Raw genomic sequence first — 72089 nt, forward strand, 5'->3', positions numbered from 1 at the left:
ATAGGGAAATAAAATCAATACTTAAAACATGTAAAAACGTGTAATGAGTAATAATAGGGAGCTTGTAGCCTGCCAAAGCAAGTAACACATAAATGTGTAGATTAAAAGTAACATCACATCTATAGATTGAAAACTTCCAGCGTGACAAAACATTTGACATAACTGTAAGATAATCAACAGGACAATGACAGTTAATTAAAATCTCGATAGTCGTTGACAAATTCGGAGTGGAATCTCTGTGGCGCCGCCTTGTGGCTTCTCTGTAGGCAGTTTTTGTTTTCCTGTGGCGGAGCTGATGGCCGGCGCACACGACCGCACGACGAACTGCTGGGACGTGTGATGCTGCCCAAAACTGATGGATTTCTGAATATCTCAAAATAAGCATTCAGTTTAAACTCATTCTGTTCATTCAGCAGTAATTCCGGCTGCCTTTTTCCATGTACGTAAACCTCCATGTCCTCCAGTAGGTTCAACAATTGTACTTTCGGCGCCTTACGAAACAACACATTATCGACTACATTTTCCAACAACATGTTTTTTTTTTATCCAAATGTCTAGCGAATGCTCTCTTACTTTAGCTATATGTGTGTTCTCTAAGACAAGTTTTGAAGTTCCTTCCCGTCTGACCAACATAACTTATTACATTCTTAGCGACTGGTCTTGTAGACACCAGATTTTAATATTTATTGCTATTGTCATCAATTTTGTGGCGTAGCCTATAACCGACTGTACCTTTCGTTTCAAACCCAATTCTTACTTCCGTTTTTCTGAAGGCTTGCTCAATTCTGTCAGAAATTGCACCATTCTCGACATAGCATCAATCACTTGCACTCTGTGGATTTATGGTCTCCTTCTTGCCACGTATTTTTGACTTTATAATAAGCTTAAGTTTTGTTACATCACGGCCCTTATATCCACTCTCCCCGATTACTTATTTAATTACATTTAATTGTTCCGCTACATCATTAAGGCTGAGTTATAGTTTTAGCATTCTGTTGATCATGGCTCTGAGGTATGCCTATTTGTGCTTTCTACAGCTAAAAGAGTTTGCATTTATAACCGTGTCGGTAGCCGTTGCCTTCCTAAATATGCTAATTTGTGCAAGACGCTGATTATGCTATATGAAGTAATTTTAATGACTAGGTGTGTTGCATTTCAACTGTTGAATTTACGATACTAACCACTCATGTACCTAGCATTAGTGTCCTCTACTGCCCCCATTTATTTCTATCAATACAGGACGCACCCGGGCCATTATCAGCACATACCGTAATATGAAGATTGATGCTGATACTTACGTCAGAATATTTTATGATATGTATGACTGGCATGCATGTTAATCATGTTGATATTTTTTACTCTTCTTATGGATAATTAGGCCTGTTGTAGAAACTGCTCTAGCTAATTCAGCTTGGGTGGTTACACCGCTGCTTTCCTGTTTGTAACAGATCTGAAGATGACAGTGCCCGAAACCGGTTATTGTGATTTATACAGTTAATTGTGCTCAAGACGGATCTTCACAGGCGGTGCCATAACATGATCGTGGACCTATTTGGAGACTTTGTCTTCAGTCGATAGAAATAAGACTAGTGATAAACTTAATATCAAAACCGAGGACCGAGAAGTAGAGGAACTGAAGAAATTCTGCTACCTTGCAGGCAAATTAACTCATGACAGACGAAGCAAGGGCGACGAAAAAACCAAACTAGCACAGACAAAAAGGACATTCTTGGTCAAATGTAGTCTACTGGTATCAAACATCAGTTTTAATTTCAGGAAGAATTTCTGAGAAAGTACGTTTAGAGCATAGCGTTGTTCAAATGGTTCAAATGGCTCTGAGCACTATGCGACTTAACTTCTGAGGTTATCAGTCGCCTAGAACTTAGAACTATAACTAACCTAAGGACATCACACACATCCATGCCCGAGGCAGGATTCGAACCTGCGACCGTAGCGGTCGCTCGGCCCCAGACTGTAGCGCCCAGAACCGCACGGCCACTCCGGCCGGCATAGCGTTGTATGGAAGTGAAGCACAGACTTCGTGAAACTGGAAAAGAAGAGGATTGAAGCATTTGAGATGTGGTGCTGCAGAAGAATGTTGAAAATCAGATCGACTGATTACATAAGAAATAAAGTTGTCCATGGACTCAGAGAGCAAAGGAACGTGTGGCAAACACTGGTGAGAAGAAGGGAAAGGATGCTAGGACTTGCGTTAAGACACGAGGCAATAACATCCATAGTAGCAGAGAGATCTGTAAAGAGGAGACAGAGATCGTAACATACCCAGAAAATAACTGAGGACGCTGAATGTAAGTGCAACTCTGGGATGTAGAATATCGCGTAATTTTAACTGATAATAAATGATTGATTGAATAATTCAAGCAACGATAACCATGCCGTTATTCTTATTAACGAAATATTTTTGAAAAATAGAAGTAATGAATCTTATCTCTTTTATCTATGTTAAAAGCCACGGCTGATTTTTCTCAGGGTGCTATCACCAACAGTAGCATATATATGCCAATGTGAAGACATCCGTCCTACTCACGATGGATTACAATCCTTTTTAACTGTTACGCGATAATATATTTAAACAACTCTTCATTACCTTTTTCTGAGGGGCTGGATATTCCAGGATGGCTGCCTATGTGCAATGACAGCGTAAGCATTTATTGATATTGTTATTAATAAAAACTGTACCTCGGCCTAATATGAATGGAAAAATATTACAGGACGCCGTTTTCAGATTATTTAAACTATTCGTTTTATACTTTTAGTATTATATGTCTGTTGGAAGAAGTTATATCATTTTTGTCATAAATGGCGTCGCCACAACAATGAGCCTACACAGGAATGGCCAGGGTAACATTTAATTATTGCGTACTGAATCATATATGGGACAGGTACTAGCTGGTCGGAAAAATACGCACTACAATTATTAATCTCATATGTATTCAAGAAAATTATATTCCTACTACAAATAATTGTATCAGTTACAGACCGTGAAAATTTAACGTCCGTCTGTGAGGACCGCAGAATCGACAAGACAATGAAACAAAAACCACTCATCCTCCTCCTAAAAAAAAAAACGCAGATAATAATATTTGTGATTCTGATACCACAGATAACTCTTCTCCATTCTTAAGTCTCTGCAATTTGTTTCTACTATTTTTTAACGGAGTCAATGCTGTAAGAAGTTGGCACAGCAGAGGAATTAGGGCCAATTAACTAGTCAGAAGACTGATAACACAATAATAACAAATCGAGGCACCAAAGTATTTCTGTTGTGGTCAGCAAAATAACTCAAGCCACTGTCAATATTTAAGGGGCGATTAAAAAGTTTCCGTACAGTCCCGAACCGGTATGCCAACCAGGCAAAATTGCCTCGAACATTGAAGCACCAGGTTGAACATACCCGTTTAGTAATACACCGAGTCCTGCTCTGCGAAGAAGTCCGTAACTGGTTGCTGCACATCCTCGCCCGACAAGAATCGTCGACCCTTGAAGGACTTTTTTTAAAAATGGCTCTGAGCACTATGGGACTTAACATCTGAGGTCATCAGTCCCCTAGAACCTAGAGCTACTTAAACCTAACTAACCTAAGGAGATCACACACATCCATGCCCGAGGCAGGATTCGAACCTGCGACCGCAGCGGTCGAGCGGTTCCAGACTGTAGCGCCTAGAACCGCTCGGCCACACCGGCCGGCGGGACTTCCTTAAGGGACCGAAGGCGTGATGATAGCATCGGACCTGCAGATCAGAGGCTCGAGTGTCTCCTGCTTGAGTTGGCGAAACGTCTGCGTCACGACATTTGCGAAATGGGAACGTGCGTTATCATGAACTTGGTATACCATTTCCGCAACGGTGGTTATCGGCAGCATACTACCCCATACACGCTCTTCATTCTTCGATGCATATCTACCAGTGTTAATCTTGACTTGCTTCTCATGACCATTAAAACATTCTGAGTGCTAAAAGCCTTGTCGCACAGAGTGCTGTTTAGGGCAAAACGGGCGCGTTTGTCTGGGATAACCTGTTCTTCGACGCCACACCCTACGCCATAAGACCAGGCGACCAGCAGAACAGTAACTAGTTGTACAAGCTGCCAGAGGGGAAGGGGGGGGGGGGGGGGAGGGTAGGCAGGCGATCCGTTGCGTTGCCTGTAGCTCCAAACTGCGCCGGCCAGCAGCCCACAAGTTGGCCAAGCCCGGTACGCCGCAGTTCGCGACACCGTCAAGAGTGTTCACCCGTGTCCTTGATCACTGGAACAAACGGAAGTAAGTCTTCGCCGTGACGACAGTTACTTTTTTTTATTCCTATGCTCGTTTTTTTAATACTTTACACTAGGGTTAACAGTGAATATCATTTACAGAGCAAAACTACGAGAGTTTCCGAAATATATTAAGTACAGTTATTAAGTCTTACCAAGATCTTTTTCTGGAACACCACCTTCAAAGCAGTTCCTCTGGGAACGAATACACCTATCCCAACTTTCCTGCCACTTTCGAAATACAGTACGTTACCACCTTGGGTAGTGAATTCAATAAATCGTACATAATGTACAGAAAAAGTTATATTAAAAATTAACAAACGTTTTTAAACGTACAAAAATGAACAAACTATGCTGTAGGGACGTTTTGTGTAAATGTCCAATATTAAATTATATGGTGGACAATGAAAGGGATGTAGATGCAAGCAAGCACACACATGTAAATAGTTTATAAATAACAACTCACAGTTAGCATCGCTTCGTTAATCTTTATTTTGATCTTGTTGCTCGTATATCGTATCAAACTAATTTCGTTTGATTTGTTATAAAAGTGATTGTTCTTATCTGGACTTACAGATCGGTGTTGTGGTAAATGATCGTGGTTATGTATCGAAATACACCGTAAAGCAATACCGGTCGTACATGTACTCATTTGTTAGATAATAACCTCCATTTGCCACTTATTTGAGATTTTCCAGAAATTTAGCACAACTGCCGCAGAGGCGAAAAGGATTATCGCTGACCGCCATTTGATCCACCATTAAGCGGACTTTTTAAATTTCAGTATACTTAAAACCAACAGCGCACTCTAAGGCGCAATCAATGCTTAAAATATGGAATAAATGATACTGACGAATAATTAAACACAAAAACTTCAATAGAATCCCAGAAATTGACGTATGTTGAAAAGGGTAAAACATGCGATCCTGGCTCGACTGTGTGAAACTGCGTAAGTAATTGACATTTAATTTCCAATTGTACTGATAGTGAGGAGTGAGACATTTTACGACATTTTTTGCAAATCATTTTGTTTCGTCAGGTGTAGGTGTGTTTTGTGGTGGATATACACTGAAGACCCAAAGACATGGGTACACCTGCTTAATACCGTGTAGGGCCTCCGCAAACACGCACAAGTGGCGCAACACGACGTGGCATGGACTCGACTAATGTCTGAAGTAGTGCTGGAGGGACTGACACCATGAGTCATTCAGCGCCGTCCATAAATCTGTAAGAGTACAAGAGGGTGGACATCTCTTCTGAACAGCACGTTGCAAGGCATCCCAGATACGCTCAATAATGTTCATGTCTGGGGAGTTTGGTGGCCAGCGGAAGTGTTTAAATACAGAAGAGTGTTCCTGAAACCATTCTGTAGCAATTCTGGACGTGTGGGGTGTCGCACTGTCCTGCTGGAATTGCCCAAGTCCGTCGGAATACACAATGGACATGAATGGATGCAGGTGATCAGGCAGTATGCTTACGTACGTGTCACACGTCAGAGTCGTATCTAGACGTATCAGGGGTCCCATACCACTCCAACTGCACACACCCCCATACCGTTACAGATCCTCCATCAGCTTGAGTATTCCCCTGCTGACAAGCAGGGTCCATGGATTCGTTAGGTTGTCTCCATACCCATACACGTCCATCCCCTCGATACAATTTGAAACGAGACTCGTCCGACCAGGCAACATGTTTCTAGTCGTCAACAGGCCAATGTCAGTGTTGACGGGCCCAGGCGAAGCGTAAAACTCTGTGTCAAGGGTACACTAATGGTCCTTCGAGTCCGAAAGCCCATATCGATGATGTTATGTTGAATGGGTCGCACACTAACACTTGTTAATGGCCCAGCACTGAAATCTGCAATAATTTGCGGAAGGGTTGCCCTTCTGTCACGATGAGCGATTCTCTTCAGCCGTCGTTGGGCCCGTTCTTGCAGAATCTTTTTCCAGCCACAGTTATGTTGGAGATTTGATGTTTTACCAGATTCCTGATATTCAATGAAAGTATTACATCTGTGCATACCTTATTACAATAGTGCACTGACAGCTTAATTGATTTGCACTGTTTAAAACGTGAGAAATCACAACGCAAAAAAATTTCTAGTCTTAGCAGAACGAAAAAATCGTGTAATGCCCTTTTGCTTAGCAGACGACAATTTGATTTTTGCCACTATGTCCCGCCATTTCCTAATCCACGAAGTGTCTATTGGAACTATGTTCGATGAATTGAAGAGCTACCGTACATCAAATGCATTTTTAGCATTTGCATGAGTAGTGGTACAAACTTCGTATGAGCGCAGTTTGTTAGTGTGGGTTGCCTACACCAGGGGCAAGTATGTACTCAGGGGTAAACCTATTGTTCTCCTTTGATTGACAGGTACTTAACCTATTGTTCTCCTTTGACTGACAGGTACATAACCTATTGCTCTGCTAAAAGGATCCTTCCTTTTGATTGACAGATACTGAACCAGTTGTTCCCTCACTCCTCCCCCTCCCCCTCGCTGCTACAAGTACCGTATCAGGTCTGAGTGATTAGAATGGCCCCTCTCACTCTTATAAATTTGATTGGATTGACTACTTAATTAAATTGATAAATTAATTAACCCATTCACCTCTGGTAAACACGCTCCTTTCCCTTTGTACCTCCCCCTCCCTCAGAAAATGGCAGGAAGATCAAATTTAGGTGGGGAAGAAATGGCACTTGGGCTACTTCCACTAACCTAAGAAAATGGTGGGAAGATATGTCACTTGGGCTACCTACACTAACCTAAGTTGTTCGATTGCCACATCTTCCTTGGAATTAGTGGGAAAAGCACTCAGCCTGTGCTGGATAGGATGGATGTAAGTCTTTATTTTGCAGGCAGTCTTTAACCAATTAGAGGCAATACATCCATCCAGTGTGTTCACCACGAGATCTGGAGTCCAACTGACCTAGTACGCAGTACCACCACCGAAGGGCACTGTCGTCCTTTCTGTGATGTAATCCAAGATGGCGGTCTGGGGGGAGGGGGAGGGAAATGGCGGGAAAATGACACAGCCTGTGATGGGCTGCTGGAGAGAGGAAGGAGTGTACTTTATTTATTTCGGAACAAGTTATTTAGGGATGGATTTCACATAGTTTATTTATTACACTGGTACAAAACACTCACTCTGATGTACTTGGGGAATGACTATTACATGACTAACTACAGTAAATACAAACGTAAGTACAAAGAATGAAATCCATGTAAAATATGTAGCTGTGGTGTAGTGGTCATCTATACAATTCGTGAATACATGTGAAGAAAAGGTCCTGAGTTCGATTTCTGGCAATTGCTATATTTTTACTGACTCAATTACGAATCTATATACTAAGTTTTGTGTATACTGTTTACACTGCATCGTTAAGTATATTTTTAAGGTCTTGCCAAAGAACTTGTCTTCACACCTATCCCAGTATATCACAGACATTTAATTCCTAATAAATTACAATGAACCATGAAATTTTACAGATATTTCACGTTGCGAACGTAATTCATCAGCAGTCAGTGTTAAGAACAAGAGTTTCAGTTACTCTAAATAGTCTGTAAAAGTAAAGCTTACAAAATTTTTGAAAAGAAAGCCGAACGTTTTGTGTAATGATTTGTCTAAAATATGAAATAAAAAATATTAGTGAAACGTTTGGTGCACCTCATTTTCCGTTCATGATTTCGAGCATCTTTCAATGGCACGTAGAACGTTTCTCTGATCTACTTATTTCTTTTACACAAATAATTTCATAAAATATTTGAGTGATTTCTTCCATTTTTTAATTTCAAGTTTCATTCAGAAAGCATTATCTTACTGACTCCTCGTTTGCCTTCGTGACGTACTTGATTCGAAGGAAGCCTTTTTGACATTTAAATACCGCACCAATGTATCTTTTTGTGTGCAAAATAGCTAGGTCTTGAACAGACGACATTTTTGACACTTCATTTAAAGCAGCTTTCCGTGAAATATTTCAATTTTTCCTCAGCTTATTAATTAACTTGCGTTCATTACCCTGATTACTTTCAAGCAGTTAAATATTTTCATGCCAAACTAGACCTCATGCTGGTCACTTTGATACCCCGTTTACCTGTTTCTCTCCCTTTGTTTGCCTTTGAAAATTTGGATAAAACCTCATGGTGTAAGTTACAGAGAGTCTTGTTTTCGCTCTGCTCACGCGTTTAAAAAAACGCATCGAGTGTTAATCATATGATAAAATAGTCCTTTCTGCGTGCTGTCATTTCCAAAAATCATCGTTTCGATATCTTGAACCTTTTATGAGATACGACGATTTTTACGACTACTTGAGTCCCGAAGCGCAGGAAAAGTTCGGACGCGACGCGAGCGACCCGTCTGCGGATATAACAACCAAAATCTCAAGAATGGAGAGAGATATCATTCCGGTCTCAGCTTTAAATACAATTTAGAAGTATTGGTTACATTTCATACGCAATAATGTATGGACTTAAATGAACTATACGGAAAGTCTACACAATGTGATTTTACCTCTGCAAATTCTTAAAAATTTCGTGCAGCCATGTACTCAATTTCGTGCAGCCACAGTAACTATGACGAATAACGAAAATTATCATTTAAGGATATCAAGCTATAGGTTACGGAAGAATCAAATTTTTTCACCGAATATTTTTCTTAAAATCGGATGTTAAGTAATTCATAGCTGCCGTCGAGTCCACTCCACTGATTTGCCGAGAAGACACGTGCGTGGCTGTCGCTCTGTGTCACGCGTGCCGCAGCGACAAGATTCAAACACGTTTCAATTCAAACGTCGCCAGTTGTAGCGGGAGACAGGCAGCAACACAGATGTCGCTCACATAGGACACCTCCGTAACTACACCTGTGGTTGTTTTGTCGGCTGAAGCTGCCGCTCGCTTCTGTCGCTCACGTAGGACACGGCCTAAAGTTAGTAGTGTCTGATGCTGTAATAACTTTAATGGTAAGAACTATGAAAGACTTCAGGTTCTGGAGAAGTTAGGGGGAAAAATTTGGACAGAACACAGCTAAAGGACATGAGCTTCGTATACGTGAAGCAGAGTTACCTGTTCAACAAATGACAAAAGAAGCAAGAAAGAAAAGGAGGAGGCAAGCACTGGGCTGTTATGACACTGAAGTGCATAAAAGATGCAGAAATGTAAGTCTGTATAAGAATTTTAATAAAAAAGTTTTAAACCTCAATATCTCTGAACTACATTTTTTGCAATAAATGACCTGTTTTCTTAAAAAAGTACTGATGGTAGAGACACGAAATTTTCACAGCATGCCAAGTGTTAGATTCAACACATATGGATCTAGAATAATTAAAATATCCTGAGTTGTTTTGTTTCTATGTTCATTTATTTACAAAATTCTGTCAAAAAACTGAGAGTTTGAAAAAAAAATAACATGCCTCACAATACAATTTGAGTAATATTTCTAGTTCAGTGTAACTAGAAAGGTGCATTCAATAATCATGGAAAATGGTAAGTTGGTGTCTTCAAAAGTTTCCAAGATAATGGGTCACAAAATTTGATAATTTAACATTAGCGGCATAGGACATACAATGTCTCCCTTGAGAAACAGTTGAATACTACTCCCAAAAATTCTCGAGAGAACAGACTATGAAGTTTCCCAAGTGTGTGTAATACTGAAATGAAAGACCCAGAACTCGACGAGCAGTGTAGCGCTGTTGGTACAACGCTAGACTTTGAAGTGAAGAGCAATGGTTCGATTCCCAGGTGGGTTGTATTTTTAAACACAGGTGCATAGTTGATATATATTTTTAAACATGGTTGCATGCTCTACAAGCGTTTCCGCGAGGAGTTAAATACATAAAGACTGAAAAAAAACATCTCAGGACTTAATTGCTGGTTTGAGTCTACTTTCAGTCATTACTTTTTTAGTTTTTTCCGTTCAGTTAGAATACCTATGTCATATAAATATAAACTAATTGACACATGTCTAATTGCCATTTTTATGAAAAATGCGTGTGTTCTTAGTTCTAATTACATATCACAAGTAAAAGTACAATTTTCATTGCAGATAAATCCCTAATCACCGATGCTTGCCGGCCGGGGTGGCCAAGCGGTTCTAGGCGCTACAGTCTGGAACCGCGCGACCGCTACGGTCGCAGGTTCGAATCCTGCCTCGGGTATGGATGTGTGTGCTGTCCTTCGGTTCGTTAGGTTTAAGTAGTTCTATGTTTTAGGGGACTGATGATCTCAGAAGTTAAGTCTCGTAGTGCTCAGAGCCATTTGAACCATTTTTTGAACCAATGCTTTATATATAAGGTTATTTAAAAGAAAGATAAACATTTCATATTAATTTTTTTTCCGTATTCCTGTATCCTACACTTAATGCCCATGGAACATGAACCGTTGTTTAAAAATTTACCACAACTGGGAATCGAAGTCCATCCATCTACTACAGAGCCATACCGCCCATTAAAACAGTCAACTTGCTTTATGGTGTCAAACAATATCGGGAACTTTACAATAGAATTGTGTAGGAAACTTTTGAGAGTTGCATCGAACTACTTTAGGTAACTGATATTTAACTCTGAACTTCACTTAATAAAAAATTACTGAACTCTGATTACCGTGTGGGTTCTTTGTCAGTTTCTGACTTAAGGTAAAAAAATATTTGTTTCGATTCAAGGCGCAAACTTGCCGCCATGGCGTCAACTGTACTCCATACGGCGAGAGAAGAGCTCTGACAGTTGACGCAGCCTTGGCGCAGGTGCTTTGCGGATCCAAGACGGCCAATCAGATCGTGAGCTTTTGTTTACTTTACCATGGCAACGCCTCATTGTTGCCATAGTGCTGGGCGACCGCTGCTTTCAGTCAGTTCCACCACGTGCTATGTTCTGGTTTGTGTGTATGCGTGTCCATTCCGCTACTTCTGTGAGTTTCATGCCGTGTGTGTAAGTGGACAAGTGTGAGTATGTGGAAAACGGCTGCCTGTAGTTCAGAGAAAATGGCTTTTAAGAAAGGAGCTCCGCTGAAATCCCAAGCACGTGAATTTATACACACATTGCGTGTTTACTTTGAAGGGGAAAGGGACAATGGTGGGCCTTTGATATCAGTGAGTAAAGTGGTTGACAGAGTGGCAGAAGCATTGAACATCTCGACAGCGACAGTGAAAGGAGTCACAAATGATTAAGAGGCTGCCAATTCAGCCGCAAGCCCTCTTATTGTGACGCCTGGAAAGTCAAGGAAGAGATCGTGTCGTGTGACTGAAACAGATAACTTCCATGAAAGTGCTATCAGGCGACATATACGTGTACTACTCAGGAAGGAGCATCCGACACTTTAAAAGTTGATGGCATCACTGTCGGACATTGGTTTGTTCACAGGCAGAACGACAAGTACACTATGTGATCAAAAGAATCCAGACACCTGGCTGAAAACAGGCCTAACTTAAAAGTTCGTGGTGCCCTCCATCGGTAATCCTGGAATTCAGTATGGTGTTGGCCCACCCTTAGCCTTGAACAACTTCCACTATTGCAGGCATACTTTCAGTCAGGTGCTGGAAGGTTTCTTGGGGAATGGCAGCCCATTCTTCACCGAGTGCTGCAGTGAGGAGAGGTATCGATGTAGGTTGGTGAGACCTGGCACGGAATCGACATTCCAAAACATCCCAAAGGTCATGCATTATGAACAGGTGCTCGATCATGTTGAAAGATGCAGTCACCATCTCTGAATTGCTCTTCAACAGTGGGAAGCAAGAAGGTGCTTAAAACATCAATGTAGTCCTGTGCTATGATAGTGCCACGCAAAATAACAAGGGGTGCAAAGCCCCCTCCACGAAAAACACGGCCACACCATAACACCATCACCTCCGAATTTTACTGTTGGCACCACACACTCTGGCAGATGACGTTCACCAGGCATTCGCCATACTCACGCCCTTCCATCGGATTGCCACACTGTGTACCGTGATTTGTCACTCCACACAACGTTTTTCCACTATTCAATCGTCCAATGTTTACGCTCTTTACACCAAGCGAGGCGTCGGTTGCATTTACCGGTGTGATGTGTAGCTTATGAGCAGCTGCTGGACCATGATATCCAAGTTTTCTCACCTCTCGCCTAAGTGTCATAGTACTTGCAGTGGATCCTCGTGCAGTTTGGTATTCCTGTGTGATGGTCTGGAAAGATGTCTGCCTATGACACGTTACGACCCTCTTCAACTGTCGGCGGTCTCTGTCAGTCAACAGGCAAGGTCGGCCTGTATGCTTTTGTGCTGTATGTGTCCCTTCAAGTTTCCAATTCACTATCACATCAGAAACAGTGGACCTAGGGATGTTTAAGAGTGTGGAACTCTCACAATGTCTAATGACTACCGACGTCGCTGATGTGGAGTACCTGTTTTGAAAAAAATTGGCTTCTGTTGGAAAAAGTTCACAGGATGAAAGGTATTAATGGAACTCGGATACATTGTAGAATGGAGATGTCGTTTGCTGCGAGAGTTGCTACCAGTGAATCTGGAAGATTTAACATGGATTGACGAAACATGGGTCAACGTGCGTCATGTACGTTCCGTTGCATGGACATACAACACATACCACGTAAATATTAGTGTGCCAATTGGTAAGGGAGGCAACGAATTATAGTTCATGCTGGCTCTATGAACAGTTTTGTGCCCAGTGCTATGATGATGTTTCAATTTAAAAAAAAAAAAAAACTGTCGACTGCCACAAGGAGATGAATGCAGATACATTCAAAGACTGATTCATTACTCGTTTGCTACCAAACGTCAGTTCTGGTAGTGTTTTTGTAATGCGTTGTACCATTCTGTACAATTAAATAAAGCACCAACGGCTGCTGCAAGGAGAGACGAAATAGTCAGCTGTTTGAAAGATAATAAAATAGGCTTTGAACAGAATACGCGGAAAGTGGAACTTATGGAATTAGTGAAACGATACAAGCCACAGGGACACATTATGTGGTTGATACATTAGCAGAGAACCATGGCCACAAAGTTATACATCTTCCACCGTACCACTGCAATTACAACGCAACTGAACTCAGCTGGGTTCAAATAAAAGTAGGCTACTTGTTGTGAAGCGAAACAAAACCTTTACATTGCGAGACACTGAGGGGCTGGTAAATGAGGCTGTCACACGAATAATGCCAGAAAATTGGAAGAACGTCGTGAACCAAGGGAAAGAGATTACAGGGTCAAACGTAGAAGAAGGTGTAAGAGAAGAATCTGTTCATAACATTGTAATTTCTTTATCCGGCGATGAGGACAGCAGCAGTGAAGATACCGAAGACTGTGTGTGGTTCGTGGCAACAGATGACAAGTCAGATGACGATGATTTTGGGATTTCTGTTCTCCAACAGGAGAAACAGAGGTAACGTCCTTATTCAATATTTTACACGTAACATTTCTGCAATTTGCTTTACCTTCTTAATGTTGAAAATCTGATTGTGTGTAATTCTTAGGCTGGCCCCGGCGGAGGTTCGTGTCCTCCTCGGGCATGGGTGTGTGTGTTTGTCCTTAGGATAATTTAGGTTAAGTAGTGTGTAAGCTTAGGGACTGATGACCTTAGTAGTTAAGTCTCATAAAATTTCACACACATTTGAGCATTTTCTGATTGTAATTTTTATTTTGGCTGGAACCATAGTTATGGTAATTTTTTCAATGATGTTACCGCCGTTTGACGGTGGTAATTTTTATTTTATTGTTATACGACCCAGAGTTCGGCCCTAGGCCATTTTCAACTACATTAACTTATTTATATATCAAAAGATATCAGACTGGTATGAAATACAGTGAAATCTGAACTGTATAACAATAAAATAAAAATTGTTGCAGTCCAATGGTTGCAACATCATTAAAGAAATTATTTATGTGTGTGTTTGTGTAAGGTGACAAACACTGGAAGTGCATGTGAAAAAATATTCCATCAAGGAACACATCGCTCAGCAGAATGTTGCCCCTACAGGAATGCTTCGATGAATGACGCGGCATTGTTACGTTCTGAAGGAGCCGAGTGTTGCCGCGGGCCGAAGGGCAGGCCAGGCAGGTCTGTGTAATGTAATAAAATAAAAAAGTATTATTTTGTGACTATTAGTGTAGGTAATGTAATAAAATAAAATATGAGCCGTGACTTATATAAAAAAAGAAACACACATTAATGCAATGGCTCAGCATAAAAGAGAAATAACTAATGTAGGAATATTATTAACAGTGTAATATGTTGTTTAATTTAGCCCGACGTGTATAAGCACTCAGTAACTAGCTCACTCCTCAGGGTAGTTACGTAATCGTCGATAATTAATTGTCCTTTTCTTATTTCCCAACACTACGGATGTGCTTATTGCAGCAGAGAATATTTGCTAAGTCGGTTCGATGAACACTACTGTAATATGTAACTCATCGTGGTTTCGTCTTGATTCCCCACTATAAGATAGCAAGAGTAGCATCTAAAAATGAAATCCTATCATGGAACTGGAATCCTGTGACCAGACCTTTTCAGCCTGGGATGTTATCTCGTGATATAAAGAAAATCTGTAAATAAAATTGTTAAATTATTAGTAGCTGCGTCCGGTCTCGTGGGATCTGAAATAAAGTTAATTGTCCTAAACAACGGCACGTCTCGTAGATGAGCTAAAAGAAAAATGTTAAAGATTTTTCTAGGATGGCGCCTAACAATGAAAATTCTTTGTTAAGGCCCATATCTACTTAAGGCATTCTGGGTATCAGACTCACAACAGTTTGACCACATTATATTTTTCGGGTTTTAAGTACAACTTACAACATCAATCGCCATTGCGAGGCAAAGCACAAAGAACAATTTCTACAAGACCAGGTAAACAACTTAAAAAGGAAACTTTCTGCTCAAAGAGTTACGTGCTAGCTCCGATACTGGCAAAAAGATTAAAGCCACATTCAGATGGAGAAGTGGTTAAGGGATGCTTCGTTGTCGAAATTGTGTGTCAAGAAAAGAAAAGGATTTCTGAAAAATTAGCCTGTCTTGTCAAACTATTACTAAACTTGTGGCCGAGCGGTTCTAGGCGCTTCAGTCTCCAACCGCACGACCGCTACGGTCGCAGGTTCGAATCCTGCCTCGGGCATGGATGTGTGTGATGTCCTTAGGTTAGTTAGGTTTAAGTAGTTCTAAGTTCTAGGGGACTGATGACCTCAGATGTTAAGTCCCATAGTGCTCTGAGCCATTTGAACCATTTTTAAACTTGTGGACAATATTGGAAGACAAACTGAAGATAATTTAAAAATACATGTATCCGAGTTAATATTTTATTAACTTGCTTTGGATGAATGCACAGATATGGCGGATAGCGCCCAAGTGGCGATTTATGTCAGAGATGTTGATGACCATTTTAATTAATCAGAAGAATTAGCGGCATTGTATCCACTTAACGATACCACCAAGTCACTAGGTTTGTTGGAAGCACCAATATCGACATGAAGTAGCTTTTAGTTAAAACTTAACAACCTGTCAGAGCTAACAACGGTTGGTGCTTCAGCAATGGCTGGGAAACACGAAGGTTTAGTTCAGTTGATTAAAAACGGGGTCTGCAAAGTTGGCAATAAGTTGTTGCTAAATTTTCACTGCATTATTCATCAAGAGAATTTATGTGCCAAGTCCCTCAGAATGGATCATGTCACGAAGATAGTTGTCAAAACAGTGAACTTCATTAAGTCGAAAATCAGATCCATGAATTTCCGAAATCTTTGGATTCAGAGCATGATAACATTTCGTATTATACAGAGGTAAGATGGCCAACTCGAGCAAAAATGTTTAAAAGAGTTTTGACGTCTCTGGCGCAGAGCGCCATATCTTTGGGAATCTTTTTCTTTGGACAGCAAGTCTGGCTTGAACATTCTGCTCGTGATATGTGTAACAGCCATAACTGTCGTACGTACAAGTGTTTGATAAATGTATATTTCATATCGAAGTGAGTTATCTCTTGACTTATCTCTCGTGATAACGACAGTGGTGACCCCGACACCGTCAACATCTCTTCCAGCGTTATTTGTGCTGGTTTTCACAATTCTCTCACATCACGTGCCAGACTGGTTTCTTTACGCCACAATGCATTTACCTGTGCAAGCGTAATGGGCCGCATTAACTCTGCCGATTACAACCATAAGTGGACAAGTGTAGCATGTCCTTCGAACTTGGTTAAAAGAGAACAGTTACTAACGCCCAGCCATGATGGCGGCCACCTAACCTTACCTGGTTCAATATGGCCGCCACCTAGCATGGTAACACAACAGCCACACCATGGACAGTGCCCACCAGCTAACCACGACATGGAGGACGTTCCAGTTAAAGACATTGTGGTATATCCTTCATGTGCATCATTACCTTCAGGATGGCTTGGCACACCAGCAAATTTCCAGGACTGTGAATTAAACATTACGATGCATGGGGTAGCACATTCTCATTCACATACTGTTGCAGCACCCCTCCCCCCCCCCCCCCCTCCCCTCCGGCATGCCATTTTTGCGACGCCAGTCGCCTTGACCATGCAAATTTCCATGACCATTGCAGCGTGGTTGCACCATGACTACCTTCCGCTTGCTTTCATAATGGCACCAGCCATTAGACCTGCACCAGTTCCCAGGTCCACTGCCCCATGGCTGCACCATGACCGCTCCCCGGCCACTGTTGCAATGGCAGTGGCCGTTACACCTGCGCCGCATTCTTCATTAGGTTTGCTGGCTGGACACACCTTGCCGGATTATACGTCCAACGCTGCCTCCATATTGTGTACTGCACACTTCCACCACCCCACCCAGACCTCAGGCGATGCAACGTTCACTGCTACAGCACTTTCAGCGGTGGAAACGTCCTGCTTTCCTGCTTCGCCCGCACCGATCTCCAGCTGCCGGTGCAACCTCAACATGTGTTACCAGGCAGGTTCCCTAAGCTCCCTGCATTGCAAAAATTCAACCCAAAAACTTGGTTCACCTTAGTGGGCCACCTCCTGGACATCCACAGTATTTCCAACAATGGCGCCTGTTTTGTATGCCTGGTGAGCCATCTCCATGCACATATGGACCTCATCAGCAACTTGCTCCTCTCACCACCCGCCTCACACAAATATTCGATGGCCAAATAACTGCTCATTGAGCACCTTTCCCAATCTGCAGCAGAGGCTATCCATCAAAATATACGTGAGGAGCATCTTGATGACAACTTTGGCGGTGTCTACATGCTTTAACCGACGACCACACATTGCCTGATGCTGCTCTTTGGACGATGTGGAAGGTCAAAATGCCTTCGGATCTCCAGCTTCATCTCCTGTCTCACATCATGACCCACTCAAGGTTCTATTATGAATGGTGGATCAGGCTTACGTCATCATTTGTCACTGACACCACCTGTCACAAACGACATCTCCACCATCCTACTCAGTTGGCACACCTGCACTTCCGGTTCCACGCCCAGCCGGCGCACTCGCCTCGGTACTTGAGTGCCACCTAACGGCCTACAGGATGTACTGCCAGTGGGCTCCCAACAGCCACTGACCTCACCCAAGCAGGAGCCCGATCAGCTACCGGCAGTCAGCCACTACCTCCGCCCACAGTGCGCTGGCCAGTCACCCGGCTACTTATGGGGACGTCACCCGCAACTGCTGTGCAACCTGCGCCTACCCAAATGAGACTGGTGGGCACGTTTAGGTGCCACATCCCACCCCTTACCTTCACGGTGCCTATCTTCCGACGCTGCACCACCCACTTCAGCAACACGACGCCTCTATACCATAGATATCTCGATCGGCATCAGCTCCCATTGTGGTCCACGGCTCCAGCACGATGTCGCTTCACCTCTCACCGGTTCACACCTTCACTTTGACCTCCCACGCTGCCATCGTGTATGAATCTGTGATCGGATTGGATTTTCTACACCATTGCAAACTTTTACCAGACCTGCAGGCCACCGCACTCTGCCAAGCATCTGGCTTTCCAGTTCCATGCAACCCGAGTTCAGCACCACTTCACTCTCCTTGGCTGCACTTTTCACGTGTGTTTCCCTCACTGGTTCACACTTTCACATGGACCTCCCACGCTGCTGACATGGATCAACCTGTGATTGGGTTGGATTTTCTACACCATTGCAAACTTTCACCAGACCTGCAGGCCGCCACACTCCGCCATGCGTCCGGCTCTCCAGTTCCATGCACACCCAGTTCAGCACTTCACTCTCCACCTCCTTGGCTATGCTTTTCCTGGTCTAGAACATAACCTCATGGTTCTCTGATCTGTCATACATGTGCTCCGAAATCGACAAACTCCGCACCCAGAACAATGACTTATGTGCCCACATCACCTCTGCTTCTGCCAAATTGCCACATGCACAGCATACCATACATTGCCTGTCTGCAGCACTGCAAGGAGGCGGCCCAGCACGTGCCCCTACAGAGTCTTCTTGCCAACCTGCTCCAGTGTTGAATATCCCACCGCCTGCTGTTTTTTTCGCATCGCCACGGACGAATCTCCAAGATGCACCTGCATACACCTCTCCAGGTTCTTCGCGCTGCTTCACTCCTGCATCGCGCCTTCCATCGCCGACTAAAGCCGATGCTTCGCCTACTTCGCCCCAGTCCATCAAAGTCCGTGAAGTGATGCCTGTTGATACCTTCTTGACCCCTCATGCTGGCTCTCCTATGTAATTATCGGCCATCAGTAATGGCACTTGCCATAAGATTTGCACCACCAAAGGCCCACCTGTTCATTGTAAGGCCAGGTGCTGTAACACTTCCAAACTTTTGCGCGCCAAGGTGATCATTCAGGATCTGTTGGCTTTGGGCGTCCTCCATCCCTCCAATAGCAACTGGTCTTCCACTATTTACTTGTTCCCAAAATGGACGGCACCTTCCACATGTGTGGGGCTACAGGTCCCTCAATGTGCGCACCATTATCGATAACTACTCCATACCACATGTCCAAGATTTCATGCAGTTGCTTTATGGTTCTACCTTTTTCTCCATATTAGATTGTTCTAAAGTATCTCACCAGGTTCCTATGCATCCACCAGATATTCTGTGCACACATGGCAGCAGTTCATTGATTTCATTTTGCTTCCTCTGCCTTTTGCTTATGCCTACTTAGACGATATCCTTATCTTTTCTTCCTCCGCTGAGAAGCATCAAGTTCACCTCATTTCAGTCTGTTCGGCCCTCACTGCCCATGGCGTGGTTATCAACTGTGATAAATCTCAACTATGTTCCACATCAGTTACCTTCCATGGCCATTCCGTCTCTACTGACAGCCTCCGGCCAACGAGTTCTTTTGTCAAAATAGTACATAAACTTCCTCTCCTGAGAACTGTGCACAGCTTCATCGTTTTCTGGGTATGGCAAACTTTTACCACTGCCACATTCCTCAGGCTACCTCTGTCCAAATGGCCCTCAGTGACGCACTCTCCAGCATGAACGCCACAGCAAAATGGAAGTTGGGGTGGACCCAACCAATGCTCGACACTTTTGGTAACCTTAAAACTGCTCTAGCCAAAGCCATCACAGTCGCCCACCCTAACCCTGAGCCCTGTGTCCTGATCACGACTGATGCCAGTAATTCAGCTGTGGGTGTCGTTTTACAGCAGCACACTGCAACTCCACCCAGCCCCTCCACTTCTTTTCCAAGAAACTGACTAAGAGTCAGTGCAAGTATCGGCATTTGACCATGAACTGTTTGCAGTGTACAAGGTGATTAAACATTTTCGTAGTGACCTTGACGGGCACCCCATCATGACCTAAACCAATCACAAGTCACTTGTGGATGCTATTCATAATCCGGCTAAAGACCTTCCACCCAGCTTTTCTGCCATATGGACTATATCTGTCAGCACTCTTCCAACACGTGCTATATCCATGGCGTGGAGAACATTGTGGCAGACTACCTTTCCCGCATCTGCGTGCTACCCGCATCGCTGAATCTGGAGGAGCTCGCCCAACTACAAGTCGACGACGACGATATACAGCAACTAAGTTCAGACGACGGTTCATCGCTCTCTGTCCAGCCCCATATACTATCCGGTTCGGCAATCCCTGTCCTTTGTGACACTTCTACAGGCACACTTCACCACCTGGTCCCCACTGCTCTTCTCCATAGGGTCTTTACCACCTTGCATGGCTTAGCTCACCCTGGGACATGAGCCACAATGTGGTTAGTTAAGGAGCACTTTGTCTGGCCTGGTGTCAAGTATGACTGTCACGCTTGGACCCATGCTTGTGTTCCATGCTAACACCGCAAGGTCAGCAGGCACGCCCAACCTCCTCTCGGCATGTTTGATATCCCTAAGGGGCGTTTCCGGCACGTCCATATCAATGTCGTTTGTCCCCTTCCTCCATCCGAGGGCTACAGATGTATCTTGTCGGTCATTCCCCTTACTGATATCGCAGCTGAGACTCACCTGTTCCTTCATCTTTGCGTGGTTTGCTCACTTTGCCTGTCCTCTGACCAGGGTCACCAATTTGAGTCTGCACTCTTTGCATGACTCTGCGAACTCTGTGGCGTCGCCAAGTTTCATACCACAGCTTACCACCCGCATGCGAATGGCCTCATTGAGTGGTGGCATCACACACTCAAGGCCGCCCTAACGTGCCACAGAGGCCTATGGTTGAAGGCTCTCCATGGGTTCTGCTGGGTATCCGCTCAGCTCATAAAGATCTTAAAGCCTCGCTTGCCAAGGTTCTGTATGGTGAGTTCGTCAAGGATCCACCTCCCGCCACATCTGAGGATCTCCCCACCCTGATCAAGTGTGTCCACAAGCACGTCATACATCTCCACACCCCCCTGCCCTGCCCCCTCACCCCCCCCCCCCTCCCCTCCGTGTCAGTCCACAAGGACCTAGCTAGGTGCAACTTTGTTATTATGCTGTGGGACGACACTGTTCAGGCAGCCCTTCAGCTACCCTATTCGGGCCCTCACTGTGTGCTACATTGCGGTATCAACACATCTGTCATTCACCTCCACGGACGGCCCCAGACAGTCTCAGTTAACAGACTTAACCAGGCGTGGTCCCTCAATGATGACCTTCTCCCGACGCTGCTTCCCTGCTTTTGGCTGACTCATCTCCACCCGCCATCACCTCTCATGTGCAGCCGTTGGAACCACCAAGCCGCAGCACTGCCGACACCACCGCCCCCACTTCCCATGAAGGCTACCACCTACACCTGGCACAGAGTGCCCTATCTTTGGGAACCTTTTTCTTTGGACTAGTGAGTCTGGCATGAACTTCCTGTTCATGATATGTGTAACAGCCATAATTGTTATATGTATAAGTGTTCAATAAATGTATATATTTCATATCAAAATGAGTTATCTCTCGACTAATCTCTGTGATGACCACAAAGTGATTTGAAGAAAGAAATACAATCATTTGTTGAAAGCAATTCAAAGAGACTCCCGGAGTTCAAAGATAAAGATTGGCTTTCTGACTTTGTGTTCCTGGTCGATATAACTAGCTACCTAAATTATGTTAATACTCCACTCCAAGGAAAGGATCAGCTGATTAATGTCATTCATCATGAAGCATTCCACTGCCCTATTCAATATAGCGCAGCATAGTGTAGTAAATAAAATTAGCAAAACAGGCAGCTTATATACATCAAACATAAACAATGGGATCATTGTGTTTAGCATAACATACAATCTAATGCAGCCTATCTACTGTGTTGTACCCTTTGGATACAGATGATGTTACTGTATCAACTATTATTTTCTACTAGCTTTATTTGTGTCATGGACAAAACAAAGTGGTCATTTATGTCTATACAAAGTTTGTGTATTATGTCTTCAAACAATCAAAAATCTAGGATTATATTGTCATGTTATGTCTTAATGTTTAAATAAAGATAACAATAACAGAAAGAAATACACAAGATACCACATTGTGAAGATGTAAATTGGATACAATTTGATGCTTCAACTGAAAAAATAAATAAATAAAAGTTTGGTGCTAATGGGCTTTAAATGTAGGCAAGTCTGCATGTCAGGTTTGCACTGCATTGCCTCATCTGGGACAGCTTTGGCACAACATGGAGTTCATGCTACCAGTTCTTGGCCAAACTGTAGATGGTTGCAGTATTGCCAGAGCCTCACTTTCTTAAAAATCAGATTTCCATTAAACCTGTTGGCAGGACTAGGTTTTGCTAGATATACTTTTGTTTTCATTTTGGGATGAGGAAGCACATGGTGATTACCAAGTGCAGCAATTTTTCTTCACCCTGTATGTAGAAACTACTGCTACAAAATAGGACAGTAGATAACTGAAAGAAATACACAATGAGATGAACAGAAACAACACTTTTATTCAAAGACAATAATTGCACTGAAATCACCATGGTTCATGATGGCCCCATGGACATTAAAAAAGATGGAACATAATTATGTGTTGTGTGAATTTGATCAGCACAGATGGCAATGCTTGCTCTGCAACATGCTCCCATCCTGCCCACAAGGTTGGTAAGGAGTTCTACGGTAGGGCGTTTCATTCCTCCACCACTGTAGCTGACAGCTGCTGGATGGCCATTGGTGCATGTGGATGTGCTGCAGTAGGTCTCCCCAAGGCATACCACACATGCTAGATGGGATTTAAATTGAAGTGAATCCATTCCCCAAATATCCTTTTGTCCCAAGAGCTCCTCCACCTGCATTGCTCAGTTTTGTTGTGCATTGTCAGCCATAAAAATGAAGTTGGGACCAAATGCACCACTGAAAAGACTTAAATGGGGAGTAAGTACAGTGTCACAATAACACTGACTGGTAAGTGCACAGTGTTCAAAGATGGGAGGTAAGTTAACCTATACAACATTGTGCCTCCCAACACCATTACAACTGGACCACCAAAATGATAATATTGGACAATGCTGGGTGTATCTTCATATGATGAGAGGTGGAGACACATAATGCATCCAGGAACATGATCATTTTGTTGGTTCAGGTGTTATGGTATAGGGAGGCATAATGTTGCATGGGCATACTGATCAGATCTTTGGACACTGCACATCCAACAGTCAACATTATTTGACACTATAGTTCTTACCCAAGTGCTTCTTTTCAGAGGTGCATTCAGTTCTGACTTCATTTTTATGGGTGAGAATGTGCAACTGTGTTGAACAGCACATGTAGAGGGGCTCTTGGAATGAGAGGTTATTTGGCGATTGGGGAAGCCTGTTCCCCAGCTTAAATACCATTGAGTATATGTGGGATGCATTTGGGAGACATATTGCAGTGCACCCACAATCACCAAGGTCATCAACAAGTTGTCAAGTGTCCTGGTGAAGGAATGAAGTGCCCTAGCATAAGAAATCCATACCAGCCTTGTGGCCAGCACATGTTGCAGAGCATGCACTGGTGTCCATAGTGATCATGCACCCTATTAAGAACTGTATCCTACCTTTTGTAACATCCAGGGAACCATCATGAGTCACAGTGACTTCAGTGTAGTTATTGTCTTTGAATAAAAGTGTCATTTATGTTCATCTCACTGTGCATTTCTTTCAATTACCTTCTGTACTATAATGTAGTAGTTCTTTGTATGTATGGTCCAAGTTTCATTGAGCTATGTTACTTGGCAGTGTGAAAGTTATTTTCATCCTTCAGCTTTGCACATCAACGTCTGCATATAGAGTCAGTAGTGTTATATCTCAAGGAAGAAGTCAAATTATTTAGCTCTGAGAATGAGCATATAGAGAAACTCTGGATAAAGTTTTGAAAAATAGATGACCAAGCTCTGGATCGATACACACAGTTCATGATTGAAGAGTTGGAAGAAAGTAAGGGGTGGGCGGGATCCTTCTGAACATCTAAAGAAACAGTAACTACTGCACAAAAGGTGTAAAACAAAGAATAGAGATGTAGGTTTGCCAGTCAGAAGGGTAACACTTGATATCTTAAATGAGTATTGTATCAGAAGCTTAACAAAAAGTCTGTCACAAAAACCAAGGAAAATCTGCCAAATATAAAGGCACCAAAGTTAATGTCCAGACTGTCAAGGATGATACAGAAATTTAAATAGAAAGTGGTGATGCAAAAGTGCTGAACTATGTTTTCAAAAGTTACCCCATTTAATTCTGACACCATTGCAAATATGAGTGATGTAGATATCAGTGTTGGCAGAGTTGAGAAGCAGCTGAATTTGCTAAAATTTGGCAAAGCCCCTGGGCTGATGGAATCTCTATAAGATTCATTACAGAATTTGTGACTAAGCTTGATCAGAAGCGTGTGGCAAGTAGTTGAAAGATAACATCAGTGTACAAAAAGTGTAGTACAATTGATCCTCATCATTATCATCCAGTATCATTGACATTCACTGATTGTAGAATCTTAGAAAATATTCTTAGTTGAAACATAGTGAGATACCTCAAACAGGAAAAAATCTTGCACTTGTCTAACATGACATACTGAAAGCTGTGGATCAAGACAATCAGTCAAATGCTTTCTGGAAGAAAAGAATCATTGTATCCAACTGACTGCCACACCAATACTTAGAAATAAAAGTACAAAAGGGGGGGGCAGGATGGGGGAGGGGAGGATGGTCAAATGAAATTTCTGATTGGTTAAGAATTTATAGGTAGGAACAATGCAGTACTGACAGAGAAAAGAATAACTTCAGGTGCATTGCAGGAAAGTTATTGTCAGAAGTAGAAATGACCTCAGCTCTTCACACAAGCGTGTTGGAACACTTGAAATATTAATCCTCTGGCAGAAAATATTAACAGTAACCTTAGCTTTTTGCAGTTGATGCGGTTATCTATAATGAAGTACTATTGCAAAAAAGCTACACAAATTAAGAAAATCTTGATTTGATGATGAAGTGGAGCAATGATTGGAATCTTATTGTACATATACATAAATTTAAAATTGTCTACATCAGTAAATCACAGTTAGAATCCATCAACTCATACAATTATTCGGATGTAACAATTTGTGGGAATATGAAATGGGATGATCAGATTAGCATAGTCATATTGTAAAGGAAGTGGAAAACTTCGATTCAGTGTCTGGATATTGGGTAACCACAGTCAGTCCCCAAAGCTGATGGCTTACAAATTACTTGTGTGTCCAATCTCAGAATAGTTCTCAAGTATACAAGTTCCCTTACCATATAAGTCTTTCACAGATGGACAACACAAATACCCATAAGCATACCATATTTTATGGACTATAAGACACTATGGACTAATTTAAACCAGTTTTTTAAAAAAATAACAATTTTACCATTTTTATTATTAGACTATAAAGCCAGACTAAAAAAAATTCTTAGTTTATAAAACCAAACTGACCTTAAAAATCCCTGAAAATCATCATCTGAACTTTCATCTTCTTCTTCTTCATCTTCAACATGATTATTGCCCTCTTCATGTGTTAGATAGTCTTCGCTGCTGAGAGCATTACTTCTGCTGCACTTCTTGAAAGATTTAACAGTAACATCTTCTCAGTTTGATTGTTTTATCCACTGACACACTTGTTTGATTGTAGGTAATTTTAAAACTCCCTTCAGTGTGAATTCATATTGTGTTTCATCCATCAACCATTTGTTCCATTCCTCTCTCATATACACTTTAAATGGTTTGTTTATCATCACATCAAGAATCAATTGCAGTTGTGAAGTAAGTCCTCCAAGAATAACAGCAACCTCTGTATTTCCCTATTTCAATTCCTCTTTCATAGAATTTTCAAATAACTATTGAACTGATCTAGCACAAGAAAAGAACTCTTTTTCAACAAAGCACCTTTCCTTCTCTCCCACACTCTCTTAATCCATAATTTCATAAGAGACTCATCCATCCAACCCTTGTCATGTATGAGAACATAATCACCTGGTGGTATTTCAGAAGGTTTTGGCATCATTTTGCACTTGAAAATGGTCATTGGATTAAGTTTAGTAGCGTCAGCACAACATGAAAGGACAACAGTATAGTGCATTTTTTCATGTCCACTTGTTTTATTTTTACAGTTTTAACATCTTTCATGGCAATAGTTCTGTTACTCAACTTATAAAATGTCCAAGGAGTTTATTCCATATTTACTATTTTCCTTAGTTCCACACTGGTTTTCTTTTGATACTGAATAATAAAGCGATGGAAAGATAATACTGTCTCTTCATACTCTTGTGGCATTTTCTGAGTTATTTTGGTTTTGGCATGATGCACCTGTATTTTGGAGGCAATTTTCAAAGAAAAAAGTGTGTCTTATAGTCTGTTGGACATGTCCGAAAGAACAGACGCCATTCTGATACAGCAGCCGCTATGAATTAAGACACAAAGGAATTACAGACATTGGCTGCCCGTGGGCACTGATTTAAATCAATGGGGAGGGTTGATAATTTGTGCTAAACTGGGATCTGAACCCAGGTCTCCTGCTTACTATGCAGTTGTGCCAACTGTGCCATCTGGACACAGTGGTCATTGCAACTGCATGGACTACCCTAGCACGCCTAATGTCAGATCAAAATTCTGAACCTATCCACACACTATGAATGTAGTGCATCTCACCCATTATCCTTATTACTCGAAGCATTTTGCCAGTTCCCATAAGATTTTGAGCCTGGCGTGCATTCGCACAGAAGAGATTGCCTGTCGTTTCGTACATGCCTGCAGTACTAGGTTACTCAGCTAGTAACAGTAACAATTATTAACTTTTGTTACTTCTACAGGACAAGTTACAGTGAGCTTTGTTTCTTGACTTAAGCAATATTTTTATTTTTGTTGTTGTTTCGTATACATTAACAGCTACAACTATCCATGAATTAAGTAAAATTAAGTAATGTAATGAAGTTAAACATTACTTCAACATCTAAAAAAAGGTAAATTACTATCATACTCACATCACTCAGGCTTATGCCATCACGGTAAAGCCCAATGGTTATTTCTACAACTGCCTGAGAAAATAATTGAAGCAGTATACAATTACTTAGTCTATTTTCCCATTGGATAGTAAAATAATTAAATGATGGTGCCAGAACATTAATTTTATTTTATATAAAATGTTCAATGAGGAGTAGTTTTTCCAATCAAACTTTGGTGATCTTCTCCAGGAGAGTATGATATGTGAGCTTCTTTATTGAATTCTTGTCGTGGATGCAGTGCCCTTAAGACGCATCTGCTGACCACTGTTAAAAAAGTATTAGATTTGTAATTAGTAAAAGAGCATAAAAAGATAACATGGACATAACTAAAGCATATATATTAACACATACAAGGTGCTGAGCTATGAAAATAAAGATGTAGAGTATTACCTGTAGACAAACTTTACATCAAAACAAAGAACACCACTCTAAGCCACAGACATAGAGACAAGTTCTATTACAGGCATACTCCAACTTTGCAAAATTGCGTGAGCATTAGTGAGCTATCAGTAGGCAATTCAAGTCACTGACAACACTATTCACTATTCACATGGCAAGCATTATACATTGTTAATTTTCAAATAGCTGTTTCTAACAATTCATCGAGAATAAGACACACATTTATATATTTCCCTTCAGAATGGATCCTATCACCTCTAAATATTTTCCTCTAAATGCTAAAGAAGTCTGTTTGAAGATATGAACACAAGGAAAATGTTACATAGAAGCTGTCTTTCCAAAACAGTGAGCTCTTCAGCCACCAAAAGAGAGGAATGTTTTAGAGGAAATGAAATAAATTAAAATTTACTATTCAAAGGCAGGCACAAAGGGCAAGATAAGAAGAATATCAACAGTGGCACATCAGTAATAGATGAGATTTGTGATCTTAAAAATATTGGAGTCCTGACCCTTATGGTGTGGGAATGAACAGTATTTCGTAAAAGCTGAGACATGGATGAAAACAATCATACAAAAGACGGAAACTTCATTGCAATAATTAGGAAAACATATTGACAATAGAGACTCGGGCTTACAGGAAACAAATGGCAAGGGAAAATAAAGAATTAACGTAGTGGCCAGGTAAAACAAACAGACTATGGTAAAGAAGAGCATGAGAAATGCATAAAAAAAGATCAGATATGGTATTGAGAAAGAATAAATTGAAATTTAGAGTTCAATCCAATAATCATAAAAATAGAAATATAGTAAAAACAGAAACTGCTCTTGGAAAAGCAAGCAATAACAAAAATAAAAGAAAAAAAAAACAGAGTTCTGGTTCAAATGGCTCTGAGCACTATGGGACTTAACATCTGAGGTCATCAGTCCCATAGAACTTAGAACTAGTTAAACCTAACTAACATAAGGACATCACACACATCCAAGTCTGAGGCAGGATTTGAACCTGCGACCGCAGCGGTCGCGCTGTTTCAGACTGAAACGCTTAGAACCGCTCGGCCACACCGGCCGGCCAGAATTCTGGTAGAGAACTTTTAAACTTCTAGGTGAAACATAACAAAGCTCTAGATAGAATATTGATGGTTAGAGGGAAGTCATTAACAAAATAATTAGCAGAATAATGAACCATGTATTAATAGAAAAAGGTTGAACAGTAAATCATGAAAATAGAGAAAACAAATTAACAAAAAAATTGCCAAAGAAGGAAAGTTGAATCAGATAAATGAAACAATGCCTATCAGTTAGCAGTCACATAAGGAGAAATAGGAACATCAGTGGATGAAACACTATAACTGGGAATCATCTGCAAATAAAGCAATGCTCAAACAGTCTACACTACAGGCATCACACTAAACTTATGAAAGGAGAACAAAACACACAGAATCTTGGAAACAGGCAGTGGCATCATGGGATGCTGTATCCTCTTGGCTTTGTCCATTAAGATATATTGCTGATGGTATGCATACAGATTCGTACAATCTGCCAGACAGAAGGGTTGCATAAGCAACATGGAAAATATGCCTATTGCATGACTCAGTTTGCTATGTTTGGAACAGTATACCAGGTGATCAAAAAGTCAGTATAAATTTGAAAACTTAATAAACCACGGAATAATGTAGATAGAGAGGTAAAAATTGACACACATACTTGGAATGACATGGGGTTTTATTAGAACAAAAAAAGACAAAGTTCACAAAATGTCCCACAGGTGGCGCTGGACAGCAAAACGTCAGTGACTGTGCATAACAATTGTGTGTAAAAGGAGTTGTAATGAGAAAGAGAATCAGATGCACCAGCAGTCGCAGCATGTTGACATTACCTGAAAAGGCGCTTTTAGTGAAGCTGTATTATCAGAATGGGGAATGTACTAGTTCAGCATTACGATTCTATCACCATAGGAAGGGGATTCAAATGGGTAAAGGTCTGTTGACAAATGCAGCTGTGGCGAGAATGATTTCGAAGTTCGAAGCCACAGGTTGTTTAGACGATAGACTCCATAGTGGCCGACCAAGCACAAGGCATAATGCTGCTGAGACAGTTCAGGAAGAAATGGAGACTGTAGTGGGTTCGTCTATGCATGGGGAAGTCAGCACTCGTACGAGTCGCACGTCACACCGGCATTCCATACAATACTGTTTGGTTGGCACTTAGGCGTACCCTCCGATGCTATCCATACAAAATCCTTTGGCATCATGAACTGTTACCTGGCGATTTAGTGAAGTGGAGGGCATTTGTGGTGTGGGCATTTCAAAAGATGGTGGAAGGAATATTGTTAAAAACTACCATATACACACATCAAAAAAAGTTTTGCATCACCCTGGTTCCCAGAACTCCTGAAGATAGACATTGACTGTGGATACTGTATCACAGACACAGTCCCTTCGACTTTTCAGAGATGTCACTAAACCCACCCAAAGAAGTAAACAACCATGCGTAATCAGTGCCTATTAGATGGAGGGGATCCAACAACCGATCAGTTCCAGTCATTCCACCAGGAAGGAGGTACATCGCTCATGTTGTCTGTAGTTCAATCATGCCTAGACGGTCAACACTGTGGTTTGATCATGTCCATATTCTTACTTTATGCCAGGAAGGTCTCTCAACAAAGGAAGTGTCCAGATGTCTCAGAGTGAACCAAAGCGATGTTGTTCGGACATAGAGGAGATACAGAGAGACAGGAACTGTCAATGACATGCCTCACTCAGGCTGCCCAAGGGCTACTACTGCAGTGGATGACTGGTACCTATGGATTATGGCTCGGAGAAACCGTGACAGCAACACCACCATGTTGAATAATGCTTTTCGTGCAGCCACAGGACATTGTGTTATGACTTAAACTGTGTGCAATAGGTTGCGTGATGCGCAACTTCACTCCCGACATCCATGGCAAGGTCCATCTTTGCAACCGTGACACCATTCAGCGTGGTACAGATGGGCCCAACAATATGCCAAATGGACTACTCAGGATTGGCATCACATTCTCTTCACCAGTGAGTGTCACATATGCCTTCAACCAGACAATTACCGGAGACGTGTTTGGAGGCAACCTGGTATGCTGATTGCCTTAGACACACTGTCCAGCGAGTGCAGCAAGGTGGAGGTTCCCTACTGTTTTGGGGTGGCATTATGTGGGGCCAGCACACACTGCTGGTGCTCATGGAAGGTGCCGTAATGGCTTTATGATACGTGAACGCCATCCTCCAGCCGATAGCACAACCATATCGGCAGCATGTTGGTGAGGCATTTGTCTTTATGAATGGCAATTCGCACCCTCATCATGCACATCTTGTGAATGGCTTCCTTCAGGACAATGCCATCGCTCAACTAGAGTGTCCAGCATGTTCTCCAGACATAAACCCTATCGAAGATGCCTGGGATGGATTGAAAAGTGCTGTTTATGGATGGCGTGACCCACCAACCACTCTAAGGGATCTACACTGAATCATCATTGAGGAATGGGACAATCTGGACCAACAGTGCCTTGATGAACTTGTGGATAGTATGCCATGATGAATACAGGTATGCATCAATGCAAGAGGAAGTGCTACTGGGTACTAAAGATACTGGTGTGTGCAGCAATCTGGATGATCACCTCTGAAGGTCTTGCTGTATGGTGGTACAACATGCAATGTGTGGTTTTTATGAGCAATAAGAAGGTCAGAAATGATGTTTATGTTGATCTCTATTTCAGTTTTCTGTACAGGTTCCGGAACCCTCAGAACTGAGGTGATGCAAAACGTTTTTGGTGTGTGTATATGGTGCACAAGCATAAGAGGAGGGGTGGTACAGCAGGCAGCATAGGAGAAAGAAATGGAATTCAGTTTAGGGATGCAAAAGAAAAGATATTCAATTTGGAATGGGACTGAAAAAGAAACACTTAGGTAAGAGGCACAGAAGACAAAGGAGCTGTTCTGATGGAAGATGGCATTATGCAAACTCCCAGTTTCGATCAGTACTGAATATAGTGCACAGCCTATCAGACACCACTATGTGTGTTATGAGAGATCAGTAATGATTCTGTTGATGCCAAGTGAATAGTGGATCTATGAGCTGACTACCTCAAGTTGTGGGTAAACATTAGGCATGCTTTGCCTGGAGGGAGCAGCTTTGTCTGCAGCAGAATCATGCCGTTTCACCCCTTTTAAATTCATCCGAGTACTATTGTCCATAAAGCAGCCCTTGAGAGGGATCTCATTTAAGATTTCATTTTTGTAACTGAGTTTCATTTGTCAGTGAGTGATGAGAATGAACTCCTGAAATTCCATGGATCAGATGAACTGAAGAAATCTTCAGCATACTATTGTTTCATATGTGTGTGGCCATTTTAGATTTTCAACTTACTAACTCCATATCACTATATCTGGTGTCCAGCAATCAGTTTGAAATCATTCCAATGAAATGTTTGCTGATGGTGCAAGTACGTTAAACAAGAGCCCAAAGTGCATCATGTAAGACACAGTCCAGCTTAAAGGTGAAAAGGCCTAAAACTTGTTAAAAGCAAACAGTTTGTATATGAACTTCACAGGCGCTCATATTATTCAGATTCAGACAGATAAAAATGATCAGTTAGAACCAAACATGTACATTAATTGACTCTCACTAAACCAAACTCCATGTAGATGTAGATGTAGATAAAATTCCTTGGGGACCATCTAGATAACAAGCTGAAGTGGAAGGAACATAAAGATAAACTAAACAGGAAATTAAGTTCAGCAAGTTTTGCACTTAAAAGTGCTGCTAATTGTGTTGACCTAAGGAGGAGGGTGTTGATTTATTTTATGAACTTTCCCTACTGTCCACAGCTGAGAAAAATGTGTGCAGCAGGAATGTTGTTGTAAGTCACAATGTAATGTATGCACTACGGTATGTGCTGCTCTAAAAATATTGTTAATGTAATGTTGAAAAACGGAACACTTGATAGTAAAGTTAACAATGAAGTCTATCAGTAGAGCAATAGGCAGCTGTGGGGCAGAAGGGAGTAGGGGGAAGGACTGTGTCCTAACTCCCTGCCTCTCTCAATGTAAAAATTCTTCTGAGCTGTGTAGTGCACTTTTTGTGTTGTTGTTATTACCTTTAAGGCCAATGAGACTGAACATTTTACTTGCTTTATTCAGAAAACGTAAGCAGTAAGAATTATGTGCAAAGTAGATAACCACAGAGGCCTCTTCAGAGATCTTGGAATTATTATACACCCAGCAATTACATATTCTTGTTAATGTTATTTGTAGTTAGTAATAGGAATCAGTTTCATTTTGAGCATGTAATGTAAAACTACAATACAAGACAGAACACTATGCCCATGTAAACTTTGCATGCTTGTCTATGGTTCAAAGCGTTTATTTGTATGCTGACACAGAGGTCTTCAGCATGGTTGCATCTGACAAAGCAAGAAATTAAGAACTCCCTTAAATCCAAAGGAAACTCAGACAAGCCGTATTACCCATTTCTTCTGTAAATTATCTGATCATCTAGGTTCCATAACTGACATTCCTCCTGTTAATTTAATGATAAGTAGCAGTACTCAGTGTTGAAAAATATAAAATTCTTTCAGCACATGGGTAACAGTTATTCCATAATGAATATAAACTTCATCACATAGGCATTAAGCTAGAAATGAGTACGAAACAGCAGCTATACAATATAACCAGAGGAGTAGTAATTTTTATGTTAATTTTAGTATGTCAAACTTAACTTTAGTAACCACAAATAGTTTACAGCAGTTCAATGATAATTAATTTTCAGTGTTCTCTCTAACAATAATGTTGTTAATGTGTACTGTGAGTTGATCCATGAGATTCCCATACAAAAAGTCACATACATTCACTTTTTGAGGTAGGGGCTTATTTATCTGTCACAGATTTAAATGCATTAATTTAAGTTACTAAGAAAATTTAAACTCATTGTTTAAATGATGCCTACCTCATGTGTACATGATGTGATCTATTATAAAATGATTTTGTCTCTGCTGCAACGCTTATTTATCAGTTAACTTGTGGCTCTAAATTTCATAAATACACTGCCTGATAAGAAAAGGTAAAGCAGCCGGAAGGGTAGGAGGAAATGAAAACTTCATAGGTTGAGAGGCTACCTGATGTTATTTCAGTGATTACAATATTGAATCAAATTCACAAATAACTTGGCAGTATGAGCCCACTTAACAATATGACATTAAACTCTCTCTCTCTGGCCTGGTTGCATCCACTGATGCAGTTTGTAATACAATATTGAATCAAATTTACAAAGAATTTGACGGTGTGAGCCCTTGTAATAATATGACATTAAACTCTCTCTGGCCTGGTTGCATCCACTGATGCAGTTTGTAAGGGTATCATAGTGCCGTTGTATCCTCTACTGAGGCAAGTTGACCCACACCTGTTAGCTGGTGATTGACGTCCAGGACATTGGAACTGGTGTTTGATTTGAAGTATGAGCTGATCCCATACACATTCCATTGGGGGCAGATCGGGGGATCATTGTGGCAATGAGAGTACCTGAACATACAGACCACCTCCACCCCCACCCCCAAAGGGGCTCGCCAGTCTTTGGCGGTTTGTGATTGGCTGCTATGGGGCCCCAGCCTTTGCAGCATCTTTTCCCTTCCTTACTGCATGTCTGTCCTCTGCTATTCTTTTTCCCCTCCCTTGGGGAACATGTCTGGGGTGTTATTGGGAATGTTCTGCATTATCTGTCTCTGATGTAAGAACAGTCTCACCACTGTTTTTTGCTCTCTTTTCCTTTCTTCATTTCCCTTCTCCTCTCATTCCTCTGATTTGACATTTGAGGTTCCTCTTTCCTTCTTCCTCCCTGTGCACTCCTGAAGGCCGACCCATGCGTCAGATGCATAACAGGTGACTGGGTAACGTGTAATTCCCTGGCCCGGGTCGACAGGTAGGGTTCGCACATACCCCCTGGTACAGGCCAGGCCCACGGAGGGGTGATTGCCTGAGCTGCAATCTTCCTAAACTGCTGATTGGTCCCTCTGTCAGGTGTTTTGGAGATGTGACCTGAGGTGTGAACCATCACCTAAGGCAGGTGCACCCCCTTGTGAAGGTGGCCCCAGTAGGATGGAGAACGCCATCGGAGACGCTGGCAACTGTGGGAGATTTTCTCGCAATGATCCAATCATCCTCACAATCAATGTTTATGAAACATAAACGTAATGAGGCTAATGATTCAAAGAACCTTCCAACATAATGAGGCTAACGATTCAAAGACCCTACCTGCTGCATCACAGTTCCTCTTGGTCTCACCTGCTGAAGACGGTCAGTCTTTTGCCATGGTTAATCCATTTATTATCCAGAAAGGTGTTGATGCACTTGCTGGCCCTGTGAAATCCTGCTCTGGTTTATCAAATAGCACTTTGCTTTTGCAGACTTCTTCTGATTCTCAAGCACAACAACTGCTTGCCATCTCGCTTCTCCACGGCTACCCTGTTCAAGGCCCATTTAATTTTGAATTCTTCCCTTGGTGTTATTTACACTAGGCTGCTCGACAGTCTAACTGAGGCCAAAATCCAATCTTACCTTTCTGATCAGGATATCATTGCCATCCATCGGCTGATGAAAAAGGTAGATTCCTCCTTAGTGCTCACCCACAATCTTTTTCTCACCTTTGACAGAGTGGTGCTTCCATCCATGATCAAAGCAGGCTATGAAACTATCACAGTCTGGCAATACTTTCTGAACCTGATGCGCTGCTACCAGTGTCATCATTAGAACCACAGTAGAACATCTTGTCGACACCCAGCCAAATGTGTAACCTGTGGTAGGGATGCGCACGAGGGTGACTGTCCTCCTTGTTCTTCCTGCTGTATCAACTGCAATGGCTGCCATGCCACCTCCTCTCAGGATTGTCCCATGTATCTTGATGAGTGGCCTGTCCAAGAGATCCAGGTAAAGGAGAAAGTGCCTTACCCAGTTGCACACAAGTTATTTGCTAGTTGTAAACCCTGTGTTCTCCCATCTGGCACTTACAGTTCTATTCTTGCTACCTCTAGCCCCGTGGAGAACATGGCCACGCAGACATTGCAACCTCAAATTCAGCTCTGAGGTTGTGAAATCACCCAGTGTCAAGGTAGCATAGCCATCCTCCCCATCCAGCTGTGCAGCAAACCGTCAAACTCTCACCTCAAGGGGCGAAGCCACCAGCTACACAACCGGTAGGCCAGAAAGGACAGGAGTACTCCCGTGAAGACTTTTGACATCCCTCCAGCCAAACAACAACCGAGTCTTCCTCTAACCAGAAAGGCTCGAAGAAGTCCACCAAAGGCAAACGGTCTTCTCCTTTGCTGGCTCAAAGATCTTCTTCGACGGAGTACACCATCAACCATTTTTAAGTGTTGGAGTCCACAGACCAACAGCACAAGCAATCTGATGCTTCTGTGGACCCCATGGTGCAGGATCCTCCTGCTCCTGTGCCCTATAGCAGCCACTCTTCACAGGCTCACTCAGTAGTCACCGAGGAGACACCCCTACATCTCTTCCTCATCATGACTCTCCTCCAATGAAACGTTCATGGCCTTCTGTCCCAAAAAGAGGATTTATGGCTGCTTTTGGCGTCACAGTGGCCCCTTGTACTGTGCCCTCAGGAAACAAAATTGTGCCCTCACAACCGTTTTGAGTTTTCACATTTCTTCCCGGTTCGTTTTGACCTTCCCCCTGAGGTCAGCATTCCATCTCATGGGTCACAAGGGATGACATTTACAGTCAACCTATCTCCCTGACTACTCATCTTCAGGGTGTTGCAGTTTGCCTTTTTCTTCCCCACCTGACTTTTTCCCTCTGTACCATTTATATCCCTCCATTATTCAATGTCACTAGGGCAGACTTCCTTCAGCTTATTGGGCATCTACCTCCCCCTTTTCTGCTATTCAGTGACTTAAATGCATGCAAACCCCTTTGGGGTTCTCCAAGAACCCATCAGAGAGGTGCCCTCTCAGCTGATCTTCTTAATCAACTCAACCTCTTCTGCCTTAACACTGGAGCACCCACTTTCCTTTCTGACTCCTCACACACCTATTCCCATCTGCACCTATCCTTCTGCACCGCCCATCTTCATCTTGGGTGGTCCATTCTTTCTGACACCCACTTGAAAGACCATTTCCCATTTGCTATCTATTTGTTGACTCCTACCCTATCTGTGTGCACACCCAAATGGCAGCTTACTCAGGCTGACTGGCAGCTTTATTCCTCCCTGGTGACCTTCAAAGAACAAGATTTACCCAGTTGTGATGACCAGGTGGAATATCTCACAAATGTTATCCTTACTGCTGCAGAACGTTCCATTCCTCACACTTCCTCTATACCATGCTGTGTCCCAGTCCCTTGGTGGACTGAGGCATGCAACGATGCAATTTTCACATGGAGACTTGCTCTCCGCATTTTTAACCCTCATCCTACAATGGGGAACTGCATTTATTATAAACAGAGTGTGCAAAGTGTCGTTGCACTATTTGGGATAGCAAAAAAGCTAGCTGGATTTCATTCACTATTTCTTTTAACAGTTAATCCCTTCCTCTGTCATGTGGGCCAACCTCTGATGGCTCTCTGGGATCAAGATCCATTCGCCAATTCTGGCCTGACAGCAGCAGATGATGTTATCATGGACCCTATTGTTATCTCCAACACCTTGGGCAGCCATTTTGCGGAAGTTTTGAGCTCTTCCCACTATCACCCTGTCTTTCTCCATCGGAAGTGAGTGGAGGAGTCTCCAGGGAAACCATTCTCTTCTCAGAATCAGGAGTGCTACAATATTGCCTTTACTATAAGGAGCTAGACCATGCTCTCAGTTCATTCCGATCATCTGCCCCATGGCTAGATGCTGTCCACATTCAGGTGTTGCAGCAACTTTCTCTTGTGGGCAAGCACTTTCTGCTTAACACGTACAACCACATCTGGGCAGAAGGCACATTTCCTGGACTTCGGCATTAAGCCACCATTATACCCATACCTAAGCCTGGTAAGGACAAGAACCTTCCTTCTAGCTACTGCCCCATCTCTCTCACCAGCTGTGTTTGCAAGGTGATGGAACATATGATTCATACCAGGCTGGTATGGGAGCTCGTGTCTTGCAATTTACTAATGAATGCACAGGGTGGATTTTGAATGCATCATTTTGCAGTTGATCATTTCATTCCTTCGCCCACCCATTTCATCAAGGGTTTTCTGTGGAAATCCCAAAGTGTGGCCATGTTTTTTAATTTGGAGAAGGCCTACGACACCTGTTGGAGAACTGGTATCCTCTGTACTCTTTACAATTGGGGCTTCCATGGCCACCTGCCCTGTTTTCTTCAGGAATTTTTAAAAGACCGAGTTTTCAAGGTGCATGTGGGCTCGACACCTTTATCCAGGAAAAGAGTGTGCCTCAGGGTTCCATTCTGAGCATTGTCCTCTTGGCTATTGCCATTAACCCTACAATGGCCTGTCTCCCACCAGGCATCTCCGGCTTCCTTTTTGTTGACAATTTTGTCATCTATTGCAGTTCTGCACTGACCTGTCACATAGAGTGGCGTCTTCAGTGATGTTGTGATGTTCCTTATTCCTGGAGCATCGACAGTGGCTTCCATTTTTCCACTGACAAAACTGTCGGTTTCTCCCACTATCTTTTCATCTTGGGCCTGTTGCCCTTCCATTCATTGAAACTAAGAAATTCCTGGGGCTCATGCTCAATAGGAAGCACTCTTGGTCCTCCCATGTGTCTTACCTGACAGCCCACTACACATGGTTCCTCAATGTCCTAAATGTCCTCAATGGTACTTCCTGGGGTACCAATTGAACCACCTTCCTCCATTTGCACCGGTTCCTTATCCCTTCGAAACTTGACTATGGGTGCTTTGTTCATGCACCTGCACATCTGTCCCTCTTATGCCATCTCTCAACACTATTCACCATCGTGGCTCATGTTTGGACACTGGCGCTTTTTACACTAGCCCGGTTGAGAGTCTGTATGCTGAAGCTGCTGAAATACAACTGTCCTACCACCATGACTTTCTCCTCAGCAGGTATGCATGCCGTTTGTCTGCCATGTGTGGTCACCCATCCTATGCCTCCTTCTTCAATGATTCCTTTGATTACCAGTATGGGGTGCATCCCTCTTCTCTGTTACCTCCTGGAGTCTGCTTTCAGCACTTGCTACGTTGGCTTAACTTCACACTACCTGCAATTTTGGCTTTGTGAAGTGGCCCATGTTAACCTTGGCCTTCAATCGTTTCCTAAGGACACATCTCCAGCCTTGCTCTATCACCTTCAGTTTCACGACCTTCACATGGAACTTCCCGATGGTACATTTGTATACACTGAAGACCCTCGGACTAACTTTGGGATTGGGTGTGCCTTCGTCATTGGGGCCCGTGTCTTTCAATATCGGCTTTTGGCACACTGCTCAGTATTTACAGCCAAGCTCTTCACCCTGTATCAGGCCATGGAGTATGTCTCGCAACACAGGCTTTTCAATTGTGTCCTCTGCTCAGACTCACTCAGCACGCTCCAAAGTCTATGTGCACTGTACACTGCCCATCCCTTAGTGCAATGGGTCCAGGAAAACTGTCACTTGCTCACTCTTGGTAGAGCCACTGTGATGTTTATTTGCAGTCCTCGTACCTCCGCCCAGTAGTTCTTATTTTCTCTCTGATGATGTCTGTGTTGCTGTCCATCAGGAAGTGGTGTCCCTTTGGCATCACCAATGGCCCTCCCTTCATGGGAATAAGCTCCAGCTTATTAAGCCTCTCCCAGCAGCTTGGATGACCTTCTCTTGCCCCCCCCCCCCCCCCCCAACTGGGAGGAGGTCATTTTAACTCGTCCAAGTATTGGGCACTACCTTTCTAGCCATCGTCATTTGATAAGTGGTGCTACCCCACCACTTTGTACACACTGTGCCCAAGTTTTAACTGTTTGCCACTTCCTGACAGAATTCCCATTTTTTAATGGTTTAAGTTCCTACATGGGTTTGCCATCTGAGCTATTGGCCATTTTAGCAAATGACAGGTGGGCTGTTGACCACGTTTTACCTTTCATCTGCCAAAGCAATATGGTGAAAGCCATTTAATTTTCAGTTTTGGACCTCTGTTGCTGTATTGTGTCTTTTTTAGCCCTTTCTCCATGTCCCAGTTTTTATCTGTATTCTCTTATGTCAATTGGGACTGACGTATGGTCATTTTTTAACACCTCTCTATCTTCATGTTCTACAGTTTTAACTTGTGCGTGTATGACCCCAGTTGTTTTTTGTGCCCTAAAGCAAACCACAACTAACCAATCATGCAGATAGTCCATAGAGACACTTGCCATGTGTGAACAAGCATCAATCTTTTGAAAAATGGCACCAAGATAATCTCTAATGAAACGTAGCACATACAAAAACAGGATACACAATTGTGCCATTAGAATTACATCAGTCACTGCCATCCATGACCTGCATTGTACCCAACACATGATGCCAGAGTAACACTGCCAAGCCTTTCCAAAACATTGGAAGAATAGGACACTTCACCAGGTTGTCACCACACTTACAAATTACGTTCATCTGGGTAGTGCAGAACCATGATTCATACCTGAACAAAATGCAGTGCCATTCATGAGCAGTCTACACTTTCCAATCATGGCACCACTCCAAACACAGTCATTTGTGTTGCAGTTTTAATGGCAGTCTGTGCATGAGAAGGTAATTCCATAGTCTGTCTGCTGCAAGTTTCTGACCAACGGTGCAGGGTATCGTAGAATGTTGCAGGGACTTCGATATTTGTTCTTGGATAGCTGGTGCAGATTTGAAGGAGTGATGTGCTTGGTGCATAATATGGTGATCCTCTCTTGTGGTGGTCAGATGTGGTTGATCAGAACCTTGACAATGAGTGTGCCTGCCCTCTAGTTCCCATGCAGCTAAACATCAGGCCACACCCACATCCAAATACCCTGCAAATCTGGGTGTTACCTGATTCATTGGGCCAAATTAGGCCCCTAGTGAGGCCCCTTTCAGATTGTCAGTTGCTGATAATATTGTGACCTTCACAGTGATCACTCAACATCTGACACTATTCCCACACCTTATGTACCCTATCAGGCCTAGTAACAACATTAAATGCAAACATCATTAATGCTCTCTGGTGGCCATTCTGCTTGTATCAGAGAATTGTAGTTGTAAACATTTACATGTCCACCAATGGTGTGCACATGTATAAGTTACTTAGACATCTCATCATGTCTTCTGGGTGCTTCACTTTCTTTGTCAAGCAGTGTATTATGAGGCAGCAGTTTCTTATGTGTAATAGCATATTTCTTTCTGATTTGAGTAACTTTAGCTGGCACATGCAGGAATAGCTTTAGACAATGTGGTGATACAGTGCAGGCTTTCACAGGCATTATTTGCATCCTTGGTGAATTTAGTGGTGCAGGCATTAGGTCTAGATGCTAGAGACATCATTAAATCCTATCAAGGCTCAGTCACTAATTTCAAACTCAAACAAGCTTTTTCAAAGTCTGAAACTTTATGACACAGAGTGTTACAGGGAGTCCAACACAGGTTCTCAGGTGGCCAGTGAAGGTGCAGATGTGAAAGGTTTATGATGTGCAGTAACTCTCTCTTGTGGTTGTCAGACATGTTCAGACAGAATCTTGACAATGAGTATACCTGCCCACATATTCTCATACAGTTCAGGCTGCTATCACCTCCAAATGCCCCACAAATCTTGATATTACATGCTCTAATCAGCTGGCCAAATGGAGACTCATGATGATAGCCTTTCAAACTCTATCAGGTGCTGATAATGCTGCCTCCCGAGAATATGCAGCATTTCCATGCCTTTCAGTGATCACTCGACATCTGACAATGTTCATACCCCCCTATAGACGCACCAAGTGTGGTGGCACAGTGGTTAGCACACTGGACTCTCATTTGGTAGAATGACGGTTGAAATCCCTGTTGGCCATCCTGATCTGTCTTCTGTGATTTCTGCAAATTGGTCCTCCGAAAAGGCATGGCCAGTTTCCTTCCCCATCCTAGAAACAATCAGAACTTCGGCTCCATTTCTAATGATCTCTTTGTTGATGGTGCATTAAATTCAAATCTTCTTTCCACTTGCTTATATACCCTACCAGGCCAGGTAACAACACTAATGCAGTCTGGTACCCAATCTACCTGTCTCAGAGAACTGCAACACTAATCATTACATACCCACAGATGGTATGTATGTGTACAGTATACATTGACATCTAACATGTCTGTATGTGCTTCACTTGTTTTGGTCAAGCAGTGTATTTGCACATTTTAAATCTTCATCATTTACAGGTTTAATGAAAACTGAAAATTTACGTAATCATTTCTTCAGTTGAAGATGCTTATTTAAAGTATCACTTCCAGAAATTGTTTGTTTTGCATGTGGCAACACTGACGTGCCCTAACATCTCTGGTGTGCAAAAGCTCTTTGGGCCAAGGCGGCCATTATGTTCTGTCTATGTGATACTTTCGATGTGTAATGACGTATGTCTGAAGTGTGACGGTAAAAATGTGCTCATTGTTTTAACAAGTGGATCAACGGGTTGTTATTTATAACGATAAGGACCCAAAATCCCACATACATGTGTTGTCTACAACTCTCCTTGTAGAATTGCATATAGTAATTCACCCAGCATTTTCTATTACTCTTTGAACCAGTACATACCTCATGGTTATTGATGAAATGTAAAACTTGCATAACTTCAAGACTGCTGGTCAATGATCTTCGTCTCCTGCCAGCTATGAGCATAGTGGGAGTCGAAGGTATGGAGCCGCCCTGTAAGCTTTGTATCAGTTGCTACAGATGAACATAAAATAAATGGTCAGTATATGAAACATTTGCTGGGCTGCTCAAATTAAAAGAAAAAACAGTGAGACAGAATTGCTGGACATTTACTTGCCTTAAGTAGGCAAAATATGTAGTACTGTTGATAGGCACATACAAAAGTGAAAGTGACACACTATCTAGCTTTGGAAGTAATAGTTCTTTCTTTGGGGATGAGACAGAGAGAGGTTGGGAAGGATCAAAAGGAAAGGCATATCAGTTAGACACCAAGATGAGAGGAGCCCCTCTGTAATGGATGAGAGTAGATTTTTCACAATAATAGCAAAGTGTGGATGCAATCAAGGCCTGGGTGACAAGGGGGATTCTTCTGAGTTTTTTGAAAGTGGAATCTGCATTAGACAGAAGTTAGAGAAAGATTCTGCTAAGGAGATTTGTTTGAAAATAAGATATACATTGTAGTTTTGAGAGAGGATAACCTGGAAGAGGTTTATGGTGTAAGTGTTGATGGATTTTGTGGTGGTGTAGATATATTTGCTACAAATGCTTAGGGCTGTAGCATTTGATGGGTGGTAGCTCCCAAAGCATAGCTGTTGTTGCTTGGTTTTATGTGGTCTGAGATGTGGATGTGGACTTCAGGTCATGGGGGTCAGTATCAACGAAGGTGCCTTTGGCTTTGGGGAAGGACCAGATGACTGAGTTGGGAAAAGGAACTGAGTTGTTGCAGGAAACAGAGGAGATATCGCTCACCATGAGCCCATGCCACAAAGATGTCAGTGATATATCTGTACTAAGGTAGGAAGCTCAACTTTTGTGTATTGAGGAATGCCTCTTCCATGTGGCTCATGAAAAGGCAGGCTCCAAAGTGAAGTTGTTATGGGTAGCCCCATATTTAGATAATGTCACGCCCATGGACCCAATAATTTTTTTCACTCTCCCCAAAACCAAACGTAGCCTATTTTGAAAAACATTTAGCAACAAAATTATAAACATATTATTTAAAATAAGTAATATATATTACTTACAGAAGAAATCTACAAAAAGGATATATATATAATACTTAAAGAAGAAATCAACAAAAAAGGATCATATTGTATGAAATTATGGTAAATGAGTATTATATTATCAACAAAGAATGTCATCAGTTCAATGGTGCCTTCTTGCCTTATCAGCAAACACATTTATCACATTTTCAAAATCCAGTGTCACAGTCAGATCATTTTCTATTGCTAATACAGCCAAACAGATCAAATGATCCTGAGTCTGAGAAGTGCGCAAGTAGTTCTTAACCCTTCCGAGAACTGAGAAGGATCGTTCAAGCAGAGCAGTTCGTTGGTGATGTGGTCAAATAAATTTGCAGAGCAATTCTGATGTTTGGATAAATATCAAAGAGACATTTCTCTTAACAATTTATTTAAGATTGGTAAAGAAGGACCATTTTCATACCCAGAACTGAAAAGGAAGCTTTGGAGATGGACACATACTGTTCCAAAAGACTCCTCTATACCCCCTGGGTAAACATGCTGCAGCTGTTTTGCAGCATTATAGACTTCAGTAGGGTCCATTTCCATCAAACTGGATAAAAAAGAGAACTTTCCGGAAAACTCTTCATAGACACCAAGACAATTATTGAGCTCTACGGATAGTTTGTTCAATATAATTAAATAATTGGTCTTCAGTATACCACCTTTAGATTTGCAAACCACTGTTTCATTTTCTGACTCATCAAAGAACTTATTTTGTTTCTTCACACGTTTCACTGTTGAGAAAGTTCAGAGAACTGCCATTTGAAGCTGACTGCCTAACAATTCTACTGCCACCAATATACATTGCACATAAGGACCACAGAGATAAGATATGAGAAATTAGAGTTCATACAGAGACATATAGACAGTCATTTTTCCCTCACTCTATTTGCAAGTGGAACAGGAAAGGAAATGTCTAGTAATTGTACAGCGTACCCTCCACTGTGCACTGTATGGAGGCTTGTGGAGTTTCTACGTGGTTGTAGATGTAGAGGTAGATTATTTCTGTGTTTTGGTTTTTATTCATTCTTGAGTACTTCTTTTAGTAAATGTAAAATTTCTTTTTTATGCTGACATGTAGACATGCCTTTCAACACAGTCAAAAAATGTTTTTTTTTTTGTTCAATTCTATCACAGTAAAAGAAATAAGTTTATACAGTTCTAAAAATACTAACTATATTTTCAAATCAAGCATGTTTCATAAGTATGTAATACGAGGGAAAATCAAACAATGGGAAATAATGACAATATTATGAAAAGGGTAGACTGCTACTTACCATATAATGGAGATATTGAGTTGCAGATAGGTACAACATCTGCAACTCAACATTTCTGTTATATGGTGAGTAGCAATCTATCCTTTTTATAGCATTGTCATTAATAAGGGGCATGGTGGAGCATCGAGTAGTTCCCTGTTTGATATGTCAGAGGAATACAACATTGCAAATGGGGTTTCCAATTAGAAGTTATGAAATACTGGCCTGTCCTACTCTCACAGCATGGAGGTGGAGTCCCACATGCCAATGAATATTCGAGGGCCATTGAGCAGCATGTTGTAAATTATTATTTATTATTTCTATTCCTCCAATTACAGTGCTACCTGTGGCAAAATGAAGAAAATGCTTCAGACAAAACATGTGTAGATTTTGCTGTAGAATCGTAATCTGCAATAAGAAATGGAGGTTCCCATTGAAGATGTCAAAGTTGCCAACCACACATGGGGTGATGTGGCACTTCGAGTATGGTATTGTTGGATGCCCCCCTCCAAGACAAACAAACTGTAACTATACGTCTTTTTGATCCAATGTGTAGTTTTCAACATATTTCAATGTCTTCAGTTACAATGAACAGCCTGTATAATATCAGTTTAATACATCATAGTAGTTAGTTCATGGGAAAGATGTTGGGGAAGGAGTTGTGATGTAATCAGACGAATGCTACTGCATATGCTCTTTGGTGGAAAATATCAGGTTGTAAATGCAGTGTCCTTATGAGGTTACCAAAACGAAATAAATGAGAAAATGAATTGTGGTGACATTTTGTTCTAAGGATTAGTTGAACAGCATAAGTTTTTATTTGATGCAGCTATTTATGATGTCCAAGCATTACCTGAGACATGCTCTGTACATTGTGTGGAGGCTCTGTCCTCCTACCCAATAATTTGTGAAGAATATTCCATATCAAAAATACTTTTGAATTTAACTTTCTTTCACGGAAAATTACAACTGTAATTTGTGACTCCACACTAAGTTGGTTGGGTGATTGATTTGGGTGAAGGGGACCAAACAGTGAGGTCATCAGTCCCATCAAATTAGGGAAGGATAGGGAAGAAAGTCAACCATGCCCTTTGAAAGGCCCCATCCCAGCACTAGCCTGAGGCAATTCAGGGAAAACCTAAATCAGAATGGCCGGATGAGGGTTTGAACCATTGTCCTCCTGAATGTGAGTCCAGTGTGCTAACCACTGTGCCACCTCACTCGGTCAACACTAGGTAACATCAACGGTCAGGAGGAGGATGAAAAGAAAGATGTTTTCATGGGTTCCTTTGTTGTTGTTAAATTTGCATGCAGTGAGTGAAGTGTTTCTTAGCTTGAGTTATAACAATAGACATTGATCAACAAGAAGTGACATTCTTTAGAATGAATAGTGCAGACAACCAGTTTACCTTTAAAGTTAATAATGATGCTTGGGTTCCAAGGTCTGATATTGTTCAAACTCTGAACAAAGGTTTTCATTTCTTGGCCATGACATTGATGGTATTTCATAGGTTGATATATTTTTGTTAGAATTAAAAATTTTTGTACTTGTTAATGTTGGTGTAATTTGGCAATATTTTTATACTATGTTACAACAAAAGCAAAATGAGGATAATGGAATGTAGTTGAATTAAGTCAGGTGATGCTGAGGGAATTAGATTTGAAAATGAATCGCTTAAAGTAGTAAAGGAGTTTTGCTATTTGGGGAGCAAAATAACTGATGGTGGTCGAAGTAGAGAGGATATAAAATGTAGACTGGCAATGGCAAGGAAAGCTTTTCTGAAGAAGAGAAATTTGTTAACATCGAGTATAGACTTAAGTGTCAGGAAGTCATTTCTGAAAGTATTTGTATGGAGAGTAGCCATGTATGGAAGTGAAACATGCACGATAAATAGTTTGGACAAGAAGAGAATAGAAGCTTTCAAAAGGTGGTACAGAAGAATGCCGAAGATTAGATGGGTAGATCACATAACTAATGAGGAGGTATTGGTGGGGGGGGGGGGGGGGGGGGGGGGAACTAGTACAGAATTTCTTGGGAATTGATTTCTATTGATTTCTTGATAACTAATGTTTTTAACCCTAGTGCAGGCTTCAGTGATGTTACCTAATAATTAAGTGGCAGCAGGTCTTACAGTTGGCTAGCTTTCAGAGCTAGTGGCTCCTTCTTCTGGCAGAAGGGTTGAAGGGGGAGGAAGAGAGGTGAAGGAAAAAGGGTAGTGAGGTAGAGTTTGGAAAAGTCACCCAGAACTTCATCTAAGGGGTTCAACCCTTCTACAAGGAAGAGGAGTGACTGGCTCCAAAAGCTAGCAGATTGTAGTAGCTTTTATATTCATGTTCTACTGCCACCGCTAGGTGAGTAGATTTTTTATCTATCCAGTTACTTATATTTTCAAAAGGTATTGCTTATGTTTTCAGAAATTTATTATTTTTGTTGATATACTGGTGATTAAGGCTATTTAATGAAAGCTCATGGAAACAAAGAATATGTAATATTAGTAGGTGATACAACTAACAGTTAGGTCAAGAATCTTAATTGCACAATTGAGAATGATATCAGGCATATTGCTGTGAATGTTCCTCACATTAGTTTGTCAATCATATCAGTCTGTGAGCGGTATTGTAGTTGTGGATGAAGAGTTACGTGGAATACGTTAACACCAAGGCTTTAAAAATCACATGGGGGTGAGGGTAATTCACATATGGATGTGTCACATTCACGAAACTACTCTCAAAGTGGGAAAACATGACATGGAGTGCCACAAGGAATGGTACTAGGCTGTGTCATTTCTAACCTACATGAATGCTGTTCCAGTGACTTCAAAAGGTGGTTCAGTAACCATTTGTTTGCTAATGACGCACGTGTACTGATCAAGGGTCCAAATTCAATCATAGCAGGTGTGAGGGTACATAATTTTTCTGAATTAAATTTGGGATTCTTCTTACAAGTATTAAAGGTGCATAGAGTTCTGTATCTTCATCATCTATAAATGAGCAAGCATGTCTGTAGTGAGTGTTGTGTTTAAATCTCACAGAAATGCATCATCTTTACATATGTGATATTCTGTGTCAACTCAACTATTTGTTTTGTAGGAAAGAATAAGCACCTGTATGAAGATTGCAAAAAGAGCAAAGAATCTTATGATAATGCTAACAGGGAAACCAAAAATCTTATCTGTAGGAAAATAAACGAGAGCGTGTCGAAAGACTAGTGAAAAGAGAAGAAAAGTATAAAACTGCAGGGAATGCTAGACATTTTTACAGGTCAGTTAGGTTCTTCAGAAAAGGATACATACAACAGATGTATTGCATTAAGGGGAGGTTCTTGTCAAGACTTATGAAAAAATTGACTTTTTTACATAATTTGCATCCCTGAAGTAAATAGATTATGCCTGCAAAAGGTTTTCTTTGTGGAAGTACTTTACAAGTTACAGTGTGTTGAATGTGACCATGTGCCAACTGAAACCTGGGCAGTTGTAGGCACTCGATGATTTACTTCAAGAAGAGATTCAACCAGTATAAAAATTTTTGTCCAGTGACGATTTGCTTAAAAAAAACTGGTACCAAAACATCTTCACTTTGGGTCAACAACTGTTGAAATAGCAGCATATATAGCTGCATGTTTTTTTTTGCAAAGGTTATTCATCTATTCTGAAGACTATGAGCGTGCTGTGAATCATTGTGGGGACAAGCAGTAAAAACTTCATGGAGTTATCTGACAGGGTAAGGGTGCCACAGAGCTAAGACTGTCTGCTAAAAGAGCTTGGACTGAAAAAATACAGCACCAAGTTCAGAACCAGAGCATGTTTGAGGAAGAGGAATGATGCCCCTATAGTCCTGGGATTGCAGGTTAACCGTAAGTTTTGAAACAATGTTTTTTTGATTAATATTCCAAACTTTAAAGATGTTCTTCTTGAAACAACATTTTGCATCACGTGAAGTGCTCTAAATGTTTTTTAAGGAAACGTGCCAAGAAACTGACATGTTCTTCAAATAGCTGTCTTTTTTCTGAACTGTTTTTCAAAAGCTGATTGTGATGTCCCTCCAAATTCATTGTAATTTAAGACTTTTCTATTTTTATGTGTTTCAGAAACAGCCACAAGTCTGTACAATGCTTCACACAAACCAGGACATGCCTCAAAACACATACTTCAGCAGGGGCTACAGCCACCATTTTCCCATTTGTTATGAAATGAAAAAATGTTTTTTATACATGAATGCATGTATAATAAAGTAGTGAAAACCCCATTTTAATAAAAACAATCCTTGTATGAAAAAATTCTAAATTTCACCCATTTTCTGTACCTTTCAACCATAACCTCCACTTAAAGATAAAAGTGGCAGTACAGTTTTGGAAGGAACAAAAGGTATGAAAATTTGGACATAATATTTTGAAGAGCTATTAAATGTTGAAGATGAAGGAATAACATAAATATTGGAACATAGGTCCTGTAATTGCACGACTGACACTGAAAGAGACAACAGACACAATCAGAAAACTAGAAAACAATGAAGCTCCAGGGGGAGATGGGAAACATTTGAACTACTTAAGAAGGAAGGAGATACAATTACTAAATGAGTACACAAACTCATCACCAATGATTGTAAGGAAGAAAGAATGTGATCTGAGTGGAAAGAAGTAATCATATACCAATCTGTAAAAAAGAGCAATAAACAAGAATGCAGAAATTGTACAGACATCTCATTAATTAGCACAACCCACAAAGAGATCTCAAAGATTCTCAAGGAAAGATTGGAATTATATTTAAAAGAGATAACAGATTAGAAGTAAGAAGATTTATGAAGAATCAGTACACCACCAATGATATATTTGTACTGAAAGAAGCCTTATCAAAGTATTGGGAATGCAACAAAAAATGGCAGTATTGTTTGTTGATTTTAAGAAATCCTATGATAGCATAAACAGAGAAATGTTGTACGAGAAAATGCAGAAGTTGGGGGTACCAAAGAAGATTACAAATCTTGTAAAAGTTACACTGGAAGTCTCAGAATGGATAGTGAAAACATATGGAGAATATTCCAAGGCTTTTGATGTAAAAATAGGAGTCAGGCAAGGAGATGGAAGATCACCATTCTGGTTCACTGCAATAATATAGGAAAGCACTGGATACAACAAGAGGAGGGTAGGATGTAATTAGCATAGAAATAAAAAAATATATACTGGTAAGACGACGTTCAAGAAGCAAAGGAAGTTGGATTAGAGGTGAATGATGAGAAAATAAAATTTATGGAACTAGAAAAACATTACAAGACGAAAGTGTGGAAACCATGCAGATTGATGACCACATGTTTAAAGAAGCTGAAGAGTTTAAATACCTGAGGGTTGGAGAAAATGACACAAAACGAGGATAAGAGTTGCATCCAGAGCATCGCATTCATTCAACAAACTACAGTCATCCAACATTTTATCATGAGGATCACAATAAAGAGATATGACACTATAATAAAACTAGTAGCACTGTATGGGACAGAAATGTAGAAGAAAGATAAGTGTTAAGTACATAGAGTGAAAGATACAGGATTTTGAAAGTAAAATCCTGTGATAGATAATGTACCAATTTATGAGGATGGATAATCATGAAGAAGGAACTAGATACTGTTGTGGAAGCTAAGACAAGGAGGCTGAGATGGTTCGGGCATGTCTCTAGGAGAGAGGAGGGATGAAGATTGAGAGAAGCACTGGAGATGAAACCAAACTGGGGAAGACCTTTAGGTGCACCAAAAATTAGATGGGGAGACCAGAGCACGGGAAGAAGATGCCAAGGACAGATCCCTTTGAGGCCAAAAACTGACTGTGGTCTATGGGGCCAGGAGAGTAAGAGTCAGTGAGTGAATATTTTAATATTTGCCTGAGGTGTTCCTTGAGTAGTGTGTGGTGGTTGGAGCTCATCATCAAATGTCCTTATGTCCCAGCAAGCACTGCACATACACCACATGTAAAACACCAACATGCTGACAATAGAGTCAAGCATAAAAAAATATGCTATTGTTGCAAATGCCATTTGTATGAAAATAGCCAATGCTAGCCATAATGCTAGAGTCTCTCAATTCCTGTAAGTTGATCAGTGGAATAAACACAAGAAGTTTAAGGGATTTGCTCAGCCCATATTTAAATACACTACTGGCCATTAAAATTGCTACACCACAAAGATGGCGTGCTACAGACGCGAAATTTAACCGAAAGGTAGAAGATGCTGTGATATGCAAATGATTAGCTTTTCAGAGCATTCACACGAGGTTGGCGCCGGTGGCGACACCTACAATATGCTGACATGAGGAAAGTTTCCAACCGATTTCTCATACACAAACAGCAGTTGACCAGCATTGCCTGGTGAAACGTTGTTGTGATGCCTCGTGTAAGGAGGAGAAATGCGTACCATCACGTTTCTGACTTTGATAAAGGTCGGATTGTAGCCTATTGAGATTGCAGTTTATCGTATCGTGACACTGCTGCTCGCATTGGTCGAGATCCAATGACTGTTAGCAGAATATGGAATCAGTGGGTACAGGAGGGTAATACAGAATGCCGTGCTGGACCCCAACAGCCTCGTATCACTAGCAGTCGAGATGACAGGCATCTTATTCGCATGGCTGTAATGGATCATGCAGCCATGTCTCAATCTCTGAGTCAACAGATGGGGACATTTGCAAGACAACAAACATCTGCACGAACAGTTCAACGACGTTTGCAGCAGCATGGACTATCAGCTTGGAGACCACAGCTGCGGTTACCCTTAACACTGCATCACAGACAGGAGTGCCTGCGACGGTGTACTTAACGGCAAACCTGGGTGCACGAATGGCAAAATGTCATTTTTTCGGATGAATCCAGGTTCTGTTTACAGCATCATGATGGTCGCATCCATGTTTGGTGACATTGCAGTGAATGCACATTGGAAGCGTGTATTTGTCCTCACCATACTGGCATATCACCCGGTGTGATGGTATGGGTGCCATTGGTTACACATCTCGGTCACCTCTTGTTCACATTGATGGCACTTTGAACAGTGGATGTTACATTTTAGATGTGTTACGACCCATGGCTCTATCCTTCATTCGATCCCTGCAAACCCCTATTTTTCAGCAGGATAATGCAAGGAAAGCATTTCTGAAGAAGAGGAATTTGTTAACATCGAGTATAGATTTAAGTGTCAGGAAGTTGTTTCTGAAAGTATTTGTATGGAGTGTAGCCATGTATGGAAATGAAACATGGACGATAAATAGTTTGGACAAGAAGAGAATAGAAGCTTTCGAGATGTGGTGCTACAGAAGAATGCTGAAGATTAGATGGGTAGATCACATAACTAATGATGAAGTATTGAATAGAATTGGGGAGAAGAGGAGTTTGTGGCACAACTTGACAAAAAGAAGGGACCAGTTAGTAGGACATGTTCTGAGGCATCAAGGGATCACAAATTTAGCATTGGAGGGCAGCGTGGAGGGTAAAAATCATAGAGGGAGACGAAGAGATGAATACACTAAGCAGATTCAGAAGGATGTAGGTTGCAGTAAGTACTGGGAGATGAAGAAGCTTGCACAGGATAGGGTAGCATGGAGAGCTGCATCAAACCAGTCTCAGGACTGAAGACCACAATAACAACAACAACAACAACAACACTGCACGATTGCATGTTGCAGGTCCTGTACATGCCTTTCTGGATACAGAAAATGTTCAGTTGCTGCCCTGGCCAGCACATTCTCCAGATCTCTCACCAATTGAAAACGTCTGGTCACTGGTGGCCGAGCAACTGGCTTGTCACAATACGCCAGTCACTACTCTTGATGAAGTGTGGTATCGTGTTGAAGCTGCATGGGCAGCTGTACCTGTACACACCATCCAAGCTCTGTTTGACTCAATGCCAGGCGTATCAAGGCCGTTATTATGGGCAGAGTTGGTTGTTCTAGGTACTGATTTCTCAGCATCTATGCACCCAAATTGCATGAAAAAGTAATCACATGTCAGTTCTAGTATAATATATTTGACCAAAGAATACACATTTATCATCTGCATTTCTTCTTGTTATAGCAGTTTTAATGGCCAGTAGTGTATATTGAATCTCTATAAAAGTTATGATTATTTGTCATTGACAAACATACCAAACTCTAGATGTGGGGACTTATCATTTAATTTGATAGTTAGACAGCTATAGCTTATCAAACTTTTTTTGAGTCATGTCAGATGCTAGCAGGGGGAATGAAGGGGTAAGCACTATCATGACCATGGTGTCAGGAATGTTGTGCGGGGAACATCTCCGGCTGTGCTGAGAAAATTTGCAGCTGTTGCTACATTCTGACCACATGCTGTAAAGAAGTAACACAGAACAGTAACAAGGTTTTGCATATGCACATTAAAGCGGCATTCCCTATTTGTAGAAATAAAAATGATGTGAAATTAAATTAAGGTCACAGTGCAAGGTCAGACTACAAGAGTATTGCACAGTAGCTTCTGCAGTGCTGCTCAGTGTCAGCTTCCACAGATTGGTGGTAGTGACAAGCAGTGTGGCAAGCGTCATGGAAATTTACTGTATTTTATGGGCTATAAGATACACTTTTCTCTTCAAAAAATTGCCTCCAAAATTCAGGTGCCTCTTGTAGTTAAAATTATTGTAAATATGTCCAGTGTTTGGTTTAAAAACCCTGCCAGTCTTAAAAATGGCCATATATTTGATGCCATGGGAAACTTACCTCTAATCGGCAACATCGGAATCAACTGGCAGCAGTGCACCAATGCAATGAACAAGAGTTGCAGCAATTCACAAGCTTCTTAACATTGCCTCCCTCCTGCCCCACCATTACAAACACAAAAAACTGCCTAGCCCATGACATGTCATTGCAGTATATGGTGCCAGTGAACTTGAATTGAATGTGATTTGTGTTATTGGTACAATATTTTTGTAAGTGACTGGTTTCATAATTGAAAAAGAAGGAAGGTATTCATGTGATGCTGGCTATAAATTGAAAGGAATAGCATATGCATCGTTCATGGCCTAGGGATAGCGTCTCTTAATATCCTCAGTACTGGGTTCGAAACCCATCACCACTAAAATTTTGATTAATAATTAGCATGGGCAGCTGAATACTTCTGGCATAAGAAGTCACCTTCATTCTGCCAACCGCCTTCTCAAAGAGGGTGGCAGAGCACACTGAGGTTCAAGGCACATGGCCTCCTTGGGGTGGGGAAATGCCCCTGAAGGCAGAAGAATCATCAATGATCAACAGCATGAAGATGCAGAAGGCAATGGAAAACACTGCATTAAACACACATAATGTATATCCACAAGACAAGTGGCCTGTAACACAAAAAGTGTCATGATGATCTCTCCATTGGCAAAACATTCCAGACCAGTCTCCCATTCGGATCTCCAGGAGGGAACTGCCAAGGGGGAGGTGACTCACAAGCTGAATATGAAGAGATAGAGAAAGTTTATGAGGATATTGAAAGGGTAATACAGTATGTACAGGGAGATGAAAATCTAATAGGCATGGAGGACTGGAATGCAGTTGTAGGGGAAAGAGTAGAAGGAAAGGTTACAAGAGAATATGGGCGTGGGACAAGGAATGAGGGAGGAGAAAGACTGCCTCAGTTCTGTCATAAATTTCAGCTAGCAATAGTGAATACTCTGTTCAAGAATCACAAGAGGAGGTGGTACACTTGGAAAAGGTCAGGTGATGCAAGAAGATTTTTTAGTTATATTACATCATGGTCAGACAGAGATTCCAGAACCAAATACGGGATTATAAGGTGTACTGAGGAGCAGATATATACTAAGATCACAACAATGAAGAGTTGGCTGAAGTTAAAGAGATTAGTCAGGAAGAATACCATGGGTAACAGAAGAAATACTTCAGTTGCTCAATGAAAGAAGGAAATTCAAAAATGTTCAGGAAAATTCAGGAATAAAGAAGGGCAAGTCACTGAGAAATGAAATAAATAGGAAGTGCGAGGAAGCTAAGATGAAATCAGTGCATGAAAAATGTGAAGAAATTGAAAAAGAAATGATTGTCGGAAGGACTGACTCAGCACATAGGAAAATCAAAACAACCTTCAGTGAAATTAAAAGCAAGGATGCAATGGGAATTCTGCAGTTAAATGCAGAGGAGAGAACAGATAGGTGGAAAGACTGTATTGGAGACCTCTATGAGGGCAAAGATTTGTCTGATGTGATAGAAGAATTAACAGAAGTTGATTTAGAAGAGATAGGGGATCCAGTATTATCATTATAATTTAAGAGAGCTTTTGAGGACTTAAGAACAAATAAGACAGAAGGGATAGATAACATTCCATCACAATTTCTAAAATCATTGGGGGAAGTGCCAACAAAATGACTATTCATGTTGGTGTGTAGAATGTATGAGTCTGGTGACATACCATCTGACTTCCAGAAAGATATCATCCATACAATTCTAAAGACTGCAAGAGCTGACAAGTGTGAGAATTATCGCACAATCAGCTTAACAGCTCATGCATCCAAGGTGCTGACAAGAAAAGTATGGAATAAGAATGGAAAAGAAAATTGAGCATGTGTTAAATGACGATTAGTTTGGCTTTAGGGAAGGTAAATGCACCAGAGAGGCAATTCTGATGTTGTGGACAATTTAAAATGGTGCAAGATGTTAGAAATTCTGAGAAAAACAGGGGTAAGCTATAGGGAGAGACAGGTAATATGCAGTATGTACAAGAGCCAAGAAGGAATAATAAGAGTGGATGACCAAGAACAAAGTGCTCAGATCAAGAAGGGTGTTAGACAGGGATGTAGTCTTTCACCCCTACTGTTCAATATGAACACTGAAGAAGTAGTGACGAAAATGAAAGAAAGGTTCAGGAGTGGAATTAAAATTCGAGGTGAAAGGATATCAATGATACAATTGGCTGATGACATTGCTATTCTGAATGAATGTGAAGAATTGCATGATCTACTGAATGGAATGGACAGTCTAATGAGTGCAGAATATAGATTGAGAGTAAATCAAAGAAAGACAAAAGTAATGAGAAGTAGCAGAAAAATGAACAGTGAGAAACTAACATCAGCACTGATGCTCACAAAATACACTCCTGGAAATGGAAAAAAGAACACATTGACACCGGTGTGTCAGACCCACCATACTTGCTCCGGACACTGCGAGAGGGCTGTACAAGCAATGATCACACGCACGGCACAGCGGACACACCAGGAACCGCGGTGTTGGCCGTCGAATGGCGCTAGCTGCGCAGCATTTGTGCACCGCCGCCGTCAGTGTCAGCCAGTTTGCCGTGGCATACGGAGCTCCATCGCAGTCTTTAACACTGGTAGCATGCCGCGACAGCGTGGACGTGAACCGTATGTGCAGTTGACGGACTTTGAGCGAGGGCGTATAGTGGGCATGCGGGAGGCCGGGTGGACGTACCGCCGAATTGCTCAACACGTGGGGCGTGAGGTCTCCACAGTACATCGATGTTGTCGCCAGTGGTTGGTGGAAGGTGCACGTGCCCGTCGACCTGGGACCGGACCGCAGCGACGCACGGATGCACGCCAAGACCGTAGGATCCTACGCAGTGCCGTAGGGGACCGCACCGCCACTTCCCGGCAAATTAGGGACACTGTTGCTCCTGGGGTATCGGCGAGGACCATTCGCAACCGTCTCCATGAAGCTGGGCTACGGTCCCGCACACCGTTAGGCCGTCTTCCGCTCACGCCCCAACATCGTGCAGCCCGCCTCCAGTGGTGTCGCGACAGGCGTGAATGAAGGGACGAATGGAGACGTGTCGTCTTCAGCGATGAGAGTCGCTTCTGCCTTGGTGCCAATGATGGTCGTATGCGTGTTTGCGCCGTGCAGGTGAGCGCCACAATCAGGACTGCATACGACCGAGGCACACAGGGCCAACACCTGGCATCATGGTGTGGGGAGCGATCTCCTACACTGGCCGTACACCACTGGTGATCGTCGAGGGGACACTGAATAGTGCACGGTACATCCAAACCGTCATCGAACCCATCGTTCTACCGTTCCTAGACCGGCAAGGGAACTTGCTGTTCCAACAGGACAATGCACGTCCGCATGTATCCCGTGCCACCCAACGTGCTCTAGAAGGTGTAAGTCAACTACCCTGGCCAGCAAGATCTCTGGATCTGTCCCCCATTGAGCATGTTTGGGACTGGATGAAGCGTCGTCTCACGCGGTCTGCACGTCCAGCACGAACGCTGGTCCAACTGAGGCGCCAGGTGGAAATGGCATGGCAAGCCGTTCCACAGGACTACATCCAGCATCTCTACGATCGTCTCCATGGGAGAATAGCAGCCTGCATTGCTGCGAAAGGTGGATATACACTGTACTATTGCCGACATTGTGCATGCTCTGTTGCCTGTGTCTATGTGCCTGTGAATCTGTCAGTGTGATCATGTGATGTATCTGACCCCAGGAATGAGTCAATAAAGTTTCCCCTTCCTGGGACAATGAATTCACGGTGTTCTTATTTCAATTTCCAGGAGTGTAGATATGAAGTTAAGGAATTCTTCTACCAAGGCAGCAAAATAACTATCGAAATCAGACTAGTGTTGGGAAAAAGGGCATTCCTGGCCAAGTGAAGCCTACTAGTATCAAACATAGGCCTTAATTTGAGGAAGAAACTTCTGAACATGTATGTTTGGAGCACAGCATTGTATGGCAGTGAAACATGGACTATGGAAACAGAAGAGAATTGAAGCATTTGAGATGTGATGCTGCACACGATTGTTGAAAATTAGATGGACTGATAAGGTAAGGAATGAAAAGGTTCTGTACAAAACCAGAGAGGAAAGTAATATGTGGAAAACACTGACAAGGAGAAGGGACAGGATGATAGGAAATCTGTTAAGACATCAGAGAATGATTTCCATGGTATTAGAGTGACCAGTAGAGGGCAAAAATCTGTAGAGGAAGACAGGGATTGGAATACAGTCAGCAAGTAATTGGGTACGTAGGTTGCAAGGGCTACTCTGAGATGGAGACGTTAGCACAGGAGAGGAATTGATGGCGGGCTGTGCATCAAACCAGTCAGAAGACTGATGACTCAAAAGCATATGCAGAAGGAAATGGAAACAGGGCAGCTGAGTGGCATTTCGGCCCTCCACCAACAGAAAAAACCCTTCACAACTGGTGGACTAGTAAAGAAGAACTGAAAAAATGAGGAAGACTAAGGGTGCAAACTGCAAAATGCCCAAAACTAGAAGATGGTGTATTGAAATGGATTCAAGGACACCATTGAAAGGTCATTGGATTAATGCAAAAATGATTCAAATACACACTCGTAAGCTAGCATTACAGTGGAACTTAACAGAATTTAAATGTGGAGTTGGTTGGTGGTACGGGTTTATGAAGTGTCATGGACTTAGCATGGGAACCAAAATCAAAGTATCTCACAAAAAGGCCACAAAAGTATGAAGAGAAAATATTATCTTTCCATCACTTTATTATTCAACATTGAAAGAAAACCAGGTTGGAACTAAGAAAAATAGTAAATATGGATCAAAGTCTTCTGACATTTGATGTGCTAAGTAAAAGAACTGCTGCCATGAAAGGCACTAAAACTGTAAAGTGGACAAGAAAAAATGCACTACATTGTTGTCCTTCCATGTTGTGCTGATAATACTAAGCTTAATCCAACGATCATTTTCAAATGTAAAGCAATGCCAAAATTCCGAAATACTGCCAGGTGGCCGGCCGGTGTGGCCGTGCGGTTCTAAGTGCGTCAGTTTGGAACCGCGTGGCCGCTACGGTCGCAGGTTTGAATCCTGCCTCGGGCATGGATGTGTGTGATGTCCTTAGGTTAGTTAGGTTTAAGTAGTTCTAAGTTCTAGGGGACTGATGACCTCCGTAGTTAAGTCCCATAGTGCTCAGAGCCATTTGAACCATTTTTGAACTGCCAGGTGTTGTTGTTCATGTACATGACAAGGCAAAATTTATGAGTAATGATAACTTAATAAGACAGTCCAATAACAAATCAAAAGCCATATGGGGTATTGTGAGACTGAAACAGGAAAGAGATGCAAAGACCAGGATATAATTCTCAAAAACATAGAAAACGTCAATATTAAAAAACAAGATTTGACAAATTACATAAACAATTATTTCATAAATGCAACAACTTGATTAAGCTCAAAATGTACAAACCAATAAAAACCTGAATTTACAAAAGCTGCTTGTAGCATGAGGATAGATCCAACAGATGTACATGATATGTTCAAAGTAATAAAAAGCTTGAAACCTAAAATGCCAGCAGGAGTAGATGAGGTGCCTGTTATTATATAAACAATGACAGCTGCACAAATCACAAGGCCCTTGGCATACATAGCACTGTCCATTGCGTTCAACTGCTCTTCCAGGTCCTTTGCTATCTCTGACAGAATTACATTGTCATTGGCAACCCTCAACATTTTTATTTCTTCTCCATGGATTTTAATTCCTACTGCAAATTTTTGCTCAATATACACATTGAATAGCATCAAGGATAGGCTCACTCCCTTCTCAATCACTGCTTCCCTTTTGTGCCTCTCGACTCCTATAACCACCATTTGGTTTCTGCACAAATTGTAAATAGCCTTTCGCTCCAGGTATTTTATCCCTGTCACCTTCAGAATTTGAAAGAGAGCATTCCAGTCAAAATTGTCAGAAGCTTTCTCTAAGTCTACAAATGGTATAAAAGTAGGTTTGCCTTTCCTTAACCATCTTCTATGTGAAGGTGTAGGGTCAGTATTGCTTCATGTGTTCCTACATTTCTTTTGTATCAAAACTGATCTTCCCCGAGGTCGGCTTCTACCAGTTTGTTCATTCTTCTGTACAGAATTTGTGTTAGAATTTTACAACTATGACTTATTAAACTGATATATCTAAAAACAAAGATGATGTGACTTACCAAATGAAAGTGCTGACAGGTCGACAGACACACAAACAAACACAAACATACACACAAAATTCAAGCTTTCACAACAAAGGCAACAGTTTGTTGCGAAAGCTTGAATTTTGTGTGTATGTTTGTGTTTGTTTGTGTGTCTGTCGACCTGCCAGCACTTTCATTTGGTAAGTCACATCATCTTTGTTTTTAGATATATTTTTCCTACGTGGAATGTTTCCCTCTATTATAACCATATTATTAAACTGATAGTTTCGTAATTTTCACATCTATCAGTAACTGCTTTCTTTGGAATTGGAATTATTATATTATTGAAGTTCGAGGGTATTTCAGCTGTCTCATACATCTTGCTCACCAGATGGAAGAGTTTTGTCATGGCTGGCTCTCACAAGCCTATCAGTAGTTCTAATGGAATATTGTCTACTCCCACGGCCTTGTTTCGACTTGGGTTTTTCAGTGCTCTGTCAAACTCTTCACACAGTATCATACCTCCCATTTCATCTTAATCGATGTCCTCTTCCATCTCCATAATATTTCCCTCAAGTACATCACCCTTGTATAGACCCTATATATGTTCGTTCCACCTTTCTGTTTTCCCTTCTTTGCTTAGTACTGGTTTCCCATCTGAGCTTTTGATATTCACACAAGTGGTTCCCTTTTCTCCAAAGGTCTCTTTAATTTTCCTGTAAGCAATATCTATCTTACCCACAGTGATATATGCCTCTACATCCTTACATTAAAAAGAAACCATTAATATAAGAATATTGATATTTCAGTAATACTTTATGGGAAAACCCATATCAGGAATTTTATTTGGTTTTGTCATCCAAACCATTTCACAGGCACTGCTCAGATGGTAGATAATCGCCAATATAAATGATTCACAGCTAACAGTTCAAGTCTTAGTCTCACAAAGACCTACTCATTGTTTTGGCTACAGACAAGTGTGTTGGTAAGGATCTTGAAATTCTTACACTCACTTCCACTACATTTTACTTCTTAAGTTTTTTTCAGTTTTTATCTTTTCTCTGATATTAAAAAGCAATTTCAGTTGAACTGTGATAAACACAGCCACAATAAAAACCACAAAAATAATCTTCCTGTAGATTTTGCCTTCTTTTCCTGGGTGTAGAAAGAATTTGTGTATTCTTGTGGTAAGGTATTTGATGAACTCGTATCTAACAAATCAATATGAGAATGATAGTTCCTACCAATTCAAAATAAAATTAAAGACACACTTCATTAGCCACTCTTACTACAAATTATCTGGATTCAAGAACTGAAAGTATGTTAGCCACATGGCAATTAGCAGTGTTTACTGTAATGCTGCATGACAAGTAGTAATGTACTGTAAATGATACTCAATATATACAGATGTAGGTAAATATTTCATTTGAAAGGTGCTAGTGTACTCAAGTAAATATTAAACTGACAGTGAAAGATAAGCACTCTGTCTGTCAAAAAAGTGAAGCACCCAGAAGGCAAGGAGGAAATGAAATGAAACATCTTGGGTTGAGATAGTATGCTATGTTATTTCACTGATTACAAAACTGGGCCAAATTTACAAATAATCCAGCAGTGTGAGCCCACTTATCAGCATTGCATGCACTCTGGCTGGATATGCATACTGATTTGGAGGGAAAGGGTGTCAAAGCTGTTGTATTCCCTCTTGAGGCAAGCTGGGTCACTACTCTTATTACCGGTCCTTGATATTCTGGCACTGAGATGGAGTTGACATTCATGCTGGTCCCATATACGTTCTCTCTGTGACAGATCAGGAGGCCTCCTTAGCCATCAGAGTACCTCAACAGTTTGCAGACAATTAAAGAGAAACATACCATGCATAGACAAGCATTGTCCTTTTGAGAAACGGCACTCCAATACTGTTGCATGCGGGGTAATGCACGATGTCATAGGATGTCCATGGCACACCATCAGAGTTCCTTCAATCCCTATCAGCTCTGACCTGAAATCATACCAGACAGCTCACACACCATGACACGAGAATAAACACCACTGTGCCTCTCCAAAACATTTGAAAAACAGGACCTCTCCCCAGGTTACCACCATACTGATGGTCATCTGACATAGTGCAGATTCATTGCTGAAGACTATGAAGCACTATTCATCAGCAGTCCATACTTCCCAATCATGGCACTAAACACTGCCAATTTTAGTGGTGTTAAAAACAGCCTACACATGAGATGTGCCGCTGGTCTCCAACCAGTGGTGTGGGGTGACACAGAATGTTGCAGGTGTCCAGTACTTGCTCTCGGATGGGTTATGGTGAGCTCGGTGCACGTCACGGTAATCTTCCCTTGTGGTAGTCAGACATGGTTGAGCAGAACCTTGACAGTGAGTATACCTGCCTTATTCCCATGCAGTTCAGACCACTACCACCTCCAGATGCCTCACAAATCTGGATATTACATTATTTGACCAGTTGGCCAAATGGAGGCCCTCAAAGAGGCTACTTTCAAACTCTGCCAGTTACTGATAACATTGTCTCCGACAAGCACATTGGATCTCTGCGTCCTCCACGGTGATCACTCAGAATCTGATTCTGTTGACACAACTTACATATCCTACCTGGCTGGTCACAACACTGCACACAAAAATCACTAATGCACTGCGGTAGCCATTCTACTTATTACAGAGAATTGCAATTCCAATCATTTACATACTTCCTGAGTGCGTGCCTGTGTGTGTGTGTGTGTGTGTGTGTGTGTGTGTGTGTGTATGTGTGTGTGTGTGTTCAAAGTTGCGTGACATCAGACCATGTCTTCTGGGTGCTTCACTTTTTTTATCAGGCAGTGTATTATACTTAGGAGGCAGCACCTTTTTTATAGCAGCACCTTTCTTTCTGATTTAACTACATTTAGTTGGCATAACCACAAATAGCTTTAGGCGATATAGTGACACAATTCTTTCTTTCAAAGCCTACTTACAAGTTTCAAGAACCAGCTTTAAATTTAAACTCAAGGAATATACTACAACTCCCTACATATCATTCACATAGGGACCATGAGGAGGAGATTAGACTACTTACAGCATGTGTGGATTTAAACAATCATTCTACCCATGCTCCATACTTGTATGGAAGGGGAAAATACCCTAATAATTGCTACAGTGGGATGTACCCCTGCCATACATTTCACAGTGATTTCCAGAGTATAGAAGTAGATGTATACCTTGACTATTTCCACATACCTATGGGTTCTCTCTCTTGACAGATTCTACAGAAAGGTTTCCACAAAGGCAAATCTACAGCAGCAACAGCATTAGATCTGGTTACTGGGATAAAGTATAGTTTTGAGAATAAAGGATCTGTAACACTGACACTTTGTGACATTAGTAAGGTGTTTTGCTGCATTCCTCATAAGGCACTCCTAAACAAGATCAGTAATTATGGAGTTGCAGGTGCTGTCCTGGCAACCCTCAAATCCTATTTGCGAAATAGAAGGCATATTGTATCAGTCCAAGGAGCACTATCATGTGAACAGAAGTTGGAATATGGTGTGCCACAGGGATGGGTAATGGGCTCCCTCCTATTCCTAAAATTTGAAAGTAATTTAAGCACTCATGGACCAGTACTTGCAGTTCTCAGATGACACAACTCTGTACTTGAAAGATGTTGATGTCAGCAAGGCTCAAGAAGTAGTAGAGCTTTTGTTTGATGTTACAAAGGAATGGTGTGTTATAAACAAAATGAAAATAAACAAAGAAAAAATGCAAAAATTGTTTTTTAGCCTCAGTGGCAAAAGATACCTAAAAAGTGGAGGAACTGTGAAGGTTCTGGAATTCATGATGGACAGTAAACTCACTTGTCAAGAACACACTGCACATGTATGTGACAAACTGTCATGAGTCATATACCTCCTGAGGAAACAAGCGTGCGTCAATTGATCAGTATCTGCTCACAGTATATTATTCACTGTTCCACAGCCATGTCAGCTATGGCCTGTTACTATGAGGTCACTCTACAGACTGCAAGAAAATTTTACTACTACTACTACTACTACACAAAAAAAGGCAATAAGGATCATCACACCAAGCAGGAAAGTGGACCACTGCAAACCCATCATCATACGTCTAGGAGTGATGACAATTTTCAGTCAATATGTCTCCACCTTTCTCATGTATGTGAAAGAAAATCATGAAACATTCACCAACAGGAGTGACATCCACAGTTATACCATGCTCAGTAAGGGAGATATAGACATCCCAAGCTGTCAACTATATGACACAGGACAGTTTTCCAACAGTAGCTATTAAAATATTCAGTCATCTAAATACTAAAATGCTGTCCTTGGACTTGGTGAAATTTCAGGGAAAGATGTCACAAAACCTATGCCAAAAACCACCATACAGTTTAAATGAGTTCTTTCACAGTGAAACAGCAAATTGTACTCCCTAAATAATGAACTACCACATGAAGTGAAGTGAATAAGTACTTGTTAAAAATTTCTCACTGTTTACGTCTTTTAAGTGTTACACTACACTTATTTAAATTTATCCTGTATTATTATTATGCTTATGTTAAATGGTTCTTGTATTATAAATCTTGTATGATCTTAACCTTGTAACACTGATGCTGTCTGGCAAATGATGTAGCTATTATAATAACTGGTAATAGTAAAATGGTAAAGACTGAATAAACTGCCTTGATTTTAGGTATTCTAGAATATGTAAAATTTATCTTAAAAGTATACTAGGAAGTCTTGGGTGGAATATAGACAATGAAAGGAATAAAGGTAACAATTCACCATATAGTTGGGATATTAAATGGCTGACAGCAAATAAACAACAGTGAAGACATTGATTGCTCAAGTCGTGGACAATGGTTCTAGTTGGAGATCATGAAACACACATATACAAAAAGCTACAATGTCCCAGCTGGAGGTAAAATCATGAAAAAATTTATGATGTCTAAGACTTCATAGAAATAAACTAATGTACTAATTTTGTTCCTTTTTCCCTGTGGAAGAGGCAGACATGCTTGCTTTCAAATACATTCAGTAGAAGTTTTTGGAACATTATGTTCCCTACATCAAACTAAATTTCATATAGTATAATTTTTACAGTCTAGCTAACAAAGGAGCTTTTGTTAACGCTGTAAGTCTTCTTAGCTATAAAGCACTGTACATCTAAGAACTCCAGAATGAATTTTCACCTTGCAGCAGTGTGTGCACTAATTTGAAACCTCGTGGCAGGTTAAAAGTGTATGCTGGACCAGAACTCGAGCATGCAACTTGTCTGCAAAAGGTGAAGATCCAGGTTTGAGTCAAACAGAACAGCATACAGTTTTAATCTGCCAGGAAGTTTCATCCAGCAACTGCTAGCACTTCATCTGATTGTACTAGAGTTATACTGATGTCCGTGTTTGCAATTTAGTAAAACAAGTGCTAAATAAACAGTTGTATGTCATTCATTCTAAAGTGAAACAAAACAGTGCAACTCATCTTAGTGGTTATAATGAAATAGTGCCTCCCTTCTTCATAATTTTATAATAGTTATTGCACTTCATAGTTTCATTGAGGAACCTAACCTGTACTAGTTTCACAAGAAACACAGCAAATATCAGAAAAGAAATTGACATTAATGTTCCTTCCATAGAAGGAAATGCCATTCCTTTCTCAAAGCGTGCTTGTCTTTTCACGCTCCACTGCTGGCCCAGCATGTTTTCTGTAACACACAAAAATGGCTGAATACAGTACAGTATAATGAACTGCCTTCATCTTGTGCATAAAAGTTTTTCTGTCTATAAGACTGTTATGGCATTTGAGCTTATTTAAATAAAAATATGTTGATGTCTGTGAGGAACGAAACAAGTCATATTTAGAGTTTAACTGCTTTAGTTAAATATATCAGTTTTCTACACTTTAGTGTGTTTTTCTGATGGCATAATATATCCAGTCATACTCATTAGTCTTCTGGTGCAGTCATGAATCTTAATCTGTTGGTTAATTATCACAGTGATCATATTCAAGTCATTTCTCCTGGCTTTCTTACACTTTGTTTTTGTGATTATATGTCAAAAACATGTATTTCACTCAAATATTAGCCAAACATGAGATGAATACAGAAGTTCATTTTACCCTTATATTTACACCAAATCATTACTATTCTCAAACTGCAAAGGCTTTTTGATAGTATTTTTTGTATTTATGTATTCAAGTGATTATGTAGAATTCTACAGAGGCTACAGGTCACTTTCATCATTAATGTTTTTTTCTGTTTTATTCTTAGAAATATTACCTTTATATCCTGAAAGCGTACATTATTTTACAATGAAATCTAAAGGATGTCAATTGCAGAATAAGAAACACCACTTACCTATGTGACTGAGCATTGTATTCTGAAGTCCTTGCAGAAATACTATCTTCTTTTTTGCCTGCTGTGATACACCCAATAATAATGACCTTTGCACTGACTGAAAAACTTCAGTAGGTATATTCCAAATGTCAGAGCTATTTTTGGAATGTTCTTTTTCCTCATAGAAGGCTTTTACATTGTTAAGTTTCATTCCTTTGAAAGCTGTAACACAAATATTGTAAAACAGTAAAGCATTTTAGAATAAAAATTCTTAACTCAAAACTTTAAATTATGGTAAAACCACATGCAGATTCAATTATTTTTAAATACATTGCATAAACACTTAATTATAATCTCATATATAAAAACAAAGATGAGGTGACTTACCGAACAAAAGCACTGGCAGGTCGATAGACACACAAACAAACACAAACATACACACAAATTTCAAGCTTTCGCAACAAACTGTTGCCTCATCAGGAAAGAGGGAAGGAGAGGGGAAGACGAAAGGAAGTGGGTTTTAAGGGAGAGGGTAAGGAGTCATTCCAATCCCGGGAGCGGAAAGACTTACCTTAGGGGGAAAAAAGGACAGGTATACACTCGCACACACGCACATATCCATCCACACATACAGACACAAGCAGACATAAGTCTTTCCGCTCCCGGGATTGGAATGACTCCTTACCCTCTCCCTTAAAACCCACTTCCTTTCGTCTTCCCCTCTCCTTCCCTCTTTCCTGATGAGGCAACAGTTTGTTGCGAAAGCTTGAATTTTGTGTGTATGTTTGTGTTTGTTTGTGTGTCTATCGACCTGCCAGCGCTTTTGTTCGGTAAGTCACCTCATCTTTGTTTTTATATATAATTTTTCCCACGTGGAATGTTTCCTTCCATTATATTAATTATAATCTCAGACTTAATACCATGTTTGCTCTTCTTTGTTGCTTTTTACAGTAGCTGTTCAATATTGCCAAGTTGTAACAATATTCTTCTGTGCTTGAAAATGAACACCATGAATCATGCAATGAAGATATGGGTAAAGAGAGTTATATAAACTTTTTGCACATATTGCTTTGGACAACATGTACTTTATACCAAATCAGATGTGTCTCCAACTTCCATGCTCCTCAATATACACATATCAAAAAGAGTTTTGCATCACCTCGGTTTCGAGAGTTCCAGAACCTGTACAGAAAATTGGAATAGAGATCAACATGCACATCATTTCCGCCCTTTTTATTGCTCATGGAAACCACACATTGCATTTTGTACCACCATACGAGACCTTCAGAGGTGGTGGTCCAGGCTGCTGTACACACTAGTACCTCTCATACCCAGTAGCACATCCTCTTACATTGATGCATGCCTGTATTCATTGTGGCAGACTATCTGCGAGTTCTTCAAGGCACTGTTGGTCCAGATAGTCCCACTCCTCAACCACGATTCAGCATAGATCCCTCAGAGTGGTTAGTGGATCCTATCGTCCATAAACAGCCCTTTTCATTCTATCCCAGGCATGTTTGATAGGGTTCAGGTCTGGAGAACATGCAGGCCACTCTAGTTGAGCAATGTTGTTATCCTGAAGAAAGTCATTCACAAGATGTGCATGATGGGGGCATGAATTGTTGTCCATGAAGAAGAATGCCTTGCCAATATGCTGCTGATATGGTTGCACTAGTGGTCGGTGGATGGCATTCACGTATTGTACAGCCGTTACAGCACCTTCCATGACCACCAGTGGCATATGTTGGCCCCACATAATGCCACCCCAAAACAGCAGGGAACCTCCACCTTGCTACACTCACATGACAGTGTGTCTAAGGCATTCAGCCTGACCAGCTTGCCTCCAAACACGTCTCCAGCAATTGTCTGGTTGAAGGCATATGCGACACTCATTGGTGAAGAGAACATGATACCAATCCTGAGCAGTCCATTCAGCATATTGTTGGGCCCATCTGTACCATGCTGCATGGTGTCATGGTTGCAAAGATGGACCTCACCATGGACATCAGGAGTGAAGTTGCACATCATGCAGCCTATCGCGCACAGTTTGAGTCATAACACGATGTCCTGTGGCTACACGAAAAGCATTATTCAACATAGTGGCATTGCTGTCAGGGTTCTCTAAGCCATAATCCATAGGTAGTGGTCATCCACTGCAGTAGTAGCCCTAGGGCGGCCTGAACAAGACATGTTGTCAACAGTTCCTGTCTCTCTGTATCTCCTCCATGTCCGAACAACATTGCTTTGGTTCACTCCAAGACACCGGGACACTTCCCTTGTTCAGAGCCCTTCCTGGCACAAAGTAACAATGTGGACATGATTGAACCATGCTATTGACAGTCTAGGCATGGTTGAACTACAGACAACTTGAGCTGTGTACCTCCTTCTGTACCTCCTTCCTGGTGGAATGACTGGATCTGATCGGCTGTCGGACCCTCCTCGATCTAATAGGTGCTGCTCATGCATGGTTGTTTACATCATTGGGCAGCTTTAGTGACATCTCTAAACAGTCAAAGGGACTGTGTCTGTGATACAGTATCCACTGTCAACATCTGTCTTCAGGGGTTCTGGGAACTGAGGTAATACAAAACTTTTTTGATGTGTGTAGAAACTTGGTGCACTTGCTGAAAACAAAACATCAATGTTCCTCTCCTTAATCAGAGCAGCAGCAATGACTTAACAGATGCAGTGCATTACGGCACATCAGAACTGTGTGTCATCTGCCAGAATACATTATCCATTGAGGTACCAGATGAATCTTGTTTCTATGTGTGACCACAGCCTTGATGTATTTACTGAAATAAAACATTGTCTGTTTAGGCAAGTAAAATTTTCTGTTATTTGCTGGTATTGGCCATTTTGACTGTGAAGTCATTATCAAGCACATAGACAGTATCTCTAGGCAACATCGGTAGGAGATGTGGCATGTAAATTGATCAGTATGTCTGCATGTGGAACCACTCGTCAACATTGGCCTGATTTGTTGCAAATACCAACAGGAAGACTGTAAAACATGTGGAAGAATCACATACAACACAAGTACTGTACCTTATTCTTCCCCATTTCAAAGTCTTTCTGTTCATATTCCATACAGATCATCTCCCAACCGAATTTTTTTTTTTTTTTTTAAGGTGGCCAAACTGTCACTGAGGTCAACCATTTTAAGTTCTTGGTACTGACATTAGATGGATGGCTTTCTCAGAAGTATCATGTTAAAGATCTTGTGCAGGAACTGAATGCTGCTGTCATTACTGTAACAGTGAGCTGCACTGTCTCTAACACTGAAATGTAAAGGTTTGTTTAGTTTTCTTACTTGCACTCCATTAATATTGTTATTGCAGGACAACTCTGTGCACGCGCCAAGATTATTCTTTGCGCAGAAAAGTACAATCAGACTGTTCTGCATATCAGGCCAAGAACTTTATGTAGGCCATTGTTCAGATGTCTCAGAATTCAAACTCTTCCATCTGTACATATATATTCTATCATGGAATTTCCTTTTGACAATAAAAACTCATTCAGAAGAAACTGCAACATTCATTCAGTGAACAACAGATGGACAAATGATATGCACCTAAACAACACTTGTGTAAGAATTCTGCAGAAATGTGTACATTATTCAACTGGTTTCATTTGCAGTAGGATTCCAGCAGAATGGAAAAAATTGAGTGATAAATCTCAAGCATTCAAATTCAGGTTGAAAGGTTTCCTTGTGCCATGATCTGTACAGAAGTTCCTCACATTACATGAGAACTTTTCTCTGTCATGTGTTAATTAGTCGTATACTTCAGTATTGTTTGCACATTTTATGGATTCTTTAATCCTGTTGTTATATAGTTACTAATCCATATTCTGTAAACCATGTACTGATTCGTGCCATGACAAGTAGTTTTGACTCGCATGGTCCTGCAGAAGCTGATAAATAAGCAAACATGGAAGTCACACCTCTGAGATGGAAATTGGTCTTATTGCATTTCTGAGAGTTTTGTCATCAGTGGATGAAAAAGTGTCAATGGCAGAGATTGTGGACATCACAGATTTTGCAGCTCTTCCTAAGGGTCGGTAACTGTGTCACATAACTGACCAGCTGTGCAAGTTGGTCACCTGGGAAGCTATGAATATGGTAATATAACTGGCTGCAGAGCAGGTGGAAATTTGTTTTTTATTCAGGCAGCTATCTCAAGTAGATAGTCACCTACTACACTACAGCACTGTCTTCTCACCATCACTATCTACTACCACTGTCCTCTCCTTATGACATCACTCTTTTTGGTTGGTTTCTGCTGAATTTGTTGTCTTGCCCTATTGCTCACATCTACATCTACATGGATAGTCTGCAAATCACATTTAAGTGACTGGCAGAAGGTTCATCAAACCACCTTCACAATTCTCTATTATTCCAATCTCATATAGCGCGTGTAAAAACAAACACCTATATCTTTCCGTGTGAGCTGTGATTTTCCTTATTTTATCATGGTGATCATTTGTCCCTATGTAGTTTGGCATATTTTCACATTCAGAGGAGAAAGTTGGTGACTGGAATTTTGTGAGAAGATTCTGCCGCAACGAAAAGTGCCTTTGTTTTAATTATGTCCTCCCCAAATCCTGTATCATTCCATTGACACTCTCTCCCCTATTTAGTGAAAATACAAAACATGCTGCCCTTCTTTGAACTTTTTTGATGTACTCCATTAATCCTATCTGGTAAGGATCCCACACTGCACAGCAGTATTCTAAAAGAGGATGGACAAGCGTAGTGTAGGCAGTCTCCTTAGTAGATCTGTTACATTTTCTAAGTGTCCCGCCAATAAAACAGTCTTTGGTTAGCCTTCCCCACAATATTTTCTATGTGTTCCCTCCAATTTAAGTTGTATGTAATTGTAATTCCTAGATATTTAGTTGAATTTATGGCCCTTAGATTTGACTGATTTTCATGTAACCGAAGTTTAATGGATTCCTTTTAGCACTCATAAGATGACCTCACACTTTTCACTATTTAGGCTTAATTGCTAATTTTTGCACCATACAGATATCTTTTCTATATCATTTTGCAACTTCTGAGCTTCTGATTACTTTACTAGTCGATAAATGACAGCGTCATCTGCAAACAACCTAAGCGGCTGCTTATATTGTCTCCCAAATAGTTCATATAGATAAGAAACAGCAAAGGGCCTGTAACACTATCTTGTAGAATGCCATAAATCACTTCTGTCTTACTCAAAGACTTTCCATCAATTACTACAAACTGTGACCTCTCTGACAGGAAATCATTAGTCCAGTTACATAAGTGAGACGATATTCCATAAACACGCAGTTTCACTACAAGCCGCTTATTTGGTACAGTGTAAAAAGCCTTCCAGAAGTCCAGAAATATGGAATCAATTTGAAACGCCTTGTCAATAGTGCTCAACACTTCATGTCAGTAATGAGCTAGTTGTTTTTCACAAGCACGACGTTTTCTAAATCTGTGCTGACTGTGTGTCAATAGGCCATTTTCTTCGAGTTAATTCATAAAGTTCAGACACAATATATGTTCCAAAATCCTGCTGCATATCGATGTTAATGATATGGACCTGTAATTTAGTGGATTACTCCTTCTAACTTTCTTGAATATTGTATACCTAAAAACAAAGATGATGTAACTTACCAAACGAAGGCGTTGGCATGTTGATAGACACACAAACATACACACAAAATTCAAGCTTTCGCAACCAACGGTTGCTTCATCAGGAAAGAGGGAAGGAGAGGGAAAGATGAAAGGATGTGAGTTTTAAGGGAGAGGGTAAGGAGTCATTCCAATCCCGGGAGCAGAAAGACTTACCTTAGGTGGAAAAAAGGACAGGTATACACTCACACACACACACACACACATATCCATCTGCACGTACACAGACACAAGCAGACATTTGTTAGGCAAAGAATTTGGGTAGAGATGTCAGTCAAGGCGGAAGTACAGAGGCAAAGATGTTGTTGAATGACAGGTGAGGTATGAGAGGCAGCAACTTGAAATTAGCGGTGGTTGAGGCCTGGTGGATAACGGGAAGAGAGGCCTGGTGGATAACGGGAAGAGAGGATATACTGAAGGGCAAGTTCCCACCTCCAGAGTTCTGACAGGTTGGTGTTAGTCAGAAGTATCCAGATAACCCTGATGGTGTAACACTGTGCCAAGATGTGCTGGCCATGCACCAAGGCATGTTTAGCCACAGGGTGATCCTCATTACCAACAAACACTGTCTGCCTGTGTCCATTCATGTGAATGGACAGTTTGTTGCTGGTCATTCCCA

The 72089-nt window shown here is 41.3% G+C and overlaps 1 long non-coding RNA gene across 1 annotated transcript; it reads left to right on the forward strand.

Annotated features, from left to right (window-relative positions):
• The first annotated feature begins 4202 nt into the window (after nucleotides 1-4202).
• Nucleotides 4203-48787, forward strand: LOC124803058. The gene is made up of 3 exons (XR_007017191.1): nucleotides 4203-4279; nucleotides 14224-14304; nucleotides 48694-48787. It is a non-coding gene; the product is annotated as an uncharacterized LOC124803058 (long non-coding RNA).
• Nucleotides 48788-72089: the final 23302 nt, after the last annotated feature.

Source organism: Schistocerca piceifrons, chromosome 6 (genome assembly GCF_021461385.2).
Source record: "Schistocerca piceifrons isolate TAMUIC-IGC-003096 chromosome 6, iqSchPice1.1, whole genome shotgun sequence".
Lineage (NCBI taxonomy): Eukaryota > Metazoa > Arthropoda > Insecta > Orthoptera > Acrididae > Schistocerca > Schistocerca piceifrons.